The 72,089-nt window shown below is 34.6% G+C and overlaps 3 protein-coding genes across 3 annotated transcripts in view; 2 read left to right on the forward strand and 1 right to left on the reverse strand.

The window, feature by feature from the left end:
• Positions 1 to 1,266: 1,266 nt before the first annotated feature.
• On the forward strand, positions 1,267 to 43,381 carry LOC132546724 (kinesin-like protein KIFC3). The gene is made up of 19 exons (XM_060210441.1): positions 1,267 to 1,293; positions 3,732 to 3,852; positions 4,243 to 4,308; positions 22,782 to 22,870; positions 26,719 to 26,902; positions 27,287 to 27,585; positions 27,831 to 27,983; positions 28,116 to 28,319; positions 28,985 to 29,170; positions 29,628 to 29,906; positions 30,929 to 31,040; positions 31,243 to 31,424; positions 31,661 to 31,765; positions 31,963 to 32,093; positions 32,615 to 32,738; positions 34,678 to 34,807; positions 35,540 to 35,737; positions 35,951 to 36,099; positions 42,985 to 43,381. Exons 1-19 carry the CDS (start codon positions 1,267 to 1,269, stop codon positions 43,198 to 43,200), a joined length of 2,955 nt encoding a protein of 984 aa, XP_060066424.1. The 3' UTR covers positions 43,201 to 43,381.
• A 7,769-nt stretch (positions 43,382 to 51,150) lies between these two features.
• Positions 51,151 to 68,999, reverse strand: LOC132546709 (conserved oligomeric Golgi complex subunit 4-like). Its single transcript, XM_060210427.1, has 22 exons — positions 68,889 to 68,999; positions 66,652 to 66,734; positions 65,379 to 65,493; positions 65,005 to 65,106; positions 64,606 to 64,678; positions 64,002 to 64,195; positions 63,265 to 63,421; positions 63,005 to 63,111; positions 62,328 to 62,380; positions 60,699 to 60,795; positions 60,494 to 60,527; positions 59,924 to 60,045; positions 59,460 to 59,545; positions 59,081 to 59,297; positions 58,236 to 58,298; positions 57,805 to 57,861; positions 56,782 to 56,928; positions 56,254 to 56,337; positions 55,726 to 55,827; positions 55,024 to 55,152; positions 54,601 to 54,692; positions 51,151 to 53,942 (listed from the first exon to the last, which is right to left on the reverse strand). Exons 1-22 carry the CDS (start codon positions 68,997 to 68,999, stop codon positions 53,900 to 53,902), a joined length of 2,268 nt encoding a protein of 755 aa, XP_060066410.1. The 3' UTR covers positions 51,151 to 53,899.
• A 44-nt stretch (positions 69,000 to 69,043) lies between these two features.
• The window catches only part of LOC132546713 (splicing factor 3B subunit 3-like), an 18,280-nt gene continuing 15,234 nt past the window's right edge, over positions 69,044 to 72,089 (forward strand). The window contains exons 1-6 of the mRNA XM_060210430.1: positions 69,044 to 69,074; positions 69,620 to 69,855; positions 70,574 to 70,650; positions 70,777 to 70,870; positions 71,246 to 71,418; positions 71,782 to 71,923. Coding sequence (XP_060066413.1) covers positions 69,630 to 69,855; positions 70,574 to 70,650; positions 70,777 to 70,870; positions 71,246 to 71,418; positions 71,782 to 71,923 — 712 coding nt within the window. The 5' untranslated portion in view covers positions 69,044 to 69,074; positions 69,620 to 69,629. The remainder of the gene's footprint in view (positions 69,075 to 69,619; positions 69,856 to 70,573; positions 70,651 to 70,776; positions 70,871 to 71,245; positions 71,419 to 71,781; positions 71,924 to 72,089) is intronic.

The following is a 72,089-nucleotide window of genomic DNA, read 5'->3' on the forward strand; positions in this document are numbered from 1 at the left end:
TTCACACTTTAGCACACAGTCAAGTCTCAATAGTGTTATATTGGCCTCTCATCACTCCTGGAGTCATTGATTCACTTGTCTAACCACTGTATGTTCCTGGTGTTTTATGCCCTGCTATAAAATCATAGCAGGGAAGCTATGAATCACTGCTTCAGTTTCTCATTATCCCTTTATGTCCTCTGTATCATTGATTTAAACAACAATTAATTTTACTCTGTCTGTTTGTATCTGACACTAAAGGCCATGTTTTTCCTTAAGTAAATTGACGGCTTCGTTTGAAATAGTAAATTTTTTTTTGTCCATGTTGTAATTAGTCAAAAGAAAATATTAGTTACTGAATTTTTTACAAATTATGTTTTTTTTCATTACCTTTAAACCAGTAAATCTAGTACAGACCTGCTATGTCAGTTAACTGTTGATTAACAATTTGAAAACTTGTATTTCCTGAACATTTCCAGTTCCAGGTAAATAATATTAACAATGAATGCATATATGGTTGCTGGCCTTTCATACTATTAATGTAAATAAATTTGATATATTTTTGTACAGGTGTTTTATTAACAGAAGTCTGATATAAATGTTATATTATAGTATTCACAATGGTGGATTGATTCAGTACAGCTTTGAAATGGAAACCGTGAGCCCCAGTTATATAGATCCCTTCAGTAGGAAATCTATACATGTATTGTCTCAAATGAGAATTCTTCTTAATACATGTACATCAAAATCAGTATATCTACAGCAAGTGCATATAGGTTTCCATATCTTTTTTTTAAACTGTCAGTATATCTACAGCAAGCACATATAGGTTTCCATATCTTTTTTTTTAACTGTCAGTATATCTACAGCAAGTGCATATATGTTTCCATATCTTTTTTTTAAACTGTCAGTATATCTACAACAAGTGCATATAGGTTTCCATATCTTTTTTTTAAACTGTCAGTATATCTACAGCAAGCACATATAGGTTTCCATATCTTTTTTTTTTAAACTGTCAGTATATCTACAGCAAGCACATATAGGTTTCCATATCTTTTTTTTAAACTTTAAGTATATCTACAGCAAGCACATATAAGTTTCCATATCTTTTTTTTTAAACTTTCAGATGTGAAAGCGGATGTGATGGGAGGAGACCTGAAATAACTATGGTTGCTTGTCACAGATCTAAAGCATGTATTTCCTCAGAGATTCAGTGAACTGATTCAGATAAGAATTCCTGGTGAACACTATACACTCACTGTTAATTAGCAATAATCAATCAAGACAATGTTTTCATCACCCTCCAAGATAAAGGTATGTATTATTAATTGAGTGATGGCTATATAGCTTGTTTACCATTTTGAAATGTCTCTTTTCTTTCAATTTGTATCAAATGAACATTTTGTTTTTTATTTTCCAAATCCTTTTATTTTTTCAATGATCTTGAAAGTATCTTAAGAATTTTTCAACAGTACCAAAAGTCCAGGTCATCATGTGAGAGGTTAAGGTTGTTGGTTTCTTGTAAATGGTAGACATTTATTTATGAAGTAAACTTTGTTAGAGTCAAATTAGAATTTACCCGACCAAAGGAATATGTCAAAATCAAAAGCTTGGTGATACCTACAGGATCCTGGATGGTACATCCATTTATTGGGGAAAATGTCAACATTTTCAAAACAGACATCTCACCATAGAGATCGGTAAACTTTGGTGTCTGAAATTAAATTAACTGGAAACCTAGAGGAAATGGTTAAAAAATTTATTTATTTTAAAATCATCAATAAAATTGATAGAATGAATATGTTTTGTGGGCCTTGAGGAAATAAACTTGAACATTGCAGAGTAGAGATGAGCTTGGCTATACTTGATTACTCTATGTTTTGATCATTTGAGGTCCCTCATGGTTCATTATATATAATTATAAACATAAGAGTTCAGTGTGGGTTCATTATAAAGTAGTATGTAGTTTTATGCTAGCTTTCGGTCAATTGATAGACTCATGGTATATATGTAAGGGCCTTTTGTATTCAAAATCAGCAATGCATTTTGATATTTTTGCACAGCAGAACGGACAAAAATAGTTACTTTAATGGAGTAATGCCAGGTGCTCACGGCAGACAGGTATAATATATAAATAATGAAATAATCCTTGAAATTTGAGCAGCACTATGAATTGTGTGAATATTTAATCAATATCGTTACTAGCAGTAGACTGATAGATTTTACACTGCTGTATATTTCATGAGCTAATTTATCGGTTTATTCTAAAGATATTGAATATCTGTGCAGCCTAGTCATAAAATTTGGTAATTTCATGCATACAATCTAAACCTGATTCTGGATAGCTCTGTTGCCAAATGTTTTTGTCGAGTAAGTAGGCACGCAGTATTGAAACTAAACTACTCAACACATTACTAGAGTCATGAAAATTTCATGTGTTAAATTCATAAATACTTAATTTTCGTAATTGTGTGAGTTTTATCAGCAAAAATAACAAAAGCTGACTGTCGCTTAATACACAATTTGTGACAATTGAAAAAGTCATGGGTTAACAAACCATCAGTGTACCAGCTTTGAATCGCATTCATATTGTTATGGTTGACACTCTGCTGTTATAAAGTATCATGTGTATTTTACTAATAAAGTGAATCAGGTTTCCTTTAAATCTATAAATAGCCTATCAATAAAATCTACAACTCTTTTGTTGTCCAGTCAAACTCAGTTCCTTTATCTTTGCCATCGATGGTGATAAAATCTCTTCCGGTGTTCACTTCACCATTTACTTTGTTCTTGTTCACTGATGAAGGCTTTGACTGTTTTCTCGTTCATTCTGTTTCAATCAACTGATCAATTTAGCATTGTGAGCACTATATCATATTTTTCAGCTGACATTTATTGGAAATGGCAAATAATTGTATTTCTGTGGGTATGTGTTCTGTGTGTTTGTCAGAACATTTAATTATCATACGACTGTAAACCATTGACTTTTTAAGGAAAGGTCAATAGATATATACAGGTTCCCAGTTGACAAAAACTAATATGAAATGTTGAAATTCAAACCTTTTGTGTAAAATATATTAATTTTCAGATGAAATTATATATATGGAAGCAATACGTGGGAAATTTTTGCTGTGAATTTCAGTGTTCAGAATGAAGGATTAAAAATGAGGGCTTGTTAAAATATCTACAGAGAAACTGATTTTAATTCATTTAAGATAAATATTATCTAATAACATGATACATGCTGAAATATCCTGACAGGAGTTTCATTCTATTTCCTGTCACATTTTATCAAAATGACATAACTTCCTAAAGGATTTTTTATTTATTGGGATTTAAAAGAAAGCCTGACATTCATTGTACAATATATGTAACTACAAAGGCCCAATACCGACCATAGTGCTTTTACTGAATTTTGACTATCATATGGGACACATTTATACAGTTTATATATAATTATATACCACTTTAAACTTGTACACATTTGAATACTTTAATTGTTGAAAGTTCCATGTTTAATATTTTTATGGTACATGTCTTCCACTTTTAAATGTTGGTATGTTACACATTTGTTACATAGTTTGTGATATTCACAAGGGATTTGATTTCATTGTATCAATTTTGCAATCATTAAATATTTTGAGAATTAAATTCCCTGTGTACAAAATAATCTCAGAAAATGGTTGTTTCCTGTATGTATATTATACTAGAGTAATAGTGTTCATTTGAATATTTTTACTTCTATTTACCAGCGCCAGGAACCAGTGTTTAAAACACCTATGACATACAGCCCCAGGGTCCTTGGATCCAATGGAAAACCCATTCCATCCCCATCACGAGCAGAACTGTGGAGGCAGCAGCTAGGATTAAATGGTAGGTCAATGTTACTAATGATAAACTACAGGTGGAAATGATTTACTGCTATAAAGGTGTTAGAGTTATCTCCCCTACAATTTATATGTTGGCTATTCTGTGTCATATTTTAAATCTGTTTTGAAAGGTGCTTAGAGCACATATATGTCTTCTGTTCAATCCTGTATATTTACAGTTGTAATATTTAGAAAAGTTGACAGCTTTGCTGTTGTAATAAAGATATTACATGCTATTGTACCGTGCACACCCTTTCTGGAAGTAGACTGTTATCATGTACAAGTATTCATACAGAAAAGCACAAAGGGCACTGCAGTTTTTTTGGGCTTTTTTCTAAGATCGGAGATGAATTAATCTGCTTACATGTGTATAAATGTACTACTTTTTATTCAGATGATCCAAACAGTACAGATAATCAGTCTGATTCAGACTCTGACCAAGAAAATCTCAATCCATCAGGTAAGAGGCGATAACTCCTATATTGTGTAGATTAATTCACTGTATAAAGAGTCTGCTAAATCATGTAAAATAGGATTTGTCATTTAAATAACACAGTCATTTACATATAGTCTTTGTAACATCAAAGCATTATGTACAATAGAAGTGTATGCTATAGATTATTTCTCACAAGAAGGTTGCACCTTTTGGATTTGATCCCCAATAAATATAGATAAAGACTCACAGTGAATATCTCGATAAGCTACACTTATACCTATATACATAGAATAATGTTGTATATCCTGGATAAGCTACACCTATATACATAGAATAATGTTGTATATCCTGGATAAGCTAGTCCTATATACATAGAATAATGTTGTATATCCTGGATAAGCTAATAACGTATATTGGATACCTATATACATAGAATAATGTCGTATATCCTGGATAAGCTAGTCCTATATACATAGAATAATGTTGTATATCCTGGATAAGCTAGTCCTATATACATAGAATAATGTTGTATATCCTGGATAAGCTACACTTATACCTATATACATAGAATAATGTTGTATATCCTGGATAAGCTAGTCCTATATACATAGAATAATGTTGTATATCCTGGATAAGCTACCTATATACATAGAATAATATATCCTATAGCTACACCTATATACATAGAATAATGTCGTATATCCTGGATAAGCTAGTCCTATATACATAGAATAATGTAGTATATCCTGGATAAGCTACACCTATATACATAGAATAATGTTGTATATCCTGGATAAGCTACACCTATATACATAGAATAATGTTGTATATCCTGGATGGTCCTATATACATAGAATAATGTTGTATATCCTGGATAAGCTAGTCCTATATACATAGAATAATGTTGTATATCCTGGATAAGCTAGTCCTATATACATAGAATAATGTTGTATATCCTGGATAAGCTAGTCCTATATACATAGAATAATGTCGTATATACTATATACATAGAATAATGTTGTATATCCTGGATAAGCTACACCTATATACATAGAATAATGTTGTATATCCTGGATAAGCTAGTCCTATATACATAGAATAATGTTGTATATCCTGGATAAGCTACATCTATATACATAGAATCCTATATACTATATACATAGAATAATGTTGTATATCCTGGATAAGCTAGTCCTATATACATAGAATAATGTTGTATATCCTGGATAAGCTAGTCCTATATACATAGAATAATGTCGTATATCCTGGAGAAGCTACACCTATATACATAGAATAATGTAGTATATCCTGGATAAGCTACACCTATATACATAGAATAATGTTGTATATCCTGGATAAGCTAGTCCTATATACATAGAATAATGTTGTATATCCTGGATAAGCTACACCTATATACATAGAATAATGTTGTATATCCTGGATAAGCTACACCTATATACATAGAATAATGTTGTATATCCTGGATAAGCTAGTCCTATATACATAGAATAATGTTGTATATCCTGGATAAGCTACACCTATATACATACAATAATGTTGTATATCCTGGATAAGCTAGTCCTATATACATAGAATAATGTCGTATATCCTGGATAAGCTACACCTATATACATAGAATAATGTCGTATATCCTGGATAAGCTACACCTATATACATACAATAATGTTGTATATCCTGGATAAGCTACACCTATATACATAGAATAATGTTGTATATCCTGGATAAGCTACACCTATACACAGAATACATAGCATTATTTTGGATATCCCTGAATAGCTACTGGGGGCCTACACTTCATAGCAGTAGCACAATAATTTGAGCTTCAGTTTAGTACTGTCACAAGAAGGCTTTCGCAAACATGGCACATGTTGCAACCTCCCACAAACCGACACACTCCATGCATACATCACAAGCATAGAAAGACGACATGTCTTTAAACAACCATTGCTGTTGATAGGATGTCAAGCAATATAAAATCAATGTAAACCTGAATGACTTACACACATAAACCTATAGCTTCTATACATAACATCATGATATCTCTGATACCCTTATATGGTAAATAAGTGTACTTATATGTGATTAACTACTGAGGTTTGGTTAAAAATTAATTTCTGTCTTTTTTCATTTTTGTGTAAACTGCATTTTTTACCAGATATTTTTTAAGACACACATTATCTGTCAGAATGCAGTTTACATACCAGTAAACAACAAAAAAAGATTTTTTTTCCTATATTTACATTTTGACAGTTACTTTGCACTGCTTTAAAAATAATATTTGTCGTTTGGATGGCAGTGTATGTACCAGCAGAACAGCCTGACCACTGATAGAATATAGCTGATTCCATGGCTAGAAAAACTGTCAGCCTTGATGTTTATTGAAGTGTAAACATTAATTTTGTTGGTAATTAGGCCAATTAGAAAACACTCACTGGAAATGTAAATATGAAATGGTAAAGAAATTATGATACTGTATTTGTTCTAATAATCACTGAGGTTGTAAATAGAACAGGTCAGAGTGGGCGATTATAAAAGAGACCAGATTATTATAAGAACAAATACAGTAGCATTCTCCCTGTGCTGTTCGATATGTTTCATCTGTTCACAGGACTGCTTCAGGGTTATATTGTACCTACATATTAGCTCTTTGTTGTACTTGGTGTTGGTAAATTGGTTTCGGTGAGGATGAGCTTAAGGAAACATATGATAATTATAGGGTAGTGAGATAATAGAGATACTGGTGTTGAGAGGCCGATACTGGTGATTGCTGTACAAGACACCACAAATATCCTAATCATGGTCTATGTGTCTGTCTGAAAACCGTCAGATGCTGGCCCAATCAATGTAAGATATATTTCTCCAGACGAGGATTTAGCTCCTCCAAGGGTAGATAACCCATACCTGTCAGTCCTTCTTATATTGTATGTAGGCTGTACAGCTTATGTATGCACTTTTGTGATGGCTGAAAACTTTTTTTTACGACACAACCAATAATGTAATGGCTTCAAAATACAAAATCAATTGACTACATATCTGAATTTATCAGGTAAGATATCCATCTCTCATTATACAGCATGTATACATGACAGAGTGGAACAGATAGTTTGTGTACTTTTAATATAATTGTACTTTAGGGTTCTGAGTTAAGGAAACATCCGCCTACAATGTCCACTTGTAGGGCTTACCTTTTATCGTTGATTTCAACAGGTGTGATATAATTCTCTGTTTATTGTACAACCACCCACCCCCTCAAACCTCTTTGTAATTTAATATATTTTCATGAAACAGAGAGTTCATACAAAAACAAAACAAAATCACTTACAAATATAAGGAGCGTCTTTTTAGATGTCTTTCAGACAAGCTTGAAATACTTTGTTATTAAGAAAAATTGTTTATCTAGTTTTGTCTGGTATTTATCAGTTACGAGAGAAATGGTGATGACTCCAAAGTAAACTGTTAATTGAATTGTTGGACTGATAATGTTGTTTAGTGCTAGGTTATCTTGGCCTTGGTAAAGGTACAGTATATCATGTGTTAAAGTCATAAAAATTGCCAGACTAATTTCCATCAATCATAATACAGCTGACAATTCCTTGCAATTTTTTGACAGAAATTGGGTTCTATTTATAGATATTGAACTACCAACACAAAGTAACTTGCCTATATACATTAGTCCAATCTTCTCAAGAGACCACCCCTCTCAGACAGACAGAGTCATTTTCTTATCTCTCCACAGGCTCCTTTGTCTCATCCTTACTAAGTGTTCTATCAATGTTCTATAAGCGACCATGCTACTCCTGATAGGAGACAACTGTGGGATCTTCCGTTGGATATGATATCTTGTAGTCCACAATATTGACTACAAATTTTCTGTATCTGCTGGTCAAGACTTCTTTTTTATGTCCCGCCATTGGGGTGGTGGTGGTGGTGAGATATAGTGTTATCCATGTAAGTCTGTCCATCTGTCCTGTCCTATCCTGATATGTCCAGTCATGGGGGTGGTGGTGGTGGTGGTGGTGGTGGTGGTGGTGGTGGTGGTGAGATATAGTGTTATTCGTGTAAGTCCGTCCATCTGTCCTGTCCTATCCTGATATGTCCAGTCATGGTGATTGTGGTGGTGGTGGTCGTGGTGGTGAGATATAGTGTTATCCATGTAAGTCCGTCCATCTGTCCTGTCCTATCCTGATATGTCCAGTCATGGAGGTGGTGGTCGTGGTGGTGAGATATAGTGTTATCCATGTAAGTCTGTCAATCTGTCCTGTCCTATCCTGATATGTCCAGTCATGGGGGTGGTGGTCGTGGTGGTGAGATGTAGTGTTATCCATGTAAGTCCGTCCATCTGTCCTGTCCTATCCTGATATGTCCAGTCATGCAGATTCAATATCAATGTTATCTTTCAAGGTTCTCTCTAAAAATTTAGTTCATGTTTACCCTCTAGTATCATAACATCATGTTCTAAACCTACTTTATGGTTGTCATCAGTCAAGGTTAAAAGGAGTCAAAGGTCACATTTGGTAACATCTGCAAATTCATTAAAAATGATATTTGGATGCTTGGGAAGGTAGGCATTTATGTGTTGCAGACATTTTTATTCCCAGTTTTTCCTAATTTTGATGATTTGGAACAAGTTTTATATTTCTTTTATGACTAAGTTATATCTGGTTTTGATGGCTTTGGGACAAGTTTGAGTGCCAGTGGAAAGGGGTATCATGTGGCCTTGGTATAATTACCATTTCACTCATGGTATTTGTGTTCACAAGAGAAGATGTGAAGACTTTTATGCGACATTTATGCACTGGTGTTGCATAAGAGATAGTGTTGTCATGGATACTGCTGTCATCTTTTCCCCCGTTCTCTGTGATAGAACGTTACAGCTCCATTTGCCCAGTACTTCCTCAATATCATTGGTAACCTCTTGTATATTGCCTGGCGATGTTTTTTTTTCTGCTATGTATGGGAAAACCTTCCAGACGTGGTGACATCAAAAGTGGAACTACCACACAAGCCTCTGTCTATAAGGGAATTGGTAGTATGAAATATGGCTCACCCACAAATGGCCATCATTTATCAAGGATAGCGAATGTATGCAGACCAAAGCCATATCGACAGCATTGATGGCTAGATTTATGTACAGATAGGTCTATCCTTTTGTGGAATTGTTGGTCAGGCAATATTTAATGGCTGGTCTAACATAGTTCGATATTGTATTTTGTGATGAATTGGATGATCAAACAGAAATGATTTCCATAATCAGTCTAGTTATGTAACCATTGGAAATGATGTAAACAAGATCTAACAACACAAAAAATGTTATATAATAATCATTTAATCATTTTACTATGTTTTTGTTAGCTAGCATGACTGGGAAAAATTCATTCATCTTCATACAAGTACCCACCATACCTCAAAAAAATTTTACTCACTTTCTTTGTATCATTCATTGATAGAGTGGTCAGGTTGAATAGCTTGCAGAAATACAACTGTCTCTGTCCCTAACAACCAGATTCAATGACTTAGTGATCAGTAAGATGTGAAGCTGTATTGGGGTCACCTGCATAACAACATAGATTCCACCAAGGTGCTCTGGTTTCCTCCCATCCTAAGACCCCTCTCCTGTTTCTTTTGAATTCCAGGCTTACAAGAATGTTTCATATTAGTTAAAATAAGTTATATATTGCAGTTGTTTTATAGGTTTATATTCTTAATTAAAGAAACTTACAGTTAAATGGCATTTATCTGATACATTATACGTACAGTATATATTTCTATATGTCTGGGAATTTTTCCTTTTTCACTGCCTCTGTATAGTCAGATGAAATCTGATATGGTGATATTCTCACTCCATATCTTTATTTGGTGACTTCACATGAGGCCATGTAGCTATGACATCACATTGCAGAATTAATAGCCTTCAGCAAATCACATTTTCGTTATGTCACATTATACACCTGTTGTAACATAAAATCATATTTCAGTAATACAAACTTTCACCTCCATCTTGTATTGGTGAGTTGGTAAATAAACAGTTTGTAGCCTTTTCTCCCTCTATCAACTTATCTATCAGCCCCCTCTCCTCCACCCCTCCACCCCTCCCCCACCCACACCCACACCCACACCCCCACACCCCCACCTTCGACCTTAGAAATGAAGAATAGGTGCAGTGAAAGTTCATATATATCATAGTATGTGTAAAGTATGTAAAACTTATTTTTCTGGGTGTGGTAGAATTCCACCAGCAGGTAATGTAAGTGCAAATAGCTATTGGGGAAATAAGCAATGCACATAAAGCTATAGTAATTTACCATGTAACTGTGCATTTAAATCTACTGACTGGTGTGTGGGAGGTGGACGAGAGTACCCGATTCATGCTTGTTTTATGTACACTACAAGTGAAAAAAAAAAAAAGAATATTTAAAATATGGATGTAGTCAAGTATATTTTGTACTTATAATGATAAAGATCAAACAAGATGATATATCTGTCCTATTCCTTATTGTAAAAATCTCTCTGAGTTATGTTTAAAATATCATGTAGCTGTTAGTTAGATTTTAAAAAGTATAAAACCAAACCAAACACGCCTTCTCAAGGCCCCTCTCCTGTCTACTTTTCACATTTCATATCAAATCAAGGCCCCTCTCCTGTCTAATTGGCACATTTCATATCAAATCAAGGCCCCTCTCCTATCTAATTGTCACATTTCATATCAAATCAAGGCCCCTTTCCTATCTACTTGTCACATTTCATATCAAATCAAGGCCCCTCTCCTATCTAATTGTCACATTTCATATCAAATCAAGGCCCCTCTCCTGTCTACTTGTCACATTTCATATCAAATCAAGGCCCCTCTCCTGTCTACTTGTCACATTTCATATCAAATCAAGGCCCCTCTCCTGTCTGCTTGTCACATTTCATATCAATAACGCTTTCCTGCCTACTTGTCACATTCCTTATCAAGGACCTTCTACTGTCTATTTGTCACATTCCTTCCTAGACTTTGTCCTTCTCCTGTCTACAAGTCATATTACCTACCACGATCCCTGTCCTGCATTCTTTTCACATTCCCTATAAAGATCTAGCATACTTCATTTCTCAATGACGGTTTATATACAAAGTGACATGTTCTGTACTGTTGGTCTATATACAAGGTGACATGTTCTGTAGTGTTGGTCTATATACAAGGTGACATGTTCTGTAGTGTTGGTCTATATACAAGGTGACATGTTCTGTAATGTTACTGTTGCCTATATACAAGGTGACATGTTCTGTAGTGTTGGCCTAAATACAAGGTGACATGTTCTGTAGTGTTGGTCTATATACAAGGTGACATGTTCTGTAGTGTTGGTCTATATACAAGGTGACATGTTCTGTAGTGTTGGCCTATATACAAGGTGACATGGTCTGTAGTGTTGGTCTGTATACAAAGTGACATGTTCTGTAGTGTTATACAAGGTGACATGTTCTGTAGTGTTGGTCTATATACAAGGTGACATGTTCTGTAGTGTTGGTCAATATACAAGGTGACATGTTCTGTAGTGTTGGTCTATATACAAGGTGACATGTTCTGTAGTGTTGGTCTATATACAAGGTGACATGTTCTGTAGTGTTGGTCTATATACAAGGTGACATGTTCTGTAATGTTACTGTTGTCTATATACAAGGTGACATGTTCTGTAGTGTTGGTCTATATACAAGGTGACATGTTCTGTAATGTTACTGTTGTCTATATACAAGGTGACATGTTCTGTAGTGTTGGTCTATATACAAGGTGACATGTTCTGTAATGTTACTGTTGCCTATATACAAGGTGACATGTTCTGTAGTGTTGGTCTATATACAAGGTGACATGTTCTGTAATGTTACTGTGGTTTATATACAAGGTGACATGTTCTGTTGTGTTGGTCTATATACAAGGTGACATGTTCTGTAGTGTTGGTCTATATACAAGGTGACATGTTCTGTAGTGTTGGTCTATATACAAGGTGACATGTTCTGTAGTGTTGGTCTATATACAAGGTGACAAGTTCTGCAGTGTTGGTTTACATACAAGGTGACATGTTCTGTAGTGTTGGTCTATATACAAGGTGACATGTTCTGTAGTGTTGGTCTATATACAAGGTGACATGTTCTGTAATGTTACTGTTGTCTATATACAAGGTGACATGTTCTGTAGTGTTGGTCTATATACAAGGTGACATGTTCTGTAGTGTTGGTCTATATACAAGGTGACATGTTCTGTAGTGTTGGTCTATATACAAGGTGACATGTTCTGTTGTGTTGGTCTATATACAAGGTGACATGTTCTGTAATGTTACTGTTGTCTATATACAAGGTGACATGTTCTGTAGTGTTGGTCTATATACAAGGTGACATGTTCTGTAGTGTTGGTCTATATACAAGGTGACATGTTCTGTAGTGTTGGTCTATATACAAGGTGACATGTTCTGTAATGTTGGTCTATATACAAGGTGACATGTTCTGTTGTGTTGGTCTATATACAAGGTGACATGTTCTGTAGTGTTGGTCTATATACAAGGTGACATGTTCTGTAGTGTTGGTCTATATACAAGGTGACATGTTCTGTAATGTTACTGTTGTCTATATACAAGGTGACATGTTCTGTAGTGTTGGTCTATATACAAGGTGACATGTTCTGTAGTGTTGGTCTATATACAAGGTGACATGTTCTGTAGTGTTGGTCTATATACAAGGTGACATGTTCTGTTGTGTTGGTCTATATACAAGGTGACATGTTCTGTAATGTTACTGACATGTCTATATACAAGGTAACATGTTCTGTAGTGTTGGTCTATATACAAGGTGACATGTTCTGTAGTGTTGGCCTATATACAAGGTGACATGTTCTGTAGTGTTGGTCTATATACAAGATGACATGTTCTGTTGGTCTATATACAAGGTGACATGTTCTGTAGTGTTGGTTTATATACAAGGTGACATGTTCTGTAGTGTTGGTCTATATACAAGGTGACATGTTCTGTAGTGTTGGTTTATATACAAGGTGACATGTTCTGAAGTGTTGGTCTATATACAAGGTGACATGTTCTGAAGTGTTGGTCTGTATACAAGGTGACATGTTCTGTATTGTTACTGTTTATATACAAGGTGACATGTTCTGTAGTGTTAGTCTATATACAAGGTGACATGTTCTGTTGTGTTGGTCTATATACAAGGTGACATGTTCTGTAGTGTTGGTCTATATACAAGGTGACATGTTCTGTAGTGTTGGTCTATATACAAGGTGACATGTTCTGTAATGTTACTGTGGTCTATATACAGTTTTACATGGTGACATGGTGTACAGTATTCCTCTAGTTAAGAGATAAATGAGATATTCAGAAGTAACCCTGAAGAGTTTGTGTGTCAGTTAAGCTTCCATCTCTGTCATTGTGATAAATATGTACAGGTGTGACAAACAAATGGAGTCAATGTGTTATTACCTGTGTGTTTTTTATGCAGCATCAGGTGTAAATTAAGATGTCATCATAAGTCCCATCATGTGCTTACTTTTCATGTATACACATATCGATGTAAAATTGGGCCAGAATTGTAGCTAGTCAGGTGTGACCAGTCTGTCATACCTTGATTTTGTATCGTAGTCATTTGATTACTTTTATTTGCCCATATTTTCAGTAGCCTAATTTCACAATACAAAAACAAACTCTTCCCTACTACTAAAACCTGCAACACAATGACTGCCCCTGGAGATGGCATGGATGAATGGTTTAAAATCCCATACTATAGGTATTGAACATGTAAGGGACACCTACTCAGGTCTGGTGAAATCTACAGTGTCAGCATTGTCCACCTCTCAATGACAAAGCGATGAATTTTTGATCTGTTTGAAGTCCTATAATCAGTTTGTTACAGTCAGTCGTCTTACTACTCCAGATTTAAAGCTATCTTGACGAGTGGCTGTGTAAGGCATTCAGTTGGATATATTTACCGAGTGGAAAGGGTGAAGCGTGTATTTCAGTTTAGGACTAGGGTTTGACTCTGGGTGATTATAGCAGGCACGTGTGTTAAAAGTTACCTGGTTCACAACACTACAAGTCAGTAGTTGACTTATCCGTACATGGCAGAAGTTTGTCAATGACAGAAACTTTGTTGGTTTTTGTAGTTTGCAGTAACAGTGATGTGTAGAGGAATGGTGATATTGATGCAGGATGTGCATGTTTAATCTAGCTTACCAACCTGTGGTAGACTGTACGAGGGAGAGTACAAACCATCACCTCTGAGGATTGGCCAACATTTTCAAATGTTTAATGGCATATTTTGTTGGTGGATGTGCTGATAATGTGATATTTAGCTCTCAGTTCAAAAGAGTGTAGCATGAGTTGATATCTTTTACATGTATCAAAATGATCATTCTTGTACTGTGAAATTCTGCATGTATGAAGTTCTGTTATCTTTGAACTGTAGGAGAGGATGCACAGCATATATTATGGAACTATTGTTTTTGAATGAAAAGAGCTGGATGTTAGCAGACAGCGGTCTGCCAGACAAAATAACAATGTTCTACAGTGTGTAGACCCAACATGTAGACCTATTGAACTGTGCGTGTGAGAGTCCGTACAATTTCAGACTCGGCTGCAGTAGAATCAATTATCGTCACAAACATGTTAGTGACCCTACGACACACAGGAATATGTTTTTGTAAATACAAGGATAGGGGTTTCCAGCAGAGACTGTATATCTTCCAGAGTGGACATCTGGATAAGCCTGATCAAAGGGACAAAAGGAGCCATAATGACCAAGGTCAGTAGGGACGCAAGATTAGGTTGAATTACCAGGCGACAAATAATGTTATCTGTAGCCAGGTCTTTTCTTGTAAAATTGATTAGAATTTGTCGCATGCAGAATTGGAAATACAGCTAGCTTTGGAAGTCGCTACAGCTTTTATCCTTGAGGTATTACATCATTTCTTCACATAATCAATTGAAGTTTTATACAGTAGCTGTTCATTGTGTTTCTCTGGTTCTCTAGAATTTTACAGAAAGTTATCAAAACTGTTCCAATTTGTTTTTTTGAAATATGTGTACTGCCAAATTTTAGTGGTGAAGGTTTCATCATATGGCATTTACACAACAGAACTCTCCCGGGGAATGTGATTGAATCGTGAATTTTACTGGCGGAGGTTTCCTTTCTCATCATGTATGATGTAAATGATTTGACGGGGAAATGATTAGAACTCTATTATGATCATACCTGCCATTTTCAATTTGCATGTGATTATTAATTGTTATGGACTTGTTTACAACCTGTGAAGCTGATCACATATAGTAGCATGTTTGTGGCATCATAATTCATTCATGTCACTTATAATTCACACATCATTGTGCCATAACACTGTTCAATGATTTATCGGTTTCTTGTTACATCATATACCGAGGATCACATATCACAAATCTATTTACGATTTTAGTGTTTTGTTACGATTTCTTTCTCTTTTTGTTGTTCAACATGAACAAAAAATCTGCATCATCTGCTATACATTGATTGACAATCCCCGGAATTTGATTTTTTTGTAATACTTTTTGACAAACATATAGGATGTGGAAAGGTCACATGTAGGTGAGGGAAAGATCACAGCCATTCATGTTACAACTGCCATGCAACGTAATTATTTGTCTGTTGCTCACACTCGTGTATAATCGTGTATAATACATAGGTGGGGGTGTTTTTTTGGTTAGGGGTAGGGTCTATATAAAATACTTGTTTTGGAAACTTTCCATGAAGTGAATTTCACAATATAATGAATAGTATTGGCTTGGTTAACCCACATTTTGTTGATCAGCAAGACAATGTGGTTTTCACAATATGTGATCAGAAAAAAATATACTTACCAGGTAACACCTTCACTACAAGGAGACATGTCAAGACAGTTGAAGCAGACAATAAAAGAACTGTTGACAATTGTAGGAAAATTAAGAGCTGATTTTAGTATGAGTCAGAAAAAAGCAACTCATGTTCAGTTCCATTCACTATCGGCAATATCTATCATAGGTGAAGAATTCACTTTCCATAGACAACACTTAAGTCATAATATGTATTCAAAGAAATATCAAACATCTTACAACATATACTGTCATACAGTAATAATTGTCATTGGTGGGCTATATTCAGTCGGAGTGAAAAGCCTTGCATTATTTAGGTCAGTATATATTAAAATACTTAATCTTGTTGACAACAAATGCATTCTCGATTCAGTATATCAAGGGGCTTGATATATAGCTGAGTCAACAGTGTTGGTAGGCAAAGATACAAGGTATGTGGTTAGATAGTCTGTGTTTCTCAAGAGGCTTAGAAATGGTCCGGGCTGTGCTGTCTTGGTTGTGTCTTTGGACAGCTGGCAATGGACCTCCAGTATGTTGTTCAGTGAGGTAGCTACCATGCTGTTACTTTAAGGAAACCTTGCCACAAAGTTATGACCCTCCCTGGCTGTTGATCAGGTCATAAACCAAACAGATCAACAAGTCAATATTCAGAACAAAAGAGTAAACAGCATTAAATTGCTTCGTCATTTCATTTCATCAAATGAAAAGACGTGACTAGTATGGTCAATATTCTTGTATGAAAGAAGTTCTAAAGCTTCTAAAGCTTACTAATGACTGCATCTACAGCAGTTTTCAATACAGTACTGACAGCAGTGAAAATCTAATCATGAAAGTTTGATCTTAAGCTATTATTTAGAACTGTAATTAAATCTATAAATGTGTTAAGCTTCCTGAAAAAATTGGCAACCAAATCATGCACTTTTGGAAGGTTTGAACTAGAATCAAATTTCAACCTGCAAGATTTCGAGTGTGTTGCTGTGAAATCAATATACTGCTAAACCCCACCCTTGTGGAGAAGACTGCTGGTGTTATCTGTAGACTTATTTAGGTATATAATAGCAGGCATGAAAGCTCTAGAATATTTGTCATTTCCCTTCCTCTCAGTTCAGACTTCAGAACCCTTAGCACTGGTGATTTTTTAATCATTTTATAGGTTAAATTTATAGAGTGGGAAGTAATATTCTAAATGCTTATACATGTATAGTGCGAAAAGAGAATTAGAAATCATAAACACAAATCCTTGATATTGTAGGAAATCTTTCATACAAGCAATAAAACATCTTCATTCAAAATTGTAATCAGATTGAAATATCACACATATTTCTGTTTCAGTTTAAGTGTGTTATGTCTCTGTGTTAGTTAGAATCAATATTTACTAGCCTAATGAGATAGTTGGCTGTGAAATTCTGTATTAGCAGAGTTAGGTGGTTATAAATAGGTCAACACTGATTAGAATAAGGAACCGAATAGCCATTTCATAGATTTAGGTTCAACTACTGTCTGCTAAATAACTTCAGAATATTCCCCGTTTCATTTTTCGTTATGAAAAACTAGAGTATTTTCCAGTTATTTCAACAGTAACTTTAATATAAGTTTCATGTGTATAGTATACCTTTCTAATTTAAAAAAAAAGTGCCTTTCCATTTTAACTTTGCAATAAAAATGATGGATCACATGAAACTTGTGAGAGATTTTTGTTGATCAGCCAGTTTTATAATTTACTTCCTATAGAGACTCTCTCAGATGGAGTGTAAACTGGTGTATTTATTGACCTGTCACAAAAGCCACAGATTATCTTGTCTAACCAAGCATTAAAGAGAGTTATAGGTTCCCAGCAGATGTTTAGTGAAGTGCTGAATCATATATGATTAGATGTCTAGTGAATGATATCATAATAACACAGCTATTTTCACTTGCACTTTTATATATGTTCTTGAATAGATTCTGACCCCGGAGTTTCATGAAATTTCCTTTGTCTTAACTGACATAGAAAAATAAGATAAGTTAAAGAAAATCTTAAATATAAGGAAGTTTATGTATTATATCTATATGTGTAATTCTAATTTAAGGAAATATCCTTAAGTAAAGGAATATTTATGAAACTAGGGCCTCATGACTAAAACCATATAATCAGATGTAGACAGGTAACATATGCTTTATATTCTAATGTTTTTCACATTACTTAAAAGTGTTATGTGTTTTCCTGACATTTTTATTTTCTGTGGGGACGTCTCTTATTTTGAGCTTTTATGACCGACTGATGCTATTTTTACATCTTTATCAGTTTAAAATAAAATCCTCATCTGTTTGTGTATATTGTTTGTATAGACCATGAATAGAAGTCGTGTTAGTTTGTCTGTGACAGAATAGTGCATCAGATAAAATATCTGCCCAGGTAATATCACCTGTCCTTCATTCTTACCAATGTTATAAGATAGTATTCTGTACAACATTTTCAGATCTATACCTAGGTTAAGGTCAAGGCAATTTTCCATTTACTGAGGTATTTGGTTCGTTGAAAAAAGTTAACCTAAGGAAATCTTAACTCACGTAGAAAAATATTGGATAAGTGAAAGAAAATCTTAAGTTAAAATATGTTCATCAGTGGCAGAACCTGTTTCTACTGCTATGCTTCTGGATTTGCGACTGTTCATAGAAAATTTTACAAGCTTCTCATTGTTAAGAACGCTTGCAATGTAGACGTCTCTTTGTTTAGAATTCTAGCACTGTAGACGTTTCTTTTCATGAGAATGTTAGCACTGTAGACGTTTCTTTTCATGAGAATGTTAGCACTGAAGATGTCTTTTTTCGTGAGAATGCTAGCACTGTAGACATCTCTTCGTGAGAACGCTAGCACTGTAGACATCTTGTCGTGAGAACGCTAGCACTGTAGACATCTCGTCGTGAGAATGCTAGCACTGTAGCACTGTAGATGTCTCTTTGTTGAGAATGCTAGCACTGTAGACATCTTTTGTTGAGAATGCTAGCACTGTAGACATCTCTTCGTGAGAATGCTAGCACTGTAGACATCTCTTCGTGAGAATGCTAGCACTGTAGACGTCTTTTTTCCCGAGAATGGTAGCACTGTAGACGTCTCTTTTCATGAGTATACTAGCACTGTAGATGTCTCTTTGTTGAGAATGCTAGCACTGTAGACGTCTCTTTTCATGAGCATACTAGCACTGTAGACATTTCTTTTCGTGAGAATGCTAGCACTGTAGTATGAGAATGTTAGCACTGTAGACTTTCTTTGAGAATGCTAGCACTGTAGACAGAAAGCTAGCACTGTAGACATCTCGTCGTGAGAACGCTAGCACTGTAGACATCTCTTCGTGAGAATGCTAGCACTTTAGACGTCTTTTGTTGAGAATGCTAGCACTGTAGATGTCTCTTTGTTGAGAATGTTAGCACTGTAGACGTCTCTTTTCTTGAGAATGTTAGCACTGTAGACGTCTCTTTTCATAAAAATGCTAGCACTGTAGACGCCTTGTTGAGAAAGCTAGCACTGTAGACGTCTCTTTTCATGAGAATGCTAGCACTGTAGACCTCTCTTTGTTGAGAACGTTAGCACTGTATCTGTCTATTTTTATGAGAATGCTAGCACTGTAGACATCTCTTTGTTGAGAATGCTAGCACTGTAGACACCTCTTTGTTGAGAATGCTAGCACTGTAGACATCTCTTTGTTGAGAATGTTAGTACTGTATCTGTCTATTTTTATGAGAATGCTAGCACTATAGACATTTCTTTTCGTGCGAATGCTAGCACTGTAGACATCTCTTTTCGTGTGAATGCTATCACTATAGACATTTCTTTTTTTAGAATGCCAGTGCTGACTGTAGAAAATTTACTCCATGAAGACTAGAGATACTACTCCATAGAGAATGTTGCCAGCGTTAAAATGGAAAGAGTAGTTATTGACAGGCTATGAATTGAGAGTATTAATTACCGACTGTATGACTGATTTGAGCAATGTCTATTTGTTCATTGTCAACAGTGAAGCCATTCAAGTTAATGTTTGTGCATTGGTGCACCTTGCATGTTTGCCAAACAAAGTAAGATTTTGAGTGTTGGAATGGGAAGTAATCAATACTTAACACTCCCCATATCATTCTGATGTACGGTTGCTAGACTGTGCTAGGTTAAGCCTCCATATATTTTTGCCAGTATCTCAGTACCAATACCTTTCTAAACATTTCAGAGTGTAGTTTATTTGCCAGGTGCCTGATTTTACAATTCTATTGATATTCAAATCATGGCCATCGACCCACAAAAAATTATACTTGACTAATATTTTTTTATTTTCATATCACTTTCTAACTACCAATATTACACTGGGATGAAAGGTTATCAAAAATGAACCAAAATATGCATCTTTTTCGGCAGAGGGGGAAGAGGAGGGGTTTTTTTATTGTCTTTTATTGTCTCTTATTTTGATCAGTTCACCTTATATAATTAATTTAAAATCCAATATCTCATTAGTAGCTTGAATGGCCCAAAGGAGCAGTAATCTTAATGTGGTATCATGGCCCAATATGGAAATTAATGGTTTATATTTGTAATATTTGTTGGTCAACTGAGTTTTATGGTAACCTGTTGTGGTTGTCTTTCATCCGGTGTAATGCATGGTATGCCTGTAAAGTTTTAGCATTTTTGCTACTTCTTCTGAAGAACCCTTAAATCAAATTTAATGAAATTTTGCAGAGACCTGTCCTGGCTAATGATGAATGAAAATAGTGAATTACACAGTCCCTATCCCCAAAGGGCCTGAGTGGCGAGACCAATTCACTCAAATATCAAAAATCCTCTTCTCAACACCCAGATATGATAGAAGTAAATGCTGCTTAAGGATGGAAGCAACTTAAAGTTCTTTAACAAAATTGTGATTTTCAAGGCACCAGAGTCTCACCTTTGGCCCTGGAGGGGTGGGGGTAAAGTTTACTATAGTTTATTTTGGAAAATTACATATCTGAACCTAATTTGTTTAATTTCCTTTGGAAATATTTCAAACTTGGTTAAAATTAGAAGTGAAGGATAGCTTGATTGTATATGCACATATTGATCCTGGCTGACCCCTAGGGGCTGCTGGGCTGGGCCAAAAGGGGTCAAATTGACTTAAATTTTGAAAATCTTCCCAACACACAGATATTGTAGAATCAAATGCTCTTCATGGATGGAAGTATCTGAAGTTGCTTTATCAGAATTGTGAATTTCATGATTCCAGGGTCTCATATTTCCCTCAAGAGAGATGAGTGAAGTTAACTTTAGTTTTATAGCCAAATTGAAATTTTAAGCATAACATTGTTGGAGTTAATAGTATTGGATGACAGCTTCATTGGTTTGAATATATTGCCACTGGGTGATGCCAATGGCGTTAAAATATATCACTCATGTCATACTATTGTCACAATTTCACAATTTCTTTTTCATGACACTTGAAAACCACTTACCCTATAAGCTTTTTATTCAGTGTTGCTTACCTTATTGAGGTGGCTGTCAAGGCCTCTGGGTCTCTTCTCTTCTTATCTATAATATAGCTTGAAGAGGATCTATGCCACACACACACACACACACACACACACACACACACACACACACACACACACACACACACACACACACACACACACACACCGTTTTAGTTTGTATAAAGCAATTACTCAGTTTCATTTTTTTTTTTTTAAATGAAGAGGATCTGCCCCCCCCCCCAACACCCCCCCAACACCCCCCCAACAACACCCCCCCCCCCCCCCCCCCCCCCCCCCCCCCCCCCCCCCCCCCCCCCCCCCGCCCCCACTTGCCCTCTCTCTCTCTTTTTGTTTGTATAAAGCATTTACTCCGTTTCGTTTTTCTTTAAATGGTGGTTAGGGCTGGTTAATGTTAATGAAAAAAGGTATGGACTTCACTGTTGGAGAATAATGACAGATTTCTTGAGAGCGTATCCTGTAATATTTTGACAATCAGTGAATTAATTACACTAAGCTGTGCATGACATATTTAATTTACATCATCAAACTAGGTAGTGATCTTGCATGTATATATGTCACACCCACTATTTTGTCTCATAGTGTGTCATATTAACAGGATTGATTAAAGAAACATGTGACATGTAATAACTCCTTTATGAACCAACAAACTGTACACAGTATCGACGGAAACTTTTCCTGGATCTACTGATAAATATTTGTATATTATGGATTTTAATAGTGATTTCATGTGACGGCCTGGCACAGTTGTGTGTGTCAATGAATCAATGAAATGGTCTCTTGGGGGGGGTCGCACTGGCTGAGTGGTCTGACCATGTTTATCACTTAATCCTCTACCTCAGGTCTGTGGTTCTCCATGGGAACTCCTGGGTTCCTACCATCCTGATATGGTTATTTCAGAAATTAGTTTTTTGTCAATGAAATTACATCCATACTGAAATGTTAACACGTTTCTAAATACAGTACTAGTTCTTACAAGGTTCTCAGTCAGGTGAAACTTGGTTTGAATTCTGACAAAGATGTCAATAAATGAAATTTTGTTTAAATCATAAGATATTTGAGGTAATAGCCACATTTCGCTGTGTAGACTTGAATTCTAAGCGTGTAAAGGTTAAATGTAAATATGTTTTATGTCCACAGCCAACATTTCCTTGGTGGAGTACCGCGCCCTTCAGCGGGAGTTGGACGAAAGAAATGTGCAGCGAGATGAACTCCTTTTCAAAGTCAAGGTAAGTTAACAGTAGTGTTTCTCACTGTTTACTCCAGATGACATTATATGGACTAAGATGTTAAGATGATATCAAACTGCAAACAAAATAATTATTTTGATAAAGGAATGAATGAATGAAGAATGAATAAATGAATGGTATATAGCTAACCCTATAGGATACAGGAAAATGTTGGCCACAGTTTAACTAAGTCTGTTTACACAAAGGTCAAAAATGGACGTTGAGCTTTTGTAGATTCAAATGTATACGTTAATATATATATGTTTGATTTTAATGCTGGGTGAAAATAACCTTAGGCAAATAATGTCCTGTATTTGCAATAGTCAGGCCATCAAATAGTGCAGACTTTTCATGTTTCCAAAAATTTTCAATATTAACTTAAATAAATCTTTGTGGTATATCAACATTCCGGTATCAATTTGAATTCTTAATTCTGTTTAAGTAGGATTGATTGTCATTGAATTAGTTAGCCTTGCACACATAGGCAGACATGTTACACAATTTCTCAAGTTTTGTTTCATAATCAATATTTATCATTGGATTATAGTGTAATGAAAGAAATGTCTGTGTAATAATTTCATTGTTTTCTATCATTGAGTTCAAGGCACTTGGGCCTACCAGGAATCAGATCTAATAATATCTCTAGAATGGCCATATTACAGAGTTAAAATTTTGCAGCAACTCTCAAAAACCAGATTGATCATTCTCGCAGAATAAAGACTACTGTTCCTCTGCATCCCCACGTTGTCGTTCAATGCACAAGTTTTGCTGCATTTCCATCAATGTCTAGGCATCCGTTTACGTATATGTGTAAGGCAAAGAAAATTGATATAAAGTTCACAGGATATTGTCAGGAGAATGGCTGGCCAGACAGATCTGTTTTACAGTCTTAACCCTTAGCTTCCTTGCATATAAATGTATAAGATACCATTAGGCTTCCTCCCACAAACCTTTTTTATAAGTCTGTCTGATGTTGTGCAAATCTGTGCTGGTATATGGAAGATTTAACTGCCTACTGTAGCAGTAAAGACTAAGTTTAGCTGTGTGCATATATTTTGCAAGCACTTTGAATAATGAATTTAAAATCTCGAGAAAAAAATACATTTACCACAATCTTTCCTCCTGTAAATTTGGACATTTTGGTGAAATTATTTTTTTTTTTTTTTTTTCGTTTTCTTTCCTTTTTTTCAACAATCAATAGTTTTAACGTTGATAGAATCGAAAGATGCTGCATTTTGTACAAGTCTTCAGTACTAATGGAAAATATCTATGGGGAAATATTTCTCTATTGTTATTGCTACCAAAATTGGAATGGGTTTGTTTAAAGACAGTACAATACCATGGCTTCAAATGAATTTAGAATTGGTCCATGAAGGACTTACATCTGTATATCCTGTTGTACTGTAGGAGTATTGATATTGAGGTTGATAATGTCCCACAAATTACCTCCCTGTCTGTATCCTCAAGTGTGTTGTGCCAATATAGGAGGTGTGAAATTGGAATTTGTTTTTTCACAGATGTTAAATATATACTTTGTACTAACAAGCACTTAAAGCTTAGTGTATTTGGTAATTTCGTAATACTTAGTGGCCCCATATCACATTTAATTTTAATTAAAAGAACATGATTTTTGTATTAATTTTTTTCTAATTAAATTTTGAATTACATGTATTAGGGTTTTGGGACATTGGTCAGGATAAATGAAGATAGATTTTCTTACATACATGTAATACAAGACTGTCAGTGATTCCTTTATCTCTTTCATCTCTGTTCAAAGTTCTTCAATCTAGATCTGGTACTTTCAGATTGGTGCCGACTTTAATTTATTGCTTTTTCAATTCAAATCAATATTTGATCTGTTTCCACATTGTAGTTTGTTCCAGACTTGCCTTTTACGGCGATTTCCTCAAATGGATAAGGCTCTAGGGAGTACTTTCCATCTTAGATATTTCTAAGTACTTAACCATTCCTTAGAAATAGAAGATTCCAAGACTGTAATGATCAGTATTTTCATATAAAATATTTCACATTAAATTTTTTTTCCTTCTGTAGGTTGAATTTTAAAGTTTTCTTAAATTGAATGATAAGTATGGCTCCTTGCTGCAATTTAAATACTTGCTTCAGCTACAGAACATTTGTATTGATTCTGGAGTGTTTCCACACATCTGTCATAGCCAATGCTAGTTTGTCTTTGTATACTTTATACTTGTTGTCAGAGAGACTGGCACACTGTACATTAAATTTCAGTGTAATCACAGAGTTTTAGAAAAAAACCAAAGGATTTCAGTCACTGGCTTTACATTGTGTAAGAAGAACACAAAGAATGATAGATTTGTCAGAGAAGTGACTGAAGTTTGTCAGTATCAGCTGATGATCAAAGGCCATGCAAATTTTTATTGGAAAGAAAAAGTTGACAGAAATGATATTCTATTCAAAGCTGATACTGTCATATTCTGAATTTTTTATGATTATATTACCATATTTGTAATAATCTTAACATATGTGTTATTATCTTACCATATTTGGAATTATTTTACCATATATGTGTAACTATCTTACCATATTTGGAATTATTTTACCATATATATGTAATTATCTTACCATATTTGGAATTATTTTATCATATATATGTAATTATCTTACCATATTTGGAATTATTTTATCATATATATGTATCTTACCATATTTGGAATTATTTTACCGTAGATGTGTAATTATCTTACCATATTTGGAATTATTTTACCATATGTGTGTAACTATCTTACCATATTTGGAATTATTTTACCATATATGTGTAACTATCTTACCATATTTGGAATTATTTTACCATATATATGTAAGTATCTTACCATATTTGGAATTATTTTAACATATGTGTAACTATCTTTTGGTATCTGATACTGCTTTATCATTGTAAATGTAGATTTTAATAGGGTTGACATTAAGCAAGATGAGTCTCTGAATCAATGTAATATCAAATATAAATACGAATGATATAGTGCTAAAGGGGGACACAGATTTATATGCTACAGCAGGAATACATAGATTTATCATGCTATTTAAAATATGAAACAAGCCTATCTATAGTGCCTAAATGAGAACACAAAGATTGATAGTGCTTAAAAGGGGACACAAAGATTGATAGTGCTTAAAAGGGGACACAAAGATTGATAGAGCTTAAAAGGGGACACAAAGATTAGTAGTGCTTAAAAGGGGGACACAAAGATTAATAGTGCTTAAAAGGGGGACACAAAGATTAATAGTGCTTAAAAGGGGACACAAAGATTAATAGTGCTTAAAAGGGGACACAAAGATTAATAGTGCTTTAATGAGGTCACAATAATTAGTAGTGCTTAAATGAGGTCACAAAGATTAATTAAGAACACAAGAATTTATAATGGCACAGTGAGAACATTGGGATTTAAGTGCTTAAGTGGGAACACAAAAATAGTGCTATAGCTTTCAGTAGGAAAAATTATTTGTATGTGCTGCTAGAACACTAAAGTTTATAATTTTAAAAGTACAAAAGAAAACAAAAATATCTAGTGATGTAATGATGATAAAAGATCTTAGGTGCTGTGGTTAATGTACAAGGATTTATAATATTGGATCACAGAGATAGATAGTATCTAGTGAGAACACAGATATGACAGTGTTGGAGCTGGAGAACAGATTTATAGTGTTTCAGTTAGAAAACAAAGATTTATGGTGTGTTTGCTTGTACATATAGATATATGGGAAAATGTTTGAAGATTCTATCATTCAATTATGGCATATATTGAATGAAAACAATATCTAAACAACATCTGTATGACGGTTAAAGTGTGAGTTATGATTAAATCTACCAGACGCTGACTGACAAAACGAAACATTACAAGTTACGACTGGAACGCGAGGAGAGCACTAAGAGACAGCACATGAAGATCCTTTGTAAAACACAAGAGACACAGCTGCAGGAAAAGGAGAACCTGATTACAAATCTACAGGGCCTACTGGAAGAGAATGAGGCCCGGGTACAGCAGCTGGAGCAAGGTATGGCCTGGAAACAAACATTTTAAACCTTTCCTTTTTAGATCAAATTCCCAGCCGTAATTCCAAAACTCCTAAATGGCAAAAATAGAAAACTAGTTTGGCTTTCTCTCATAATTTCTAATACACACACTCAGGAAAATCAACAATATCTGTCAGATTAATTGACATACTACATTCTGATGGCTTTAGTATATGTGTATCTATAGAATTTCAGTTATTTAGGACGCTACATGACTTAGATTTTGCATACTTATCAACTGTTAAGGAAGGGTAACCATGGCAACAAATAGCAGATTTTACCATGGTAACAGGTGTTTAATTACATATATGATAATTGATATTTTGAAAATGTCAACATAATTTGGCAATTTGTTTTTTATTAAGGTCCAGTAAAATGCCGGCCACTGGGCGACAACAACAACATCCCCCACACTGCGAGTGGGACTGCTATGAGGCTAATAGAGGAAGTGAAGAGACTTCAGATAGAGAAAGTGGACCTCACCCGTCGTCTGGAGGAACAATTACAGCTCAGTTTGGTCCCTAGTCCTGAAGGCAAAGCAATAGAGCCAGAGCCGGGAGGACGGGGAGAACTTGGTCTGGGACTTGATAAAACCATAAACGACCTTCAGAAGGAAAATCGTGACCTTCGGGACACCATAGATAGACTCCATAAAAATGGCCAGGTATGTGTACCAGGTTCAGGATGTTTTACTATCACCTTCATGTAGATGAGAATGACTTCCTCAGTGAATGCATATAATTCTTAAGACAATCTGTGATACTGGTTTTCATAATTATCATATTTATAGAAAACAATGTTGACTTCACTGTGATGTGCCTCGCAGACTTTTTGTCTGTGACTTTTTCATGCATCGCTGACTTTTTCACGTCTCAGTGATTTTATTTGTCATGTCTTGCTAACTAACAGTCATCGGACACTGGACCCTGTACCACAGACACTGAGAAACAGGTGGCCAAGCTACAAGGAGACAATGACCGCCTCCAAGAGGAACTGACAGACCTTAAACAGTCCTACGGTCAGTCAACTGACATGGTCAAGCAAGGTGCCAAACAATACCAGGTAAACAAAGATTTATCTCTTTGTGAAAACTTTGTGATATGATTGATAAATTACCTGATTAAGAGTGCAACTTAAACATTTAAACTTGCTTTTTTAAATATATGAAGTGCACATGATCATTTTCTTCAACAGCAACTTGATGACGAGGTATCCAAATTAAGACAAAAGATTACAACGCTTGAAAACCAGCTATCGAGGAAATCTGAAGAATTCACTAGTGTACAAAACAAACATCGTCAGGAGCAGACAACTCTAAGGAATGAAAGCCAAGCCACAGCACGAAAGATGAGGGATTTACAAGCTGAACTGACTGCACTACATGCCAAGGAGCCAGAGGTTTGTTAAAAGGGATATGCTTATCAAAGGACCAAACTGAGTGTTTTTCTTGATTCTTTTTTATGCAGAGGATTGTAAGAAAATTTCACATCCATTTTTATTGGGCCTGCTCTCATTTTATGATATTTCGGAAACATAATTTTAAATTTTACTGATCCCCTGGCAAGGTAAAAAGAAAAGAGTTTCTTGAATCTGATTTGAAATGAAAATAATTGTAAGATTGTTTCATTATGTAACTCAGATACTTACGGAAGTATTTCTAAAAACAGCACACAAAGTCTGAATCAATAATAGGTTGGTGAAATTACAATGGATAGAACATCATGGAGTTAATATGTAAGAATTGAAACAATAGAACTCTTAAGCCAATTACAGCTCCTCTTGTTATTATCACACATGTGGTTATAATGTATTTTACTTAACAGGTGATATGCTGATAAAAGAAAAGTTGTGTGATAATGTAAATATTTTAATTTTTGTGGGGCTTAATTTTCATGGTTTTTAAAAAAATCATTTCTTCACGTAGGTTTGATTTTGTCCTTATACTTATTATATTAACCTTTAGACACGAATTCCTGTATTAAAAGTTCACACAAAATGAAGGAAAATAAATACCTCACAATAATTGATGATTTCACAGTAAGATGCCTGTTCTCTGGCTTCAGGTTATCACAAAAATAAAGCGTGTGGAGGTACAGACAGAATCCGAGGAGCTCAAGAAGAACTTCTCCAAGTGTCAGGAAGAAAAAGTAGTGCTGGAGTCAGAGGTCGCGGCATTGAAACTAGAGATCAAGGAAGTCAGGCATCAGCTACAGGAAGCAGACAGACAATGTACAGAGAAGATTGAGGAGGTAAAAGAATAGTGGAAATATTTATTAATTTTCTTTCTTTTGAAATTTTTGTTTCACTCATAACACTATAATAGAAATACTAGATAGATACATGGTCTTTTCCTATAATAAACTTAATAAACAAAACATATTTTTTGTTTTGATTTGAATTCCGGAAATGGGCTTATCACAAGAGGATGAAATATTACCAAGAGGAAAGGATTGAATTATATTTATATCTACTGTTTATGAATACATATATCTTGTAACATTACATCATTTAAAACGTGTTTATAAACAATTAAGGGATGTAAACAAACATTTTCCATTTACAATCAATGTAAGTAATGACAAGACCACATACTCTCATACAAGCATGAATATTGTAAATACACACATTCTGGTAGGTAAAACTGACATAGAGACTGTGCAAGGCAAGTGTGAAGAATAATGAGTTAATTTGTTAATGCTTTGTTAGATGACGAGACTAGAACAGGAGACGGAGACTGTTACGCATCAGCTGATGGAGGAGATTGATAATGTGAAGAGAGAAAAGGAAGAAGCTGTGAGGTCAGTGAGACATGACATGGAACTTGAATTGGAAACATTACGTTTGAAGCACCAGCGTGTTTGTTTGCATTTGGAACAACTCAAGCCTATTATGGTAGAACTGGTGCGCGAGTATGTCCAGCTTCAGAAACAGGCCAAGAAGTTTCCCACCATTATTAAAGATGCTGTGTCACAGGTGAAAAAAGAGGTAAGCTTCAGAATTAACGTAAGTCTTTACCTTAACATATCGCATATCAAAAAGGTCTTCCGATATCAGGTGTGTACAAAGTGAAAAAGTAAGATATGCATCAATATGATTATCTAAGACTTCTGTCCATATGATGATATAGAACTCATGTTGATATAGTCATGTAAGACTTCTGACAATATATTATCTAAGACTTATGTCACTATTGATATATAGGACTAATGTTAATATAGTTATTTTACTCATGTCAGTATAGTTATCTGACTCATGTCAATGGAGTTATCTGACTCATGTCAATATAGTTATCTGACTCATGTCAATGGAGTTATCTGACTCATGTCAATATAGTTATCTGACTCATGTCAATATAGTTATCTGACTCATGTCAATATAGTTATCTGACTCATGTCAATATAGGTATCTGACTCATGTCAATATAGTTATCTGACTCATGTCAATATAGTTATCTGACTCATGTCAATATAGTTATCTGACTCATGTCAATATAGGTATCTGACTCATGTCAATATAGTTATCTGACTCATGTCAATATAGTTATCTGACTCATGTCAATATAGTTATCTGACTCATGTCAATATAGTTATCTGACTCATGTCAATATAGTTATCTGACTCATGTCAATATAGTTATCTGACTCATGTCAATATAGGTATCTGACTCATGTCAATATAGGTATCTGACTCATGTCAATATAGTTATCTGACTCATGTCAATATAGTTATCTGACTCATGTCAATGGAGTTATCTGACTCATGTCAATATAGTTATCTGACTCATGTCAATATAGTTATCTGACTCATGTCAATATAGTTATCTGACTCATGTCAATATAGTTATCTGACTCATGTCAATATAGTTATCTGACTCATGTCAATATAGTTATCTGACTCATGTCAATATAGTTATCTGACTCATGTCAATATAGTTATCTGACTCATGTCAATATAGTTATCTGACTTATGTCAATGGAGTTATCTAAGACTTCTGTCAATTACCTCCAGACAACGCGGGCCATAAGAGGCATCCATGACCACAACCAAGAGCTGATCAAGAAATATTACAGGGAGATGGCCCTGAGGAAGAAATACCACAATGAACTGGTGGAATTAAAAGGTAGGTATTCCTGTCAAAATACTGGTTAATCTCTGTTATTGAACTGTAGAATTCCATAATTCATATATGATTTTATTCACTAAAATAGGTCACTGTGACCTATAAATATTGACAGAGCATTGCACTTACTTGGGTGTGCTATATTAAGAGGATTGTTGTCTGTCATCCTGAAAACTTCATTTTTAATTTCTTTACATTGCAGGAAACATTCGTGTGTTTTGTCGTGTTCGGCCTAAGATTGCTGAGGATGGTAATGGTGTTATGTCTCAGTCTGTGGTCAGATACGACCAGGATGACGATGGACTTATCCATGTCCTCAACAAGGGTCGAAGTCAGACATTCGAAGTGGATAGAGTGTTCACTGAAACCAGTACACAAACAGAGGTATGTAGGAACTGTGTTTATAATTAATGTTTGTTTCACTTACGATGTAAAGATTTTCTTGGCGGTACTCATTTACACAGAATGTTATCTCCCCATTTTAGGCAAAAGTTTAGTTTGAGTAACGTTTTTTTTTTTTTTTTTTTCCTAATGTAAATCATGTGTTGCTTGGCTATCTCCTTTTCAAATGAAATACATTATTTTAATGAATTGCTTAAACTTCTGTTTTTATTCCACAGGTGTTCAATGAAGTGCAATCTTTAGTGACTTCCTGTATAGATGGTTACAATGTATGTATCTTTGCCTACGGACAAACAGGATCTGGAAAAACTTATACAATGGAGGTATGTACAAGGTGAAATGACTCTTTTCATTCTTTAATAAAAGAGAAATAGTACTGACAGCAAATTTATCAATTAAACTTTGTTTAAAGTTATGTAAAGAATTTGTTTTTTACCTATAGGTATGAAAAGTCTGATATAAAAAGATTCATTTTTTTGTCATGATAAAAGTTCCTGTTGTTATGGTAATGTTTTGACAGGGTCCACCTGACGATGCTGGCATCAACCAGAGGGCACTACAAGAGCTGTTCCGGGAGACCTCCAATCGAGGTTGTGACTGGACCTACAAAATAACAGTCACCGTCTTAGAAATTTATAACGAAGTCATAAGGTCAGTGTCAAAGTTCATATTGATGTTTGAAGTCTGATAATATTTTTGATATATAGATTCTGTTATCTAATACTGTAATGTGATGTAATGTTATACTATATATGATATTTTAAAACATTTTTGAAAATACTTGAGTAGTAGATTTCATAGCCATTTCCTCACACAAAGTCCACCTTGGTGTACATAGATAGGATTAAAGTATGCAGACGAAAAATCTTGTAATTTCTTTACTTTCTGTACTTTCCTTGCACTGTATAACTCCGTGCAAATATATTTCACATTGGTCACTTGTCTGATGAAGGTTACAGTGTGCTCATCAAAACATTGTTTATAAATTTCTTATTTATTGAAATGTAAGAACTTCAGTTCTATATTAACTATGCTCTGTTGTTATTTAGTGTTGATATCATAAATATCCTTTAAAAATCCCTGTCTTGTGTTATAAAGGCATCTTATATCAGTTATATTTGATCTTGTATTCAATCTACTTCCTGTGACAAAGGTAGTCTTTTTACTAACAGAGATCTTTTAACTCCTGGAGATGACACCTCAACCAAACTGGATGTAAAGATGAACACAGATGGTCAGCTGTATGTACCAGGTCTTTGTGTGAAGGAGGTGCGGTCAGTAGAGGATGTTAACAGGGTAAGTACTGACAGTTAGCTGTATGTACCAGGTCTTTGTGTGAAGGAGGTGCGGTCAGTAGAGGATGTTAACAAGGTAAGTACTGACAATTAGCTGTATGTACCAGGTCTCTGTGTGAAGGGAGTGTGGTCAGTAGAGGATGTTAACAGGGTAAGTACTGACAGTTAGCTGTATGTATCAGGTCTGTGTGTGAAGGAGGTGGGGTCAGTAGAGGATGTTTACAGGGTAAGTATAGATAGCCAGCTGTATGTACCAGGTCTGTGTGTGAAGGAGGTGTGGTCAGTAGAGGATGTTAACAGGGTAAGTATAGATAGCCAGCTGTATGTACCAGGTCTGTTTGTGAAGGGAGTGTGGTCAGTAGAGGATGTTAACAGGGTAAGTACTGACAGTTAGCTGTATGTATCAGGTCTGTGTGTGAAGGAGGTGGGGTCAGTAGAGGATGTTTACAGGGTAAGTATAGATAGCCAGCTGTATGTACCAGGTCTGTGTGTGAAGGAGGTGTGGTCAGTAGAGGATGTTAACAGGGTAAGTATAGATAGCCAGCTGTATGTACCAGGTCTTTGTGTGAAGGAGGTGTGGTCAGTAGAGGATGTTAACAGGGTAAGTACTGACAGTTAGCTTTATGTACCAGGTCTGTGTGTGTGAAGGAGGTGCGGTCAGTAGAGGATGTTTACAGGGTAAGTACTGGCAGTTAGCAGTATGTACCAGGTCTTTGTGTGAAGGGGTGTGGTCAGTAGAGGATGTTTACAGGGTAAGTATAGATAGCCAGCTGTATGTACCAGGTCTGTGTGTGAAGGAGGTGCTGTCAGTAGAGGATGTTTACAGGGTAAGTATAGATAGCCAGCTGTATGTACCAGGTCTGTGTGTGTGAAGGGGGTGTGGTCAGTAGAGGATGTTTACAGGGTAAGTATAGATAGCCAGCTGTATGTACCAAGTCTGTGTGTGAAGGAGGTGCTGTCAGTAGGGGATGTTTACAGGGTAAGTATAGATAGCCAGCTGTATGTACCAGGTCTGTGTGTGTGAAGGGGGTGTGGTCAGTAGAGGATGTTTACAGGGTAAGTATAGATAGCCAGCTGTATGCACCAGGTCTGTGTGTGAAGGAGGTGCGGTCAGTAGAGGATGTTTACAGGATAAGTACTGACAGTTAGCTGTATGTACCAGGTCTTTGTGTGAAGGGGGTGTGGTCAGTAGAGGATGTTTACAGGGTAAGTATAGATAGCCAGCTGTATGTACCAGGTCTTTGTGTTAAGGGGGTGTGGTCAGTAGAGGATGTTTACAGAGTAAGTACTGACAGTTAGCTGTATGTACCAGGTCTGTGTGTGAAGGAGGTACGGTCAGTAGAGGATGTTTACAGGATAAGTACTGACAGTTAGCTGTATGTACCAGGTCTGTGTGTGAAGCGGGTGCGGTCAGTAGAGGATGTTTACAGGGTAAGTACTGACAGTTAGCTGTATGTACCAGGTCTTTGTGTGAAGGGGGTGTGGTCAGTAGAGGATGTTAACAGGATAAGTACTGACAGTTAGCAGTATGTACCAGGTCTGTGTGAAGGGGGTGTGGTCAGTAGAGGATGTTAACAGGGTAGGTACTGACAGTAAGCTGTATGTACCAGGTCTGTGTGTGAAAGAGGTGTTGTCAGTAGAGAATGTTAACAGGATAAATTTGACATCAATGGCACAATGTTGAAATAGATGTGATCCAACAGACAAAGCCATTTACCGGCCTAAAACCAGCCTATATACACTTAAACAGGTAAATTAGAATTCAAATTTCTAACTTATACAGGTAAATTAGAATTTAAATTTCTAACTTATACAGGTAATTAGCGTTTAAAGATATTTGGAGCAATAATTCAGGTGAACAAGAATGCAACTGATGCTGATTTTGTTGATCATAAAACCAAAAGTTAAAGAACTTGATTGTTTTTAATGTTTTACTACAGGTATTTGCAACAGGCCAGAAAAACAGAGCAACTGCAACTACCAATATGAATGAGCGTTCGTCCAGATCCCACGCACTTTTGTGTGTCACAGTTCATGGTGTCAATAAGACAACTAATGTACAAAGTACAGGTAAGGACAGCCTAAGTCACAGGTGACAACTAATGTACAAAGTACAGGTAAGGACAGCCTAAGTCACAGGTGACAACTAATGTAAAAAGTACAGGTAAGGACAGCCTAAGTCACAGGTGACAACTAATGTAAAAAGTACAGGTAAGGACAGCCCAAGTCACAGATGACAACTAATGTACAAAGTACAGGTAAGGACAGCCTAAGTCACAGGTAACAACTAATGTTCAAAGTACAGGTTAGGACAGCCTAAGTCACAGGTGACAACTAATGTACAAAGTACAGGTAAGGACAGCCTAAGTCACAGGTGACAACTAACGTCCAAAGTACAGGTAAGGACAGCCTAAGTCACAGGTAACAACTAACGTACAAAGTACAGGTAAGGACAGCCCAAGTCACAGGTGACAACTAATATACAAACAAAGTAGGTCAGAGCATCTTAAAGGGCAGGTGATGTTCATGATACTGGTAAGGACATTCTAAAAAGGGCAATGATATTACTTGAAATCAGGAGATAGACATGGTCTGATGCTACACAGTAGTAAATTCTTAGAATGTTATATAGACAAAATACCTGACCACACCTCCAGAAGGTACAAAATTGAATCATAGACAAGTTTTTAGTTATTGCAAACACTGTGTCAATCTGAAGAAGTAAAACAATTGTAGTAATTCTTACAATATTTTCTTCATCAAATATTCACCTTGTTTTCATAGAATTATCCGTGTTTTTAGGAAAGCTGAACTTGGTTGACCTGGCTGGATCAGAGCGAGTGAGTAAGTCAGGTGCAGATGGAACGAGACTGAAGGAAGCTCAGAGTATCAACAAGTCTCTGTCCTCTTTAGGGGATGTTATACACGCACTACGAAGCAAACAGAGCCATGTGCCTTACCGCAACTCCAGGCTCACTTATCTACTGCAGGACTCCCTAGGTAGGCACTAAGGAATAAAAACTCACTGTTGTAGAATTATTTCCATTAGCTGTTTCAGCTCATACTAGCCTTCAAAACTACTACTGACAATAAACTGACATAACTGATGTCTATATCTGGAATAATGGTTTATGTAGAATGTTTGGGTAAAGAACATATCATTTTAAAAGGATTGAGTCAGTTGTTAAATCAATGACCTTTGACCTAGTACAGGTGGAGACAGCAAGACCCTAATGATCGTCCAGGTGGCACCAGTGGAGAAGAATCAGAGTGAGACTGTATGTAGCCTCAACTTCGCCCAGCGTGTCCGCACTGTTGAACTTGGCCAAGCCAGTCGTCGTGTGGAAAACGGTGACACAGAGGTAATTACCTCCCCTTATTTACAGACAAGCATGGCTTCACTGAAACTTGTGACGCTCATACGTTTGATTTATTTTTGCTATTTCATTTCGTCTCAGATAATTATACAGGTTTCAAGCTGAATTAGACATTAACCAATCAGGAGATAAAAAAATGTGATGAGCACTTTAATGCTGGTACTTATTTTATTAGTTATGCACTTCATTTCCATTCATGATAAAAAGAAAATCCTTTGCAAATCATTCAAGAACCTTTGAATTCCTTATCTACATCTACAGTTGTAATTTCTGAAATCTGCCACATGTATCAGTATGGGACAGAATGTTATTTTCATTCTGAGTGGCAGTATCTATCTTCCTGTCTTTGAAACTTGACAGCTTTGTAGGTTCTGATACACACATGTTGGTTTAGATTAGAGTTATTATAAATATTGTCAATATACAAGTGCATTTCATCATTTACGGAATATCACAGAAAATATTCAGGTAATATTCTTTAAACTTTGACTTTTTATTTTTTAGTAATTCTATTAATTATGTGGAATGATTTTTATTGCTAAAACATGTACAATGAATACAGTATATGTACAGAGAGAGAAGTATGCATATATGTAATGGAACTATATTGGGCCAATCTTTGGCGATCTGGCAGTTGGTCTCTCAAGAGGTCCTGGGCTCGAATCCCAGTTTGGTCATTCACATTTCGGCTCCTACAACATTTTATGCTTGTGACCAAATCTTGATTTGAGTAGTTGAATTCTTGACAAGGAGATATTGAAACTGGGTTGTAAATGGTTGTGTCTTTGGGGCAAAGACTAAGAAAAAGGAGGGAGGAATGTAGCAGAACTGGACTGGGTTGATTGTTGGCAACCAGTAGCACCACAAGTCTAGCATCTGTTTAGAGATCAGAGGGTCCTGGGTTCAAACCCTGGTCTGGCCATCAATACTTCCTTTCTCATTTATACACATCTACTATACAATGAATAACCAGCACTTTTTAGGAGGCGATTTATAAATTTATGTTTTTCTCTCTTTTTTTTTCTTTTTGAGAGAGAATAAGTCCAATGGGAGTCACATGCGACTTATAATAATTTTATTTTTTAATGTTAAAGCTGAGGATTTTAAGTTAGCTTGTAACTTATATAGCTCTGTTTCAGTTTCTTCAGCAGCGATGCTGTACCACTAAGCATGGCAGTAGATGGCTGTGTTATATACTCTCTTGTAGTATCTATTCTTTCGTTGATGCTTATTTTATCATCTTTTGACTTGCCATCTTTCCATGATTCAATCTGTGTGCTAAAATAGGCTGAGAGCATTTTTATTGTACCTGGTACATGTTTATGCCTTAAGATATTGATGGAGCTTAGGAAATACTTACGGTACTTGTTACATAACTTACAGATACTCATGTACCTTATAAAATATCTTTGGTACTCTGTACATAACTTACTCATGTACCTTATAAAATATCTTTGGTACTCTGTACATCACTTACTCATGTACCTTACAAAAGATCTTTGATACTCTGTACATAACTTACTCATGTACCTTAGAAAATATTTATGGTCCTCGTTACATTACTTACAGATACTCATGTACCTTAGAAAATATTTATGGTACTCTGTACATAATTTACACATACTCATGTACCTTAGAAAATATTTATGGTACTCTGTACATAACTTACTCATGTACCTTAGAAAATATTTATGGTACTCTGTACATAACTTACTCATGTACCTTAGAAAATATTTATGGTACTCTGTACATAACTAACTCATGTACCTTAGAAAATATTTATGGTACTCTGTAAATAATTTACAGATACTCATGTACCTTAGAAAATATTTATGGTACTCTGTACTTAACTTACTCATGTACCTTAGAAAATATTTATGGTACTCTGTACATAACTTACTCATGTACCTTAGAAAATATTTATGGTACTCTGTACATAACTTACTCATGTACCTTAGAAAATATTTATGGTACTCTGTACATAATTTACAGATACTCATGTACCTTAGAAAATATTTATGGTCCTCGTTACATAACTTACTCATGTACCTTAGAAAATATTTATGGTACTCTGTACATAACTTACAGATACTCATGTACCTTACAAAATATTTATGATACTCTGTACATAACTTACTCATGTACCTTAGAAAATATTTATGGTACTCTGTACATAACTTACAGATACTCATGTACCTTAGAAAATATTTATGGTACTCTGTACATAACTTACTCATGTACCTTAGAAAATATTTATGGTACTCTGTACATAATTTACAGATACTCATGTACCTTAGAAAATATTTATGGTACTCTGTACTTAACTTACTCATGTACCTTAGAAAATATTTATGGTACATGAAATAGCTTTAATTGTATCCTAGACCTTTGCTTTCCTTAGATATTTTTAATTTGTTGATGCTAATTTATAAAAAACATTAATTATATTATAGAAAAGAATTACCCTGGAGTATTATGAAATAGATTTTGGAACAGCAATCTTCTGCTCTGTGTCTGGTAGAAAGTGCTTCTAGATTGAATATATTTAATAAATGACAGATGTCAGACACGGATGATAAGCACATGGAGTGAAGATGTGTAATTCAGACAGATTGAAACATAAAATTTCTAATTTAGAGTTATCAATATTAATACTATTTCATAAATGTCATTTATTTTCAGGGCACAAAAAAACCTTTGAAATCATGATTTTGTGAGAGACCTGCTCAGCGAGTAAGAAATAAACAGATTATGTAATGCTGGCTGTTACCCTTCATGCCATTGGATATTGTATAAATGTTGTAGTGTAGTGCTGTTTATTTTGGTGCTATATTTGGCACTGTCGTTGGTCTAACCACCTTATACCATCACCTGCATGCACAAGCTTGTTTAGCTAGCTGCGCAGATGAAGGAAGGAATGTCATATTTTTATAAAATTCAGGATTATATTCATGATTCTAAGATAAAAATATTTTAAAAGTTAATTATTCTGGACAATGTATTGCCAATTTTTGTTTCAATACAATTTAATTTTTTTGAATTTAACATAATTATTCAAGTGAACAAACAAACCTTCAAACATTGGAAATTTTACGAAGATAATCAGAATTACTTTTTAATTTCTTCCTTTGTTTGTCTTGATTTATATTCATTTTATTATTTTTTTTTTTTTTAATCATTTTTTTTCATGAATGTTACCTCATATTTTGAACTTTAGCTAGTAGTAACAGCTGTTGAAATGAGAATGCAGTGATAATATGAGATGGTTTAATTTCAGAGTTACTGTTCCATATAGATTCCTTTGTTGTAATGGTGCATCTACTGTAACTCCCAATTACATCGTCTATTGTAACATTAGCATTACTTGTCATCCATGTTGATAGATTTAGTCAAACGGTATCGTCATCATGTATGTTTAGTTGTTTTCATCACCTCCCCCTCTCCCTCGCCATTTTGTGGGTAGGTAGTTTTACCCATACATATCTGTTTCCCTCATGTCAAGAGTAAATTTTCAAAAACAACAATTGCAAATCCAGTGATCAATCTACAGTTTATTTTCACATGTCTTTTTCAACATTATTGCTTAAAACAATGGGTTCCACAATGTAAAATTTTAAGAATTTTCACAAAATCCCATCAAAATTCTATGAGCACAGTACATGGGACTCACATGTAGATTTATCACTGTGAAAAATTCATCCAACAATTATACCGATATGTATGACAGAGCTTTCATGCCTTAAATATATTTTCTAGTTTGGAAGAATCTTAAGTCCACCAACCTAACATTTAATATGGTACACATATTAACAGAAGCTTGGACAATATATCTTAACTGAAATGTAAATCATGACATCACTGTTATTAATGGTACATTTCCATCTTGATATACTCAAAGTAACAGAGAAGGTTTACATGTCTTTCTGAATGGGTTCTTCAGTATCAGGTGACGTAATAATCAAACAATCTTTAATTAGTGTAGAAAGTTCAATTTTCATCGTGATTCAGGGCATGATTGGGTCCCTATTATATAATCCGATGTTGAAAAGGTAGTTTTGAAATAAGAGACATTCTTGGTATAACAGTATTGGCAGTTAGAATAGAAGTTCTTACAGCACAACCAGCACAATATTAGAGTGTGACGTTTCGATGACTAAACGGTCACCTTCATCAGACAAATGACCAGTTTGGAGCATATTAGCACTGATGTACTTAGTTTACGATGTGGTAAGAAATCAACCATTTTTTTGGCTGTAAATATCTGAAAGGATGGCCTCATCTTAGCTGTGTGGTACAGCTGAAAAAATATAATTTATTCCTCACCGTCTCGTACACTACTTACCAGAGTGCTTGTGTGCTCCACACTGCTCATTTGTCTGATGAAGGTGACTGTGTTGTCATGGTAACATCACACTCTAATCTTCGATTGGTTGTGTTATAAGTACTTCTGTTCTGTTGATATTATCAACCTGACGAAATTGTTCCCCACAAATATTATAGTGGTTATTGGTGCTACAGGCTTATACAAGGGTATTTGGTGAAAACAATCTACGCAAAAATGAGTGCTATGGCTGTGTATCTCAAATGTGGTGTACAAGTATAATGTACACATCACCATATATCAGGTGACTGTGTGATTATGTTATAGCATGTCAGTTTCAAAAACTTTTCATCACATTAGTAAATGTAGCTGATATATAACTGGCGTGTTTAATGACACCACCTTGCGAAGTACTATATAAAAACTTAGTACTGACAAGTGATTGTCACTTCCAAACAATAGTTATCTCCCCTCTATAAACTATGAAATAATACTTTTTTTCTCTCTTTTTTCAAATATTTTTGTTCATTTCATTATTGATATTATGATTTAATAATACAATACAGGCATTGGCCATCAGTTGATCACTGTGAGTTCCGTGTGTTCTAAGGGAGATAATCCCACTTATCCAATATATCTCAGGATTTATCAGTTGATATCTGGAAGGAAGGTTAATATCTGTTGGTTCCAATTTCATTGTGATGCTTAGTGACTAGTTTTACATGATGATGTAGTAGTATAGTACAAATACACACTTTGGTCGTTATTGTATGTACCTGGTAGTAGACAAATGACTTATCTATACAAACACACTCTGATTGTTATTAAATGTACCTGGTAGTAGACAAATGACTTATCTATACAAACACTCTCTGGTTTTGTTGTTAAATGTACCTGGTAGTAGACAAATGACTTATCTATACAAACACTCTCTGGTTTTGTTGTTAAATGTACCTGGTAGTAGACAAATGACTTATCTATACAAACACACTATGGTTGTTATTTAAATGTACCTGGTAGTAGACAAATGACTTATCTATACAAACACACTCTGGTTGTTATTAAATGTACCTGGTAGTAGACAAATGACTTATCTATACAAACACTCTCTGGTTTTGTTGTTAAATGTACCTGGTAGTAGACAAATGACTTATCTATACAAACACACTCTGGTTTTGTTGTACAATGTACCTGGTAGTAGACAAATGACTTATCTATACAAACACACTATGGTTGTTATTCAAATGTACCTGGTAGTAGACAAATGACTTATCTATACAAACACACTATGGTTGTTATTAAATGTACCTGGTAGTAGACAAATGACTTATCTATACAAACACACTCTGGTTGTTATTAAATGTACCTGGTAGTAGACAAATGACTTATCTATACAAACACACTCTGGTTTTGTTATTAAATGTACCTGGTAGTAGACAAATGACTTATCTATACAAACACACTCTGGTTTTTTTATTAAATGTACCTGGTAGTAGACAAATGACTTAATATATACAAACACACTCTGGTTTTTTTATTAAATGTACCTGGTAGTAGACAAATGACTTATCTATACAAACACACTCTGGTTGTTATTTAAATGTACCTGGTAGTAGACAAATGACTTATCTATACAAACACTCTCTGGTTTTGTTGTTAAATGTACCTGGTAGTAGACAAATGACTTATCTATACAAACACACTGGTTTTGTTTTTGTTATGAAGTCAACTGTGTACACATTGATTGCTGCTAATATTTTACTAGATATCACATTGAGTGTGTGCTAGTTATTATGGTTTTTTACTGTTAGTAATATTTGTTGGGATTTAATTTCACTGAATTGTCCAAAGTTGGAATAACCCACAAAATGTCAGCCCTATGAAATTAGATAGTTATGCAGTATCTTTTCAACCATGCTATTAATCTATGTGGTCCTTTGAAATACAAATGATAAAAGACTGTTTGAAAGTCAATTGTGAAAAATATCATCTATATAACTGTAATTAACAGGACAGCAAATACAGGGCCAATGCAAGATACAAGACCGGTTGTTATACAGATTCACTATAGGTGGTAAAAATTTCACAACTGGTGGTAATAAAAGACTGTTTCCAATGTGTTGTCAGTTAACTCCAGACTCTTTGTAACATAGGTTGTCAGTGGTTAATTCAGAAACATCTCCTGAAATATGTTATTTGTATGTTAATTGGTATAGTCTATTAATTAATCAAGGGAGATAATCCATGCTTAATTATTGTGAATGAAATAAGTCTATAGTGTACTAACAAGCATGTCTATTGAGTACTGTTTAATGCTTAGAAAGTATTTGTTTGTTCCTTTCTAGAATTAAAAATATTTTATTCTCAGATTGATTGCTTTTCTTCCATTAAGCAAAACCATTGACTGTTTCCCATTACTAAAACAATATAATTGAGGTATAGACTATGTTATACTCTGTACACTTAACCTTAACCACAAGTGATATCATCATACTAATGTGTTTTAGTCTAATGATGTACTAATATCTGCTGTTTTTATTTTTTTTCAGGGTGACTACGCAAACAGTCCAATGGTGAAGCCTTCAACCCCTTCCAGGAGTGGTGGTACCCCTTCACGCTCTGCCCACTTGACCCCGTCCCGCACTGGGGTGTCAACCCCACCTAGATCTGGCACCAACCCCCTCTCCTCTGTCACACGATCCACTCCTTTGGGATCTGCCTCACGGACTAAGATTTCCAAAGTTACAAGCAAACTCAATCTGTAACAGAAAAGTAAACGTAAAGTATTTGCTACAATGTTAAAACTCCAATTGTAATGCTGTTGTAAGTTGAAAATACATCTTGTTTTTATGCTCACTTGATATCTCAGACTCAAAACAAAAAGAAATTACAGACTGTTGTATAAAGGATGGATGTTTTGTGACATCACTACACAGAGATTGTGATTATTAGAGTCAACCATGAGAGAAATGGACACTTTACTCTTAATGGATATAAAATTTTAATCAGAAACGAGATTTTGTCTTGGTAATTCAACCAACCCAAACATGTATTTCATAATGATTGTCTCTTTTTCTCTCACCTCATTACTTCAGAAATTTTGTGGTAAAACATGACATTGACATTACAAATCTGGAAACAGATATATCAGAATACAGACGACTGTAATGGGATATTATACAAATAATTTCCATGGTCGTGAGATAGTGGAATATCAATCACAAGATAACGCAACAGATAGAATTTATTATAAAATCATTCTGTAATATTGTCATCTGATTTTGATCTTAAAAGGTAAAGGTCACTCAGTACACCCGTGAGAAATAGAACATATCATATGTGTCCTACAGAGGTGGGAGAAATAATGTATTTGTGATAAAGCGCTATTGTGGAGCTCCTGTGATATTTTGAACACATTTGTGTGATTTATATGGCCATATTTCAACTGCTGCTGTGGTATATAGTTTGGTGGTACCTATATCTGTTTTATGTATACGGGTCGATATGTTTCTACGTTTCTTTGTGTCATTGATTCCAATTTGGTAAATGGCGACACATTAATGATTAATTAATGAATATTCATCAGATTTTCACAAGCTGTGTCTAATTTTGTTCACATTACTCAAGTAACTTGAAAATGGAAAATGTGTATTTACAATTGCTAAAAAAAAAAAAATCAGATGTGGTTTTCTTCTCCTGTCATCATTCTAGATATCATACTGTTATTACTAATTATAGATTGAAGATTTTAATCCACCATCATGGAATTTGGTCTTTCTGTTACTAATGATATTAGTATATCTTTGTGCCGGACCTGTAAACCCCAGAACATATATCATACAGACGTAACAGGAAGTTCTACATCGGATTAGTTTTCATTGGTCAAAGAGAAAGGTCAATTGCCCACTTTTAAAACAAGAGTTGGGTACTAGTTATTGATAAAAATTCAAGGATACTTGGTGACATCACAACCACAGCCATGCTTTGATTGGCTTTTTCATATCTGTAATACCAGGGTATTTATTGTAACTGCCGTGCTGATACTGCTAAAATTATGATGGATTTACAGTAAAATAAATCCCTTAAGAACAGCTTTTATAACTTATCTAGGAACAATATCTTCAAGTTAGTCAACAGAATAGACATTGTTACCATCTTCTGTAGTTTTTGTCTGTAATTTGTTTACCATCTAGTTACACTATTTTTGACCTTAGTGTACTGAAGATTATAGTACTGTGGAAAAAGATGGTCGATTCGTTATCTCGTACACTGTGTTCATTAGTGTTCGTACGCTCCACACTGGTCATTTGTCTGATGAAGGTGACCGTGTAGTCATCGAAACGTCACTCTAATCTTCTAGTGGTTGTGTTACAAGAACTTCTGTTATAACTTACCATTTTGAAGTATTCTCATCAAAAGTATGTTGTATTATTTATCATGGAAATTGGCAGTGCAATTAAAATCTAGAGCATTCCTGTTACTTAACGGACAGCAAATTAACAAATGATGTAATAGGATTTAATAGGATAAATAAAGGGCATGGGCTTAGAGCCTCTATGTCCATATCGCAGATAAATATTTATAATCAGTTATAATGATGAATGATTCAGGACTTCTGTTACCTAGGTATAATTATTTCTTCTTTATTCAGGAAGCTGAAGATAGAATTAAAATATGACAAAACTTGTGAAATTCTGTTGACTATTTGTTGACTGACAACTGTTTTAATCCTATGATTATTTTCTCCTGCTTTTGATATCTATAGCTCAATATACACTTCTTTTTGTTGTAAATAAAGGACATTTGCTCTGGTAGAGACACATCCGTTTTCCATACATGCTGTAGTATGACATCCTACTTTCATCAGACTTTGTCAAAGTTCTGATCAGTTCCCTATAGACTTTCATTTTCTATTAATTAGTCATCATACACATTTAGATCTGATGTATTGTTAAGCTTTTAAAGCATAAACAGATGAGTCACTATTTTTTGGTGTTTAGTATAGGTTAGCTATAAACCTTATATAAGATCTCATGGATTTATTGTCTTTTTGTGTTCAAGTTTTTTTTAATTTACATCAAGTTATGGTTTTTGTCACAGTGAAGTGACATTGCTGGTCAGATTAGCTTTTTTACAAATGTTGGAAGTCATCTCATTATTCTGTATCACACGTTAGATAAAGAGATAGAAACTTAAATCAAGATAACTTAGTATGAAGATGTCCGATTACTACTCCTTATGGAGCCATTTAATAACATGGACTTGTGTTTGATATGATATTACTTTCCATTACCACACTAGGGTTTTGATGTCAAGATTACCTCCCCTTATCAAGTTCTTGCATTGGTCACTTTAACATAACACAGTTGAAAGGGTGAAGGTGGCCCAGAATCCTTCCATGTTAAACAAATATACCAGCGCAAGTTGTTGGAACTGTTTTTTGAAAGCTCAAAATTAATTTCCTGTTAAACATTAGATAAAGAGCCAAAAAGAAAAGTCATGGCTGCACCTCGAAGTCTGCTTGTGTTGAATATTCCCCAATCCAGCCTCGGTTCCGATCTGTACCTGATTTGTTTTAGGTTCAATTAGTCCAAATATTTCAACTGCGTACATAGAAGCAACTGTAAACTAGTGGTTATAGGTAAAATAACAACCCATTATTGAGCCCTTACATGGATAAGTGTTTTTCAAACAATTATTGGGTTTTTAATTCAAAGCAGACCAGGTAAGGGAGATAACCCAGTGGTAAATGATACAGAGATGGCCATTAAAGGGAGGTAATATGGAGTTTAAACAGATATTAGGGCTGGGCTGCATAATCTGACATGCTGCTTAAGATATATTACATAAACAGGGAGACAATTAGTAATTCTGAATTTCAGTAATTTCATAAAAATCGTAATTCTTTAAACTTATTGCATTCAAAATTGACAACAGATACTGTGATTACTAGGAAGATGTCTGTTGATAATACAGCCAGGCTTTGTATGTCAGAGGCTGTCTAAGACACAACATTCCACTGCCTCAAGATGTAGCATTGTTTAAGGATTAAACAAAAGTTTTCAAAATAGGACCCAGATGTCTTTAATGGGCCTATAGATATCCGGTTGTCATGGTTACGCGATGCCTTTGCTGCTGTACCTTAAATACCTATGGTGTCAAATATATATGCTCAGTATATTGCCTCATGATATTGTGATCTGATTGTTTTTAGAGTTGTATTATGGATGCATGTATTCCTCACGTCATTATTCAGTGGAAAACGACACACAAGTATGTGTTGCATTGTTTTGCTGTATTCTTACCAATATTACTGGGTACAGAAGTTCTCATTCCATAAGAGATTGCTAAAATGATTGTAAATATTCTCATTTTAGTCAACCTCAGCAAGCTAAAATGAAAATTTATGAAATGTTTTGTTAATCTGGTTTAAATAGAAATGAACAATATAAGGTCCTTTTCATTATATTTTCAAATTTGCAAATATGGTAGAAAATATGCTTTGCTGTGTCAGTTTTGAAGTCAATATGGCTCTGTCTGTTGTTAATATATTGTTACATCATAATGTAAGCTTGAAATACTTTGATGTCCAATTAGGTCATATCATAGAAACGAAGCTTTGGTATATCCATGAACATGACAATTAAGGGATACACATTTAGGATAAATTCCCTACTATGTTGATTTTCACATCAAAACTAATCGAGTCTAACAGACTGTTTGGTGTATTGTATAACAAAATTCAACAAACAGATGATTTATTTTAAACGTACGAGACTGTATTGTGTCTATTCAACACTTATCCCAGGAAGCCAAGCATTACCTCTGAAGTAGAGGGATGGGCTTATTACCAGACATGCTCTTATGGTCAGATAAATATGGAGGTTTTTTCTTCAGTATCATGAATATTTTACTTGGAAGACAAATACAACTGTATGATATATATTGCATACACATATCCGTGTTCAGAATCATTTACCAATAATCAAATTCATATTTCAAGGTATTTTTTCATGATACATTTCGACAGAATGGAAAAGTGGTTTTTGTGAATGATTTGTGATGTATCAGAGAATGCTATATTTTTACATGAAGAATGTGAGGAGTTGATGAGAGAAAAATATTTTGTATAAAAAGTACCTGTTGATGAAGTTTTTACCATGAGAACAGGAAAGAATGAGGAATTTGGAGATGTATTTACCAAGGGGTATATCTCATAAGATGAAGAATAAAGCATGCCATTCACAACACACATCTTTTCTTCATCTTATATATTTCATAATGCATTGGTGCTATCATTAAATAACGGAACAGCATGGACACGCAGACTGTCAGAGATTGCCATGGGTAATAAGTTCACCTGTCTTTGAATGACAAGTGAGCATATGCTGTGGTGTGGTGTCCGTCATCCAGTCAATTATTACCCTTATTTTCAATGACTTCTTCTCAAGAACCAAAAAGCTTAGAATCATGATATTTGGCTTGAGGATTCTAGGATGAAACCAGATAAATTTTGAAAAAAAAAAAATAAAAATCCCATGCCCTATTCAAGGTGACAGAGATTAAATTGAATACCTTCAAGTGACTTCTTCTCAATAACCAAAAGACATAGAATCATGATATTTTTCTCAAAGGTTCTTAAGATAAAACTGGTGAATGAATGGAATAAAACTGACCTTGACCCATATTCAAGGTCACAGCTTTCAGCAACTTCTCAATAACTTAAAACCCTAGAATCACAATATTTGGCTGATAGGTTCCCATGATGATGCCCATATTCAAGGTCAAACGGGTCATTGTCTTCTCATTAATTAAAACTTTGAACTTGAATAATGTGAACTGTAAATGCATTTGTGAAAAGCAATATTCATGATTGCCTGGTGAGTGATGCAGACCTATGGGGCCTTTTGTATCACATTTTGATTGTCTTTCACTTACTTAGCATGTTGAACAAAAATATTACAAATAAATTCATTATACTTCTATAAGCAGACCTGGAACATATTTATCAAATAGTGGTCTACATTGCACTATAATGGAACTATTTTTGGTAAAGTATGATTTGATGATTGCATATTGAAAGTATAAGGAATGGCTTTGTCTTTACACTCCTTAGAGACTAGAATCATGTGATGTTTTCGCTGGCGTAATAAATTCCTGTCATTGTGTATCAAAACTCCGCAAATCTTTGATGATTACCAAAGAATGCTAGTTTCTAATTTGAGTTACATGTATTTTCATTAAAGCATGCAATCTCTTGACTTTGTTCAATACAGTTTTTAACATAACATTTTATCATTGTTTTGTTTTATTACAATCTGAAAGGTTATCTTATGGACTGAAAAATAGTATCCTGCAATTAAAGATACTCAGGCAACCTACATACAAAATGTAATTTCACAAACGTTTGAAGTGTTCTCATATCATGGAGACCATTCCATGCCTTTGTGTTAGATTTCTTTGGCCTTCCTTCAGTGATTATGAATTTGTGTTCCAAGACAATGAATTTAACCTTTTATGTGACCTTGGCCTGAAACACTCCCAAAATACAGTGTTCAGTTGGGACTATAAGAATTCGGTCGGCATGCAAGGGCCCTCATTAATATTTAACAGTAAAGACGCTGATGGAAAGATTGTTTAGGAAACCGAACGTAACGTTGCGCCCTATAACGGTACGTAGACAATAGAACCAAACAAGTCAAATATTTGTTATTTTACATTTTTTTGCCCCCGCCATTTATGGCCGGGGGCATATAGCGTTGCCCATGTCCGTCCCGTCCCGTCCCAAATCAGTATATACCACCTAACAACTTCATTCGGACCTTTCACTATTATTTCACATGGGGGGGCAGGGGCATTCATGTCTTACAGACATTTTCTAGTTTGATATAAATCAATACAATGAAGGATTATCTGTATATAATTCATTTGGAAACTTTATTAAATGGTTCACTGACAATCTTGATAAATTGCCGTTCGTTTTTGTTACATCCAAATGGTCAATGTAATGGTTACCATTTCATAAGATAGGGCGCAGCTTATATTCCAGTGCAGCATATATATGTGGACCAAATCGAAAAAAATCCAAAAAAAATGGCCCTGCTGCTTACAAGCTGGAAAATACAGTAATGACAAAAGCTCCGTATAACTATTGCTTTGCACATCTGAACACACAAACTGGTGGCTCTATGTTTCACTAAATTTTTCTGTTTTGGGAGTATAAAAGATATTACAACTTGTATTAAGTCATCAACCCCCAAGTTTCATGAATCTTCTTCAACTTAAAGAATTTCTTTAACTGAATTTACCCACAGGAAAGTACTACATAAGTTAAGAAATTTCCTTAACTGAAATTACTCATAGGAAAGTATCACATAAGTTAAGAAATTTCCTATAATTTGAATTTTTCTTTATCTTACATAATGCTTTTTCTATGGTAGTTCACATTACCTTAAGGAAGATTCCTGAAACTGGAGTCGGTATATACATGATATACATGTGGTGTGTATTGCTATCTCCTTATCACTGTTTGTAGCGTTAAGGTGGAGATCAACAAAATAACAATATAAGTTTTCAAATTTTATTTGAATGTTCCCATATCTATAAAACAACAGAGAAACCAACATGGCTGATCTCCATCTTTTATAAACATTATATATACATATGTACATACACAACAATATAACATAGAGGTTTCTCATTTGTCCCCCAATAACATAAGTACAGTTACATATGATTAAGCTGGAATTTTGTGTCAAATATTTATCCCACAGACAAGATTAGATATTCTGAGATGTCTAACATAGTCCCTCAAAGGGTTTATTTGCCAATACATACAAATAAAAAATTTAGGAAAGGCTTCCTATGCTAATACATACACCATCATACCAAAATTTCCAATCTCTTTTTCCATACATACACACATAATAATCTGTCTCTTGAGCAGCATACTTCACACAAAGGAGTCTGGTCTCTTGATTAACACATACGAAAATTGTACAAAAAATGGCCCATCTATTGCCAAACACATGCAAAAAAATGCCCCTCTCATTCCTAAATTACACATACACAAAAAGGTCCTATCCCTTGCCATACACATACAGGATCAGAATACTGCAAACATCATTCTTAACACACTTACAAGAATGGCCTCATCTCGTCAGGAAAAATATATCCACTAGTCATTTACACACAGAAGTGACAAGAGGATACCCTTCTCTGCATCCCTGTATCACAGAATTGTGCATATGCTTTCACCCTGATTTCTTGTTCATGCCTCCAAATCATCTCTTCAAATACACATTCAAACATCTAGAAACAACCTGAAATTTATAAATAAATTATAGATATAGCTTTCCTTGTATTCATATTTGAAAACGAAGATTTGAAATCAATTTTTTGTCTTCTAAATACACAACTTTCATCAACTAAAATGAAAATATACAATCACAAAAAGCACAGATTTATCAAAATACTACGGCCAAATAGAGCATATTTCAGCCATTGTTTGTGATACTTAATCCGTGATTAATTCACATTAAGAATTGGACTCCAGTGAAATAATGTCAGATCAACAAATAATTAATTCAGGATTTACGAAGATGTTTATCTTCAGTACCAACAGTGACCGAAAACCGCAGATTGCAAAAATTACAAAATTCACACACTGGTTCTGAAAAGAAAAATATTTTCTAAAATATGTTGATACCAAACAGATTAATCTCGCTCCAAATAACTCATTCAGGAAATTCATTCAATTAAAATTTAAGTTGTATTAATAAAGTATAACAATTTAATGTTGTAATGTATTTTTGATAAGAGATAGACATAGAGTATAAGAACTGAATATCATAATTTGTTTTCAATAAGAAATTGACAATGGATCACTCACATAAAGAAACATGCACAAGTATTGTTTAGAAATGATTAAGGTGAAACCAAGGCAACAAGACAACAAACATCTAGGATTGCCTCTTTCCTCTTACTTATACTTAGCTAAAAATGTACACAATGTATGGATATTTAAGGTAGTTACTGTGTTAATACACCTCATAAAACAATAAATATTGCATTAGCATCACAACGAGCTAATAAAATTCATTTTTAGACCCCTACATTGAAAACATGTGAGTATACCGGTATTGATTAGGGGACTGAAAAAGAATACTGTAATGATAAAAAACTACATCCCTGTGCTTTCTTATTCAGCAGATTAATATCATGTAGCACAGTAGAACGTTGATAATCCCAATCCAAGCAAAGACATACAATCTTATTTATACCAGTGTTAAAACTGGTATAAATGCAAACTATTTATCAATGGACATCAAATGTTATACAGGTGGTAGGCATAGTTTGTGCAGCGATCAAAAGAAAAAGAGGGTGGTCGGGTGGCGCAGTGGTAACGCACTCGCCTTTCACCTAGCCGACCGGGGTTTGATTCCCAGAAAGGACGTGAAAAGGTAAGGTGTCACCTGCCCGACCACGTGGGTTTTCCCCGGGTAATCCGGTTTCCTCCCACAATAAGACCCCTCACGCACTTACATCCGGGCCAACAAGAGTGATTAGTATAAGGTGACATAACTTGTTTCGCAATTGTTGTAAAATAAAGTTTATATTAGAAAAGAAAAATTAATATAAAGAACTACCAATAACAGTTTTAATGCTTGTATCTCAAAAAGGATGACTCAATATCTGTTTTACTTATTTGCAATAACATGTACTGTGTCATTGAAGCAAAATCCTTGTTACTTGAGTTTCCTTTAGTTCTCTTGCGTATACCTTCACACAATAAAATGTGCCAAAGTATGGATACATTCTTCTCCTAAATGATTTTTTAATGAAATCTTATCAAACAGAAAATTTGAACAGAAATATGAAAAAAAAAAATTTTCAAGAAGGGTTTTGCTAATATAAGGTTTACTGATCTCTAACATGTATCATGTAGCTCCTCTCGTTGTCTAAATACACATTTTAATCAAACGTTTTGTTAGAATACAAAACAAGACTGTTTTTACTCAATTTTGGGAAATAATTTCACCGTTTAAGCCCTATAGCATTGTTTTCATTCACAACAAGATTTTTATTTTTTGCTAACTTATTTCAATCTAACGACAAGTTAAACACCATGATTTGTTTGAGGAGTGCGATTCCATGGAACATCACAACTATGTTTAACTGAATCTAGTTCTGTAACCCATAAACCAAAAAAAATTCAAAATAGAAAATTAATATTAATTCAAATTTAGCATCACAACAAACAAAATGGATATTCAGTAACATTAACAAGGCCTCTGTACACTAGATATACCAAAACTTCAATTACAAACAAGCATATGGTAAAATAAATAAACATTGAAGCACTTTCAAACCAGAAGCAGAACTTAACAAGTGACTGTTGATTTATGGTAAAATTCCCATACACAGCTGTGGGTGTTTAAACTCTCATGATGTAATTCCCATACACAGCTCTGAGTGTTTAAACTCTCATGATGTAATTCCCATACACAGCTGTGGGTGATAAACTCTCATGATGTAATTCCCATACACAGCTGTGGGTGTTTAAACTCTCATGATGTAATTCCCATACACAGCTCTGAGTGTTTAAACTCTCATGATGTAATTCCCATACACAGCTGTGGGTGATAAACTCTCATGATGTAATTCCCATACACAGCTCTGAGTGTTTAAACTCTCATGATGTAATTCCCATACACAGCTCTGAGTGTTTAAACTCTCATGATGTAATTCCCATACACAGCTGTGGGTGTTTAAACTCTCATGATGTAATTCCCATACACAGCTCTGAGTGTTTAAACTCTCATGATGTAATTCCCATACACAGCTGTGAGTGTCGGGACTCTCATGGTGATGTAATTCATGTACACAGCTGTGGATGTTTGATCTGTCGAGGTAATGTAATTCTCGTACACAGCTTTTAGTGTGTGGATTTAACAAGTCACATGTAGAACTTACAATAACTATACAAAATGTGTATCCTTGTTGACACAAAACTGACAAGGGTAAGAAATTACTGAAATTCTTTCAGGCCTTAATGGTTGGAAGCAATGATACATGACAAAGCCAGTGGAGATCAGCTAACTATATGGGTGAAAAAAAGCCATAAAAACAGGTATATCAGTTTACATGCAAAATAAATTATTTTGGACATTATAATTCTTACAGCATTTAAAAAACAAACAAAAAAACAAAAAAAACAACAGCAAATCATAATCAGTGGTGGTATAAAAAAATGGGGGTATTTTTTATTATTACTTTTGCCAAGTATACCAGAGAATCACATGTAACCCGATTTCTACTGTCACAGTAAAATATTCAGTGTTGTCCCTATGGTCAGGCATAACACCTATTTCAGTATAAAACATAACACTTTTAAACAATTGCACAGCCAGATTTGAGTAGCACTTCCTCTCTCCCTCACATCCCATGGAAATCTTGTCTCCGTCATAACTTTAATCGTTTTATATCTTCACTTCTGAAATCAACCCTGTTGGGAAAAAAAAAACAAGAATAAACAAGAGTATCAGTGAAACTGATGAATGAGAAAACGACTTTACCGGACACAAATTTATAATAAAGGGCAATAATTTCGTAATTAAGGGGTTTGCAGCCCCTGAATTTGGTATACTGCATATTTTTTTGGTATGACCAATTATACACAAAGTTTTTTTATCCTGTGGCAAAGTTATGCTTCAGAGATGAAAGGAAATGGATGGACGGACGCCTGACCAGACGAATGGACAGGCAGGCTGGCGTCGGATGGCTGAGTGGGCAGGCAGGTGGGCAAACATGGTATATATATGTGCACATCCTCCCCCAGCACATTTACTGTACAACTGAATCGCCTAATTTTTAAAATTTTTTTATGCTTAACAAGTCTGGCAAAATTCTGGTGAAATGTTTGGTTGTCGTGGGGATTGAAATTTTGATAACAGCTAACCTACGTTTGTATGAAGAAAGCTTTGTTGGAAAAGTGTTTAATATTGCCTTAAGATTGCATAGATTTCTTTTTCAAGTTCCTTAACTTTATTTTGGAGAAAATAATATTGCCAATATAACCAATTGATCAATTGAGCTTAGGTTAATAAATGTTGGTATAATTTGAGTAATTCATTATGTAACAATAAACAGTTCTGATTACTTACCTAAGTGAGAGTACATGTCTGACCTCTGTGGGGGTGAGTCGCCATGTTAGTGGCCCAGAGTTTGGTCCCCAATAGTCCAGGATTTCTGTCACCTATTAGTGTGTACAGGAAAAATGACAGGATTTCACAATATAGTACTGAAATTGATTTAAGGGTTTGGAAAATCCTGTATTGTTTTCTCGCTTTCTTGAACGAATATCAATTGACAAGCAATAATCATAGCAATCATAATATCCACACAATTTTTAAAAATATGAAATTCTGATGTTCCTACAATATTAACATGCAATTTGAAATTGTTACTGTAATGTTTCAAATTTTTTTCTTATTTCAGAAAGAAACATCTGACTAGATTTCTTAGGACACCAGGTGTAAGACATTTGGACATTGACTTTACATACTCCGTTAATATCTAGTACTCACCTTCTCAAGGTTAAGGATCGTAGCCATCTGTGTGAGGCGGGCAAACTTGTCCCTAATGGTCCACGTGGTCACAGTGGTCAGATAGCCTACTAAGCTCCGTAATTCTTTGTCAAACTGTAGGCCTCCAAGCTTTCAACAAACAGAATCATTACTTTTATTTATTATCAACCTTAAATTGGTTTTTTACCATAAAAATAGTATTTCATTTACATAAATCTCGAACAAACTCATAGGAGTTTACCAAAAATAAACTTTTAAAAAGACAAGATAACATATATATCCTGTTATAAGTACAGAGGGGCCAGCACACAGTTCTTACACAAAATCAGGGAATATTTTATATTGAAGGACAGTAAAAAAGCAATGTTTTATATTTCTTTGGAATATACGTAGAAATGGGCTTATTACCTGACATGAGTTTAATATCAGATAAATAAAGTTAATCCCAAACTCAATTACATAAATCTCAGATTCACCAATTAAATTTCAGATTCAATTAAATCTCAGATTCAATTAAATCTCAAATTCAATTAAATCTCAGATTCAATTAACATAAGCCACATAAATATTGACTTGAATACTATTTTTTTCAGCAAAATGTGCTGACTAAAAACCTTTCTTTAGAGGACAGTGGAATAAAAGGAAAAAGGATTACCTTCTCTGCTGCATATCAACTTGAAGAAACCTACAGGAGTTACCTACCCTGTTGTAAGCCATCTTCAAGACTGCCTTCTCTAGTTGTGATGTCACCTCTGCTGTGATCATGCTGACAAATCGTTCATAATTTCCTGATGAGAGTGAACTCTACAAACAGAAATTAAGTAAATAACAAAATCACAAACTGTGTACAGGCTATGTGGTATGTGCATTCATACTTATAGGAGTAGGAACATCATAGATCATCACCATTTATAAAAAAATATTCAATCAATAACATGTGGAAGACTGGTGATATGAAAAGGTTTATGTGATATAGAAGATCAAGGTTCAATAAGTACTGAATAAATCTTAATTACAGAATCAAGTGTTTTATTACTTATGTTAGCTTTGTATAAATCTCGGCAGATCATATTTGGAGGCATGATTTTGCTGTAAATGTGTCAAAATTTTGGATTTTAACCTGCAGCTGAAAACTACCATAAGGACAAAATTTATCAACATTTTTCAACCCAGACTCATTTGCTGAATTTCATCTTTATTATTTCATTAAAAAAAGGAGCTAAAAGATACCTTAAATGTGCCAAGAGTATTGTCGATCTCCATGATGAAGTTCTGTACCCACGGGTCATTGGCCTCATAATTAGAAAACTCTTCCTAGAAACAAATCAATGAAAGATGCAGTTATATAAATTTGGATTAAAAACAAACCATGATGCGTTTATTTTGATTTCTATCTTAAGTCTATAAGAGCTATAAGAATCATTTTATTTTTACTCTTGAAAGTAAACATCATATCATTTTAATCATATGACTACTGTTAATTCACATATACAGTTAGTCGACAGGCATTATTGATTGGGATAATACTTAATGATATTTACTTCTGGGATGTCAGGCTTTTATTGATAATACTATGTCAAAGAGTATTTACTGTAAAAAATTCCCACATGATCAAATCTTTTATAATTCTCTAATCAAAACTGATCTTGAACAAATAAAATTAATGAAAAAAAAGTTTCATTATAACTGGTATTGTTACCATCAAATTTGTGATAACAAAACATGAGAGATCTGTACTGAAATATTCCTCCAAATTACCTCAGAGATCGTATGACTAGTGGACAGGAAGTTGTCCGTCAGCGGTTTGATGCGGGGTTTGATGGCACTGCTGTTGAGCTGTGAGAAACCGAAATCTACCACGTCTTTGTATCTGTTACCCACAGCTGCCAGGTCTGACAAACAACTCTGTAATATAAAAATGGTCTCATTACTATACCTATAACTTTAGTGTTCTATCATCATGATACTAACATTTACAGAGGGAGACCACAATTCAATACAGGGTTGTCTTTGTGATAGGAATTAGTTTTAGTCTACATACATCTAGCTGAGTTTATCTGTATATTTTCAAACTTAGATATCCTACATCAGTGACTCTCTAGTTGAGTCAACCCGTATCGGTTAATCTCCAGTCACTAAGGAAGTTGACCTATATCAGTGACTCTCTAGTTGAGTCAACTCTATCGGTTAATATTTCCAGTCACACAGGAAGTTGATATGTATCAGTGACTCTCTAGTTGAGTCAACCTGTATCGGTTAATCTCCAGTCACTAAGGAAGTTGACCTATATCAGTGAAACTCTAGTTGAGTCAACCTGTATCAGTTAATCTCCAGTCACACAGGAAGTTGATATGTATCAGTGACTCTATAGTTGAGTCAACCCGTATCGGTCAATCTCCAGTCACTAAGGAAGTTGACCTATATCAGTGAAACTCTAGTTGAGTCAACCTGTATTGGTTAAATCTCCAGTCACTAAGGAAGTTGACCTGTATCAGTGACTCTCTAGTTGAGTCAACCCTATTGGTTAATCTCCGGTCACTAAGGAAGTTGACCTGTATCAGTGACTCTCTAGTTGAGTCAACTTGTACCAATTAACCTCCAATTAAGAAGAAAGGTATCTCATATCAGTGGGTCTCAAGTTGACATCACCCACAACAACAAGTCTCCAGCCCAGTTAATCAGAATCTTAGAGATGCAAGCCATCTGATCAATCTTAACCAATAATTTTCTGAATCAATCACTATCTGAACACATCAGACAGACTGACGAATGGTGACTTACCTCTAACTTTGCCTTGCTTTGCTCTTCACATTGGTTAAATAACTTAGAAACTTCATCCTGTTTAAACAAAGAGATAAAATAAAATGATGTTTCACCATCATAAAACTCCTGTGATAATCATCACCTTTATTCTTTATCTGATGAATGTAAAACATCTACATGTATATCTATACAACAGGAGGTCCAGAAAGAAACAGTAATCAAAGTTATGGTACAAGATTACGTCTCTTCTAGCTTTTCTAATCAAATAAAAAATTTATATTATTTAATTCAATGGTGACAGAAATAATGTTTCCTTTGTACCCCTACTGGGTGGTAGCTCTATTGAACGTTTGTTTAAGTAAGATCAATGGATGTAAGAGGCTTTTTTCATGACTGACTTACATTTTTTCACAACAAATTTCTCAGTCTATGATGCCTGTAGTACTTACATTGAGGCTTGTTTTCAAAGCTTTACAATATTCACAAGTTGCTTCTGCATTGTTTAAACTAACCTGGAAAAGAAAAAGAGGAGAATTAAAATATATAGTGTTTACACTGTCATTCATTTCACCAGTTATATAGAATTGTCAGCGTTATCATAGTTATTAGTGATTTAGGATACAATTTATTGAAGATCAGTAGATATTTCAGCAGGGAATATAAAAGAGACCATGTGTACATTGATGTAAAGTAAAACAATTATTATGTGGTGATATATCCTCTTGCCTGTGATTACATGGTAATGAAACTTCATAATCATTTTTATGCCTGCATTCATATGAGGACTTCTGTGATGTAGACGACACTCTATCTGGTTTTTATTTTTGTTTTATTTTTATAGACAATTGTTTCAAAGGAAAAGTAATTGAAGCATTTAACAACAACAGAACGGATATTTTTTTATAATAAATAAGATAGATTTGTCACTTGTTTGATAGAACATCTACATTGGTACTTCATTCAAACCCTATTTCTCTGGAAGAACATTATGTTAAACAGAAGTCTTTAAAACATCCTAAAGAGCACTCTATATCATATGGAGTTTCAATATTTTGCTTAACTACGTTTCAAAATCACAATAAAATACCGGTATTTAAAATTTCAAAAAAAATAAAATCTTGAAGATTGTACAAAAGACACGCAAGTGAATCACACCTTTTTAATAGAGTTAGATACAGAAGACCCAAACAATGAATTAAACTAGTGAACAAATTCCAAATGTTCCAATAGTTTGGTTTGTTATCAAACACACCACTGTGTATCAATAATTGTGATGTCAGACATGACCACTCACTATAAATAAGGTTTTGGCCTGTTCTGTGTCCGACGTTTTGAGATTTCCTTTGATACTAGACTGGACCATGTTGTAGGCCTGGACGAGGTCGAACCCCAGAGGGAATCCTGACCGAAGTTTGGAGTATAGCACCTCACGAAAGTCCTGTTCCAATAGTGTACATGCATGATTCAACATGGCACACACACCATCCACACTTGAACTGGAAATGGCACGCCTATAAACAACAAAAATGATTAATTGGATGTTACACACATAAACAGGTGAGTATATTCAGAAACAATTTATCAAAGTTCAAACAGAGCCCTGATAAACATTTAATCTTTTATCATGGAACAGAATACTTAACATATGCGATATATAAGATAAATTTACTTACCTGACACATTTTTTAACAATGAAGAAGCTGTCGTCCACCATGCTGGAGGTCTGAGCTCCCTCGTCTACTGAATCTACAGACACGGCCTGTCAAGGGCAGGTAGCAAGGTTATATATGATAACTACACTACTAATTATCAGGTGACTAGAATTTAACTGACTTACATTTTACATCTTTTAATATTTTCAGAGATAAAAAATTAACCATGTGTTGCTTTGTTTCTCTTATTACAATTTTTTTAATTTTTAGAAAAACAAAAATGTGTTTCTGGTTTTTAAAATTTTTATACTATGTTCTTATATTTTGTATGGGTCTTGTTAATAATAGTGAATAAAGATGGATCCGAAATAAAATTATACATTGCAATTTAGTTACAAAAATATTGACACACATTATACAGGATACAGAGAAGATATTATAACAATATTATTACAGTATAAAGACATTTTTAAATGAAGGCTCACCTTGAGGACCATCTCTCTCATAAAGAACTCCTCCATCATGATGTAGTTACCGATAAGCTCCTGCATCAGACGACTTAAATCACAGTTTACAAGGAATGTAACGACATCAGATCCCTTAAAATCTGTTTATCAAAAATAACGAGGCATCACTAAAAATAGCAGTCTGAGGATCTTATCTTCTCAATATCTTTATAGCAGCAAAGTTACTGTCTCAATTTGGTTCCCGAAAACTTTTTTGTAGTGATCCAACATTTTGCTACCAGACATAACCTTTCTCAACTCCCTACGAAGTATACAGCTAGAGCTGCCATTAAACATGAACAGCTTGTACACAGTATTTCCACCACTGGCCCAAGCTGTCCAGCAATGACCAACCATGTCCAGCACTGATTGGTCAGTGCTGGACATGGTAGGTCAGTATTTTTTTCTCCTGGAACCAATCAAATTACTTCGCTTGTACCTTCAATTTTACCATGACATGATCCAGGGGGAAAGAGATTGTAACGCCTGGAGTATCAAGGATGATCCAAAGGTGAATACAAATTAAGCAAAAGAACAAGACAAACCTACCTGTTTGGCCTTGGGCTGCTGCTTCTATATCATTCTGAAAGCAAATCAAGAATATGTCACCTTCATCCCCGATTTAGCACGAGCATGATTACTCATGAAAGTCCAACAATGAAAATGGATCAGAGTTACCACAGACAATGACTAGTTTATACAGTTAGCAGCAAATTCTGGATTCAGTGAAAATTGAAAATTTCAGCCCTCTTACCATAGCACGTCGTTTAAAAAATCGTAAATAAAGCTCTGTTCTTGTGTTGAGTAGTACGACTTCTGCTAGTAGTATGTCTAAATCTTTAGCATCAAATCTGAAAACAAAACAGTAGCACAATGAAGGAAACTTTCAAACATGAGAAAAAACCGACAGGATGACAGTGAAATAACTAAATAAAGTATCACTACTGTCTGTTTAAATGTAAAAGTAATATTGAACATTAGGATAACATAATGAGAAAATAAAAGGATTCTCAACATCCAGGAGCACTTGTTGTTTATTTATGGACTAATTCGTTAACCTGTTTCTCTTGTTTTCTCTATAGGACAGTAGATAAATTTGAAAGCAACAGCATTATGTGTTGAAGGTTCACAACACCGTTTATAAATCATTTATTTCTTAGAATAAAATATTTGAACAAGTTGATATCTGTTACCAGGTTATTAGAGACAGCAGATTATCACTCACCGTAAATTTCTCGTAGTGAAAACTATTGTTGATATATTTGTATAATACTTGAATATGACACAAAAACATACATATCTTGCGTGGCATAGGTATTCTACAGTAAGTAAGGCCTAGGGTGTTAAGCTTTACCATAAGAAGTAAGACATAGGGTGTTAACATGTTCTAACTACAGGAAGCATTACAGTAACTGAGCATGGGTTAATCTCAAATTTCGGAAATACTACCCATTGTGGAAAAAGGGAAGATTTTGGCCTTTTATGAGATATGGAGAAATTTCGGACAGCCCTTTTGGTCAGAATTCAAAAGAGGGATAGGGTTAAGATTTATGATATACATGAATCGAAGATGACCTAAATAAAATGTAACAATATTGAGGTCAGATTGATATTTCTTTTCCATGATGCCATGATTTGAAAAATATTTAATGAAGATATACTAATTAGCTCTGTTTGGGGGAAAATTTTTCTATTTTGGGGAAATTTCCCAATATTTTCAGCTTATCACCTTGATAGGGAATTTATACAGAGGGAAAACTTACCAGTTGGGAAATACTACTCTTTTCCAGTACTAAAAGTCAAGTCTGTTTTATGATTGCCATTTATTTAAGTTATGTTATGTTATCATTACAACACACCATCATTACCACTACCAGCTAGAAATGAAAACTTGGAAAGAGTCACCAGTATCAGAGAGCAGTATCTAATTCAATATTCCATTTATGCTTAAGTCACCTTCAACCAAGTGTTATATTTCCACTAGTATTTATAAGGGTAAGTTAGATACAGATCACCAGAATGATGACATTCATCAGTGAGACAATGCCAAGAGATAGGACGAGTCACAAAGATGGAAAACTTGAACCAGCCAACCAAGCAAGTTTGATACACATCTCCAGAACACTGACATTCGTCACTAAAACAATGCCTAGAGATAGAACACAGGACTTGCTATTCTTACGCTTAACTGATTGTTCTCAAGAGAAGTTATTTATAACACAAGTAAATAAGAGGAAAAGTTAAACTGTGAACATCCTCTAAAGAATTTTCCTGGTACCTGGTATTATGGTCTTTACTATAGACTGTTATCAACTCTTCTAGATCTAAAAAAAATTATGTGGAATTCGATAGTTTAACAATGTATAATTTAGCCAGCACTTACTTGTCAGTGGAGTTTGGCTTGTGGAACACCATATTCTGTTGGACCTGTTGTGACTGGGAATAAAAGGTTCCGGTTCAGATTATGTTAACACAAAATATCAAATAAGCATCAACAATAACCAGTAAAACATCAAATCCAGCAAAGTTGTACAACAGGTATAATCAAATATCTTCCATATAAAATGTCTCTTTCTCCATTTTTTTCTATAAATGTTCTGAGTTTGGATATTTTTACAAATACTCTTTACGAACAGCAGTTCATAGCTCAATATTTTGTACTGACAGAAACAAAAACAAATTCCGACAAAGACCTTGTTTTAGCAGTCAAGATTTCTTCATGCTATTTCCAAATCAGACAAAAATAGTATATGACATGTATTTCAAATTTCCCATGTTGATTATTGATTGGTAAAGGTCATTGAGAAATCCAGCATGCATAAGAACACATATGTATACCAAATGCTCTCACAGATGTCCAGTGTAAATGATATAATACCCTGAATCAAGTCTTCAAATAAAAGATTAATCAAGCTGCCCTTCAGGAAAACACAACTTCATAGTTTTGATAAGATCACTTGAAAACTGTGAGAGGAGATCTAGGTAACAGTTTATAACAGATGGACAAAATAAATCCCATCAAAACTTTCTGTTTAGGAAAATCCGACGGAACTAACTTACCATGGAATCAAACATCCGTTTCCTTTTGAATTCCTGAATGATTTTTCTAGATTGTCGATCACATTCCTTCTGTAGGATTTTCAACAATGTGAATAATTTGCCGTGACCTGAAAAACAAAATATGGTTATATTAATAATAACACATGAATGAACACAACCAAACGATACCACTACATAAGTAAGATTAATTGACAAGGTTACATTTCTCAAATATTTATAGTTATACATAAACACAAACCATTATTATAAGGATGACCTACCATAGTAAGTTTCCACCAAGGGCTGTCGTATCTCCACAACACGGGCTATACTCTCAAACAATTGAGTAGCTGTATCAGCAAATACGCAGTTAGCTCCCTTGTTTTCTGACCCCAAGGCTTCCGCAATCTTAAGGTTTTTATCACTTGTATCGGAGAGCTGTAAATGGAGGTACAACAGTCAAGTTACAGGTTCCCTTATCATAAGTCAAATAAAACAAGAAAAATTCTGCAAGCAATACATAACCATACTCTTTCCATTTTCAAACAACACTGCTACCAAAGAAGAATGACAGGTCACATCTCTGTACTAAGCTTATCTTAGAACCCCAGTCAAAATCATAATACTTCACCATCTTAAGACTGACACATACAATGATTGGTAGTATGCTATGTGAACAAGGGGACGTAACTCTGCAGATACTTCAGAATACCACTGGATAAAGATATATATATATATAGATAAAACACTCAATAGCCATTACAGGTATCCAAATATACAATTTGGCAAATATAGGCAGCAGAGTGTGCAGATAATCTACAAATCACTAACATACATATAAACCTAGAGTCCTACTCTGCTGTTGGGGGCTGATTAATAAACTCTCCAATGAAAGTTGTGTTAATAAAATCAAATTTGTTCATTCTGTACTCAATAATTATTAGTTTGATAACATTTTAATAAATTCTAAATATAGGTACATCTTAGATATTTTCCTGAACTGTTCCTTTCTATTTACCTGTGAAGCCAAGTATTTTCCAAATTTGGTGAGTCCCTCTTCATGCTGACCAAGTAAAGGAAAGATTTTGAAAAAACGTTCTACAGAAGCCAAATCTCCTGCATGTACAGCTGCATCAAATTTACCAGACACAATTGTCTTCAGCTTTTCTTCTGCTTCATGTAAGAGCTTGAATGAGATTTCTAGTGTGCTTCCTGTGCGTTAGATAAAATAAAAACAAATACGTATTAATTATAAGACATCATGGACAAGTAAAAAATTATACTGCCTATAGCACTTAATAATATCCTTATGTAAAAGCAATATGTCTTTTACTGACTGAACAAACAAAACCATACCATGTTAAATTAAAAAAAAAAAAGGAAACAAAGAAAAAATTTCAACAAAGTCCACCCTGAGATTATCGTTGGTATTCCACAATGCTATGCACAACCATACACAGACAGGACCTTGGGTTAGGGATGATGCCGAGAAGCACAGTTTCTATATGATTATGTAAAGACTAATGTTGGTAGGTCAGAGCTTCATAATTTAAACACTAAAGAATTCATAGTATACAAGGATAATTAAGTCTATACCACCTTAAGTTAATCCCTAAACTTACCTTCATCAGCATCGGATGACATCCGTAAGATGTTTTCATCCAGACTTCGGAAACGGTGAACATGTCCTGCTGCCTGTAGAATGTAAACACAACACAGAGTTCAAAGATAGAAATATAGCTGTTGATATTTATGTTTAATTTAACTCTCTTATAATTAGTATTCATATCCAAATATACTGTGTTCAAAAGAATTCTTTTTTAAAAAAAAAACATTTTCTCTTTGAGAGAAAGTCAACCAAATGATGAATCTTTAATGATAGAAAATCAAAGACAATAACTGAACTTATTAAAAGATTAGGTTTTTTCCATAATTCAATTGTCAAAAAAAAAGTAATTACAGAAATTGTAACAATTCTGGCAATGTCGCTATTTCACTAGTAACGATTTTGTTAACATTACCTTCTCATAGTCCTCGTTCTGTAGAGCTGTCTGAACACCATCAGTACAAAACTTCAGATCAAGTATATCTTCTACTCGAGTTATAGCAGCAGTTACATTGCTCTGAAACCAACAGTTTTAACCCATTTTTGTCAAATTTTGTTGTACCTGTAATATCTTCTTAAAAGTGAAAAATAGGAAGATGAACAAAACCGTAACATTAAATATCTGTCTCATTTAATTGCCAATTGCTTGTCTGACAATTATCTTAATATAATAATAAAATTCATTCTACAACTTTGCTCATCACCAAAATCAAATATCACTGATAATGCTTGCTTTAGATAATGGTGATGAGAACTTTGCCAAGTAATCAACAATTAGGTATTGCTCACCTTTGCTAAATCGAGCTGCCTCACTTTGCTGCTGACATTTTCAGCCAAAGTTGATGTGAAGGAAACCATACTGGAAAGTTGTTTGGAATCCGTTTCTAATATTTGGATGTTTGGACTATAAACCAAAGAACAGATTTCATCACAGATTAACATTATTATAATACATTGTAAATAGATATACATGTCCTGTATACCACATTCGGTCTAAAAAGCAATGCCCAGTATATGCAGTTCTGATAACATGCCAGAAAAATCGAAGTAGGTTACATCTGGAGAGTCAGGAATCAAAGTTATTCTTATACTTATCCCTGTCCCAGCAATCAAAAGTTGGAAAGAATTTAGGAATACAAGTACATTTTTGTATACAACAGTAATTCCCATATTTCTCAGCACCCTAGTAGCTTCATTCTTTAGGGGATTTTAATCAAACTCCAAACACTTATGAAAGACCATAGTATCTTTGAAGAGTTTGAGGTATAGAGCTAAAGTCAAACCCATAATTACTAGTTTTAGAACATCTTTTTCGGCACTCTAGTGACATCATTCCTTGAACAATTTTAAACTTATTCAGGACCATAATATATTTGGCAAGCTTGAGGTTCAGAATTGTAAAGGTGAAAATCACAATTTTTATTTCTAGAATTTATTTATTTATGCATTGGGCTTAACTATTACAGCCTTTCAGCAGACTAGATTTCTAATAAACCCTTATCAGTACTCTAGAGGCTTCATTCTATGAGAGATCTTGATGAAACTTTGTGTCCTTAACCATATTTTCTCACACCTCAGTCCAAGTTGACTATCAAGGGGATTTATATCATTAACATGTTGAAAAAGATAAGGTTAACAAATCAAAAGTGACATTATGTCTTCAATTACCATTTCTAGAACATTGCATAGAAAACTTCAAAGACAACGCAAAGAAACACATCATTTTTAGACAATCACCAACCATTGATTTTTATGACATTTAGTCCGTGCTGTAAGCTTTCAGAACAACACTTTCAATCTAATATTTTTAATGTCACTTACAGAAAGAATAAAATTCAAAAATAAAATTGTTGACATTTTTGTCTAACCATTGGAGAGATTGAACAGCAACATGCATCATTTTACACTTAATGACTAACATCACAATTACAATGTTAACATATAATTGTACTAATATCACAAGAAGTTATTATGATTGAGTGTAATACCACTGACAGCTTCACCCAATGAGGCAAGCCAAAATAGTGAAATTATAATTATGAATAAAGATTTGAATACATACACTATCCTTTGTAGTCCACTCATCTTGTTTTCAAGTGATGCCTGGTGTTCTAGTAATCCATCTAAATGTAAGTTAATTTCATCCTGAAAATAAAAATAAGTAATAATAAATGTAACTTGTTGTTCCAGTTATGTCCCAACGTTGGCCACAACTCTGCTTTCATATGTTTTAGTTAGTTTAGTTAGGGTGTTTTAGCCTTGGAAGTAAGGCACACCCACAAAACTAAAATGTACCTGTGGTAGGAATGCCCGCACAATCAAGAAACAAACCAGAAACTTGCAATAACTTAAAGTAAACGTAATTGATTCTTGACAAAACTAAATGGTATATCCACTTTGTTGACATTCATCTTATATCTGTACAACATGCTTGATTATATGTTAGTTCTGCTAACATACACTGATTTTACTCGTATTCCAGTAAATGAATGCAAGCAAGTACATTCTATCAGATAATATTTTTGCAACAGACTTAGATATCAAGCAAACTTTCTGTCTGTGTGAATTTTTCTTTTGTTCACATATTTTAATCCCCATTTACATCATTCTGTTGTAAGACAAGAGTTGATTTCATGTGGTTATTTTAAGTAAGCTACCTATACATTTCATTTGGGTATTGCGACTGACAAAAATTTAGTATATCTCCAGGATATTGTCAACACTGTCAACTCCTTTCAATGATTTATTTAGAAAGATTTTGCAGCTGGTAGTATAGACATAATTAGTTATTCTGTTAACAGTTGACGTGTATAACAATCGGTAATGACCTAACATCCAAGTCAACAGTGAAACAAGCCAGAAAAGGTTGATCTGTAAAATACATCCTTTCTAATACAGTATTGCTGTTGAAAAAAAAAACGGTCAGCCATCACAGAAAATACCCAGACAGTTAGCAAGTTTTCTGGGCGGTAAATGGCCTCAGTAGAATACTAAAACCAAGACAGGTATAAAGGCCTAGCTACCATTGTACTGTTTTGAAAACAGAACAGAAATTACATGTGTCCAACTTCATGTGAAATAGGAATCATTTGACATATCTGTAAAGAAGCCAGATAAATAAAAAAAAAATCATTGTCACCAGAAGTAGATATAAAGCCTAGGCAGTAATTATTGTAGGTTTTTTTTCTGGGGAATCCAATCCATTTTAATAAGTCCACCTACAATAATATATAACAAGGTCTCAAAATCTGAGTGAGTCACAAAGAAAAACCAAATGTCTAGGACTCAAATATTTTGGACCAAAGAAATACTGCTAGGTGCATTTTGTGTTTAAGTTTCTAGAGATCCCAAATAGTTCAGTCAATGTGCAATATGAATATTTGAGGGTTGTGATTGATCAGACAGCTTGTACTTCTTTTCTTTAGTAATTGACAGGCTATCCTGCAGCTATGTCTGGTATTATGGTTGCATCCTTGAACAAGACACTAAACACCACAAATGTGCTGGACAGTGTGTAATGAGCTTCTCGTGTGATGTTCAGTGAGGATGCTGACATTTTTTGTTAGCAATACAATTTCATCGATATTTAAATTGCTTTTGTATAGGGTGCCTTCAGTCTGCTGATACATGAAAGGATGCCTAGGAGTTGGAGACAATCTATCCCTCAGCTGACAGAACATGCTTGTTTAGGTCAATTGGTACAGCTGATGGACTATCACAGCAGAGGTTCGAGTCCTTGTCGGGGCACTCAAAAAGAATGTGTATTTTCCCTGTTCTATCACACTGGCATCCAACAAAACCCCATGGGTTGTGGTAATTGGAGTCTCGGATTGCGCTTTAGGAAACCTCAGGAAAAAATACAGGGAGTAGTATGAAAGGATCGGGTCAGTGTGGATGTATATAGTGTTAAATACGGTCTCTGTAGCATAGGTGACGGGGCATGCTTATTTGCTTAGTTGGTAGAGCCGGTCGATTATCACACGGAGAACGTGGTTCGATTCCTGGTCGGGACACTCGACAGGAAAGTGTTTTTCCTTGTTCTTTCACACCATTTATTTGTTTTGCGATGAACACGAATACATCTAAAATGTCCCGAATTCAGTTACCTGGAAGTGTTGAGATCAAGCCATGTTTGATAAGGTAACTTGCATTTACTCAATTCGATCTCGAAATCAGCGAAAACAAATGTAAACAGAAAATGTCAGAAAAATGGAAGTTGCAACAGTTGCCGGTTTACAAAATTTATGCATTCAGCAACAACTTAAATGACAAATTCAAAACAACTCCAGATATATATACCTCGTCTGAGCATAGCCGTTCGAAAGCATTCTTAATTTCATCAATATCTGTCAAATTTTCCATGGTTTCTAACGCCGAGACAGACGTGGCATCTCCTCTGGACGCCGCCATCTTGGCATCCGCAATGGTTTGTGGGAAATTTTACTAATTCACTTCCTGTTCCGCCATAACTGCAATGGACAACCGGTAAAAACCTTTATATAAATCTGGTAACATCAGTGCATGTTCAACTTAATTAATTTATTTTGATCTTGTTTTACACATATCACATATTTTCACACTTAATTAAGCAAGTGACACTCGCATATTACAGAAACATTTTGATTAAACTCGACGCCGACTGCGTTACTCTTGCTTTGTTCATGTGGCGTCGGTCTTCAGAAAATGTAAACAACGTATAGTTTACGTCGATTCCGCCTTTTTTTATTTTTACACCAAGTAACACTTTGAACAATGCAATTAAAGAAAGTATATTAGAAACACATGTCTCGTACTCTTTACATGACGTTTTATAGTTTTAACCAAGCATTTCTGTCTTTCTGGCCTCTGCTCATTTTTGCAACCCCTCCCTCTCTCTCTCTCTCTCTCTCTCTCAAACTAACAGATATGCCGAATTATTGCGTCCTCATATATCATCTATCTGGAAGTAACTTAACCGCCCCCTTCTTACGATTAACATAATAGGAAAAATTGCGATTGCAATCAAACATAATTTTGTATCTGTTGAGCAGGTAGACCAAGATGTATTTGTACAACTTAACCCTGCAGAGATCCACAGGGATCTCTTCAGCGATCCATGGCAACTTCTCAGGCTCGAAGTTGCAAGAGGTGGTCGTGTCGAGGGGAAAGATGTTGGAGCTTTTGCGTCATGATCCCAACACGGGGAAGATCTACCCCATCCTCTCTGTGGAGGTGTTTGGCATGATACGATCACTAATGCCATTCAGACTTACAGGTGGAAACAAAGGTAATATTTTGATCCATACTTGGACATAACATGTCCTAGCTTCAGTTATGTGGTTTGCATTGTCAGGACAGTGATTCCTATCAATATTATGGCATAGAAATTTATACTTGCAGAATAAAGTGATACAATGGTTTAATTCCAGTGGAATAATCAATTTCATATCTAGAGTTAATAGATGCAGATAGAGAGCAGGAAACATTTGAACAAGTGCTTTGGTAATGAAGAGGAAATATACTTTCCTATTTATAAACAAAACACTCATTTTCACATATTGATAACAAAATGATTATGGTATTCAATGCAACTGATTTGGAAACAATTGTATCAACCTGCAAAGTGTCCAAACCTTGTTTTGTTAACAAAATTAAAAGCAAAAACAGATGAATAATAATTAATTACTGCCACCATCCTTGTCTGATTTCTTTATGAATACAAAACAGAATTCAAATTAGAAGTTTGTCAATGAAGTACTATTAAATTCAATTTTCAAACACTACAAAGTAATTAATCATGCTGCTGTAAGTAAATGAATTCTCCAAGATTCGCACAATTATACTTTCTACAGGTAAAAAATTTCAGAAATGGCTTAGAAAAAATGAATTCATCACATAATATATTTCACATATTATTTGAAAGATTTGAGAAACTGTCACTGATACAGTCACATTAAGAAAACGCACTGTAATATTGTTGATGGTATGTTTTTTTTTCATTTCAGATTATATTGTTGTTGGTTCAGACTCGGGAAGAATTGTTATATTGGAATACATCCCCCAAAAGAATATGTTTGAAAAGGTATTAATTCCACTTGATCATCTGTAATTCAAGATGTTCATATTTTTTCAGTGCTTCTTTTAATTTAGACACAGTGGTGGTCTGTTTTGTTTTATGATTAAAACATTTAGCAAACTTATTTTGCAGGTTCATCAGGAAACATTTGGAAAGAGTGGTTGTCGGAGAATTGTGCCTGGCCAGTATATGGCAGTAGATCCTAAAGGCAGGGCTGTCATGATAGGTATGTTTCATTAGTTTTACTGTGTTGCAAAGGTCAAGTTCATGTTATTGTCGGAGCTTGAAAATTTATCACCCGTTGATAAACTATACAATACTATCAGAGGTTGTGTAATTTCAAGGTAGCAAACAAAATACCAGCCAAATCTGCAGAAGACTGTGATGAAAGTTTTTACAGATTTTATACAATTTTTGTGAAAGTTTACCGATAAATATTAACATTTATTTTATCACTTTTAGATAAGTAGAGTTGTGAAGTTTGTCATTTAAAATATGGGTTTTGTAAATTGTAATAATATTTAATATATGTACGGCCCTGTTATATCAAGTTACGAGATAAGTGCAAAAGTTATTGACAGATTACACTTAAATTTAACAGGAGCAGTAGAGAAACAGAAGCTTGTGTACATCTTGAACAGAGATGCCCAGGCACGTCTAACCATATCCTCTCCCCTAGAGGCACACAAAGCCAACACACTAGTCTACCACATGGTAGGAGTGGATGTAGGCTTTGAAAACCCTACATTTGCCTGTCTTGAAATTGACTACGAGGTAAGATTTTAAAAGCATTTGATCACTTTTAGTTCTGGTTTGATAAACATTTGTTTTTCTTTTGTAACTATATTGTAAATCACAACTGTTTAATATAACAAGAACTTATCACTTGGCATATTTTTCATCCTCACATGAAACTTCATTTCCATGTATTGTTGAATCCTTTGTAACAGTAAAGTCCAACTTTAAACCACCGTTTATTTTCACCAGTTTTGGCTAAGGATGGAAGTTTGGCATCATGTCAAACTAGAAAATTTTTAAGAAAATATTTTCAAAAATGTTAAGAATTGAACAAATTTTCTTAATTTTCTGTCAAAATTAATAAGTTATGATATACTAAATATTACATGTATGCTTCAGGATGCCGACACAGACCCTACTGGAGAGGCAGGACAACAGACCCAGCAGTGGCTTACCTACTACGAGCTTGACCTTGGACTCAATCATGTTGTCCGTAAATACTCTGAACATTTGGAAGAGCATGCCAACTTCCTCGTGTCTGGTAATTAGTTTATTGTCTTGTTCTTCTTCTTTGGAATTCAAAATAAATTGAATGGTAGTGAATTCTCCAATTAACAATTGTGACCTTTCATCGCAGACGAGTTGGTAGTGAATTCTCCTCTGAAAGATTGAGATTTTTCATCACAAGCCAGATTTTTCATCACTGT

The sequence above is a fragment of the Ylistrum balloti genome, unplaced genomic scaffold (genome assembly GCF_031769215.1).
Source record: "Ylistrum balloti isolate Yb309-2 unplaced genomic scaffold, AGI_CSIRO_Ybal_v1 Utg369908, whole genome shotgun sequence".
NCBI classification, from domain to species: Eukaryota; Metazoa; Mollusca; class Bivalvia; order Pectinida; family Pectinidae; genus Ylistrum; species Ylistrum balloti.

Excerpts from the sequence above, each read along its gene's own strand:
- LOC132546709 (XM_060210427.1), bottom strand. The coding sequence starts at position 68,999 with ATGGCGGCGTCCAGAGGAGATGCCACGTCTGTCTCGGCGTTAGAAACC. Across the intron at positions 62,381-63,004 it reads AACGGATGTTTGATTCCATG|TCACAACAGGTCCAACAGAA; the intron begins GTAAGTTAGTTC and ends TTTTATTCCCAG. Across the intron at positions 53,943-54,600 it reads AGACATGTACTCTCACTTAG|GGTTGATTTCAGAAGTGAAG; the intron begins GTAAGTAATCAG and ends TTTTCCCAACAG.
- LOC132546724 (XM_060210441.1), top strand. The coding sequence starts at position 1,267 with ATGTTTTCATCACCCTCCAAGATAAAG. Across the intron at positions 4,309-22,781 it reads AGAAAATCTCAATCCATCAG|CCAACATTTCCTTGGTGGAG; the intron begins GTAAGAGGCGAT and ends TTATGTCCACAG. Across the intron at positions 27,586-27,830 it reads GACTCCATAAAAATGGCCAG|TCATCGGACACTGGACCCTG; the intron begins GTATGTGTACCA and ends GCTAACTAACAG.